Below are 72,089 nucleotides of genomic sequence, written 5' to 3'. Positions count from 1 at the left end.
AATATACCAAGGCATATAGGAGCCAAAAAAAAGAGCCAACGGCTCTAATGAGGGGGGTAGAAAACTCGTGGAGTAGCGCAAAGCCAGGCACCATCGCGCCATCTGACCTGTAGCAATTGAGAAGATCAGTGATTAGACATACCAAAAGGCAAAGTCATCCTTCACATACTGGAGGAGAGGGGCTAAGTGCAAGCGTGGGTTCCCGGGAAGACACAGGGGTCTTGTTCCATAGAGGAGTAAGCGATGGTTTAGCTGGAGATTGACGTGGGGAGGTAGTAGGACTTCTGGACTGAAGTCCCAACGCAGCCAGCAGCTTATTCCCCTTTGCCGGATTAAGGAGAGTGTGGCTTGTGCCACGATGGTGAACAATCAACTTAAAGGGGAAACCCCATCGATAAGGAATCTTGTGTTCTCTCAGTTTCAGTGTAACTGGTTGAAGCTCCCGTCGTTTAGCCAGAGTGACTGGGGACAGGTCCGCAAATATCTGCAGTTTATGGTTCTGAAATTCAACCGTCTGCATTGAACGTGTCGCAGAAGCTATCCGATCCTTGCCCTCATAATAATGAAATCGCGCAATAATATCACGTGGTGGTTTGTTGTCTGGGGGCCTGGAGGCCAATGAGCGATGGGCCCTGTCGAGTGACCAAAGGGTTGAAGGTGCTTGAGGGCAGAGCATTCCGAATAAGTCCTGTAAATATTTCACAATCTCTGGGCCACCCACGGTTTCGGGGACTCCCCTAAACCGTAGATTTTGCCTTCTAGACCTGTTTTCTAAATCTTCACAGCTGTCCTTAAGGTATGATAGTTCATCCCGTAAGGAACAATTCTCATCCTCCAAAAGGCCCAGTCTTTGAGCAATATCGTCAGTATATGACACCAGTTTGTCCGTTCGCTCACCCAAATCATTCAGATCCCTTTGAACCTCCCTAATAGCTGATGTGACTGCCCGGGAGACTGCCTGCGCAATGGTATCTTGCAGGGCTTCTTTAAGTTGCGCCAACTGTTGCGCCAATACTGGGGCAGTAACTGGCTGAAGGTGGTCTGGGAGGGGATCGAGAGACTGACCTGCGATGTGCAGTTGCGGACTGTCAGGGTCCGGCGGCAGCGATGAGGGAGAAGCGCTGGAAGAGTCACAGCCACGGTGCGCATCAGCTCCTGCGGCGCCATCTTGTTTGCCAGCATGTCGGCGCTGCGTCAGCGACCAGGGACATGGTAGCGGCCTGATCCTTTGGTTTTTTCTTACCCATCGTGTATGCCGGGGTATCACTGATTGTAGTGGAGCCGACCTTATGCTGCAGGATAGGCTGATTGCTGAAGTTCAGGCTTGTAAGGTCAGGTAAGGCACGGAGCTCCTAGGCAGTGCGTGCGTCCTCCATCAAGGTTGGCCACGCCCCCCCAATACCTACTCTTTTTATGCAACCAAAATTGTTGTATATTAAGCGAGTTAGTCACAACTGGTGTGGAACTCTTGTCCTTAAACTGCACCTTCAATCGTAGGAGTCTATAGAATCTCTGTAAATCAATGTCCAAAGAGAAAGTATCTAACTTTGAGGAGGGACAAAAAGAAAGACCCTTCTGTAACACACCCACTTCCGATTCAGACAGTACCTTTTTAGATATGTTGATCACTAGCGATTCTGCTTCTTGTGCGCCGTCTTGCCGCCTGTCCGTGTCTGCCGTATGTTGGTTGCTGCCACTGCCCCGCCGTCCTCTCTTACGGACCCTTCGCGCTCTCCGCTGCTTGATGGAGCACTGTCCAAGTCTAAAAAAGACGACCCCGACGTATCCGTGTTCCTTTGTGGCGATGATCCTCCCGAAGCGCTGCGTGACGAATCCTGCCGTCCAGCCCTCTGTGTATCACGTGGTCCGCGCGTCGGGCGTGCTTGTCCTCTCTGATTGCGGAAATACCCAAGGACTAGGTTGGGTTGTCCCGGCGTCCACCGGTATACTCGCCCACCAACGTAATCCTCTGCGTCCCTGAGAAACTTATTCCGCTTCCGCTCCTCCGTCTCCTGGCGGAACTGTCGTATAGATTGTTCTATCTGAATCTTAAGTGCCGCGATCTCCTCTTGATTCCCCAGCTGCGTAAGTTGTGTCTCCACAGCGTGTATCTGTTCACTCACAGTTATCAGTTCCTTCTGTATATACTCTATGGTTAACGTTATAATGTCCAATGAGCATTTATTCAGTATGCCTTCGAACTTACGGCAATACTCCACATTCTCGGAGAACAGGGTTGGACGTAAGTGCACCCGCAGGCCTCTAGGGATACGTTTAAGTCGGTAATACTCTGCAAGTGTGCAGCCATGTAATTCCAATGCTACTGACCTCTTAGTCAAACGTTCCAAGTCCCGACTCCGTATTTTTGGATGTGCTGTATGCAAAAATTCTCGCGATCCCCTTGCCAAAGTGGCAATGCTCGCCGCCTCCAACTCTGTGTAGGCAAATACATCTGCCTGGGAACTCTGTAGGGGGGTGGGTTGGGACATGAATAACCACTCAACACACTATAATAATATATCCGTACAAACTGATGTGGAGCGGTATCCCAGTCCGCGACTTAGTCCAAATAATGGACAAAACACGTCGGGGGGGGCAACAGACTCTTGTTACTCCAAAGGAGGGAGAAATTTTGGATACATGCATTACAGACACTGCATCCTAGAGGTCTCAATAGGGAATACGACTTGTATGCATTTATGTAAATATGAATTTTGTGAATATGGGGTGGGCAAAGGGACTTTGTATGTTAGCACACAGGGAGATACTGTTACTCTTTTCTGACCCTATCATGACTGATTCAATAATGTTATATGATATAAAATGTTAAGATGTCTATAGTGCTGAATATGTACTATTGCCTGTACTAGCTAATTGTAGTTAAGTACAGCGAGGGTTAAATTTTGTGAGACTTGAATTCACCTGTTGAGTGTGCTAATTAGTTACCTTTAAAAAGGAAATGATGACATGATGTTATGTGATGCTTGACAAAGAAGCGGGAGCTTCGAAACGTTGCAGCAATTTTTTGCAAATAAAGGACTTTTTTACTTGCAATTGGAGTCTGGACTTCTTTGTTTGGATATATATATATATATATATATATATATATATATATATACAGGTATGGGACCCTTTATCCAGAATGCTGGGGACCTGGAGTTTTCCAGATAATGGGTCTTTCCGTAATTTGGCTCTCCACTAGAAAAATAATTTAAACATTAAATAAACCCAATAGACCGGTTTTGCCTCCAATAAGGATTAATTATATCTTAGTTTGGATCAAGTACAAAATACTGTTTTATTATTACAGAGAAAAAGGAAATCATTTTTACATTTATATTATTTGATTATAATGGAGTCTATGGGAGACAGTCAGAACTTTCTGAATAACAGGTTTCTGGATAACGGATCCCATACTTGTAAAGTGTAAGCACATTAAACAGCATCCCAAAAAATCCCTTTTATTCTGATACAACAGTAACAGTTCTGCAACTTGGTGGTATCAGTAAGATATTCCATAAAATTATATAAAGTTCCCTGGTGCGCCATTTGTTCTGCCTTTATTGTTTTTTAGGTGTGGATGCACTGACCTCTGCTGACGACTGTGTGGAATTGAGTTTTTTCCCTAAACTGGTTGTGTATATTTGTTGCCAGATTTAGATCTAGGCTTTGACTTGGATATCACAGAACCCTTCATTAATGTATTTCCAGTCATTCCGCAACGGATTTGCTAGAAATGTGTAGGATCATTGTCATGTTGCAAAGTCCACTTTCAGCTAAGCTTAAATCCTCTGAATGATGGTCTTACACTAAACAACCACTAGTACAATCAGGCCTGCATACCTCACAACATTTTGGAAATAAAAAGAGGGACAAAAAAGTTGCCACGCACATCTTGGTGAAATTTTTTTTGACCATGCCCATTTTTGTGGTCACACCCCCTAATTACCATGTTCATTTTACAAAATTTGGTAGGTTATGAAAGTTTGAACATATTTCTGTGTTTTTTTTTTTCAGTTTTACTAATGAAGATGAATTGCCCTTTAAGTTGTTAGTCAACTACTCCCAAGTGATCTGTTATCTTATATTGTTAAAAGTCTAGCCTAGGTTTTACCCTGGGTAAATGGCTCTTACTCTTTACTTACCCCTCGTTGCAGATTCAGTGCATCATCAAAGTACACAGGTGCCATCTTCTTGTCTTTGGTAATCTTCAGGATGAGAGGGGTGTGTAGGTTGGCGCAATCTGACGGTCCCAAACAACTGCGCATGCACGGAAATTGCCGAAGCACTGGAAGAAGACCCGAAGATTACCAAAGAGAAGAAGATATTTCCCGTGAGCTCAGATGCCCTGAATCTGCAACGAGGGGTAAGTAAAGAGTTAGGGGCATTTACCAAGAGTAACACCTAGGCTGGGGGGTGCAGGGAGGGAGGGGGGTCTATGTAGGGTAGGGGATTTTAATAAAAGGTTTGGTTCTCCTTTAAGATCCCAAATTCACAATGTCCACTGTTTTTTCCTGTACCTAAATGGAATGAGATCTGTATTATTTGTTTCCCTGCTGTCTGACCAATGCAGAGACGTCAACCAGTCCAGAGCCTTTTTTTTTTTTTTTTTAGAAAAAATAAATGATCAGAGTCCCTGGTCGAAGGTGCTCATGCGAGTGACGTCACACGCACAGTTGGGTTCAGGATGGAACTTGACTAAAATACAGCCCTGAACCAGTTCCATGTCATGAGGGAGATAATGACCCACTCCTGAACTTTGTGAGACCCAATTTCATATCAATTAGTGTGAAAAAGAATTCAGGCCTTAAAAAACACGATTGGATCATTATCACCCTTGTGACATGGGGCTGACATCTCTACCAATGGCAAATTCTGCAGCTTTTTTTCCCATCTGTACTATTTGGTGTAGGCAGGTAGACAAAGAAAACACTAGAGAAATTAGAAGACTACCCAAGGACTTGAAATGGGTATAGGACTGGGGCATAGAGGTGGAACCTTTTTTTCTGAAATGATATCACTTATTATTTTGTTATGTATAGTGCAACATATTCTGTTCAATCCTTTGCACCTGACTGTCGAGGCATAACTCTTATTACACTGACTGGTTTAGTAATTACTGCATCACTGTTTGCAGATCTATTAAGGTTCAAACCAGCATTAGAAAGGCAACACTAATACCATTATCTGTCAAGAAAAAAATCACTACTCAGCTTATTGATCAACCTGCAGCAACTCATTCTGCTGAATTGCAGCACCCTGTGCCATGCAGCAACTGACCATGGTTCCATGGATTTTACTTTACAGACAAGGACAGTGTTTTCCAGGAAATATTCTGCATTTAAATGAAGACATTATTTATATCACCAACCAGGCTGAGCCCCCCTCCCTTCTCCGTGCCAATGCTCAAAGACCCTCCTCAAGAGGGCCAACCACACAGTTTGAGAACCACTGCATTAGGGTAAAAATGATCCACTCTGGGCAATTTTAAGAACATATGGCTGATTTATTATTGCCCCAGCATGAAATTGTGCCCATTAGTGGACACACACAGAGCTTTTATGCCTGGGGAATTGGCTACCAACTGCAACTTGTGCAGAGCTGCAGAGTGCAGAGCACAATATACTAATATATATATAGTCATATGAAAGAATTTGGGAACCCCTATCAGCTCAATTTACTCTACTTTCAACATAAAAGATACTGGTATGACTTTCATTTACCAGAGACATCTGCATACTAGTGTGCTTTCTGAACAAAGTTTTAGTGAAGCCATATTCAGTTGTATGAAATTAAATCAAATGTGAAAAACTGGCTGTGCAAACATTTGAATACCCATGTAATTTTGCTATTTTGAATGCATGTAACTGCTCAATACTAATTACTGGCAACACCAAATTGGTTGGTTAGCTTGTTAAGCCTTGAACTTCATAGGCAGGCATGTCCAATCATAAGAAAAGGTATTTAAGGTGACCAATTGCAAGTTGCGCTTCTGTTTGACTCTCCTCTGAAGAGTGACAGTATGGGGTCCTCAAAGCAACTCTCAAAAGATCTGAAAACAAAGACTGTTCAGTATCATGGTTTAGAGGAAGGCTACAAAAAGCTATCTCAGAGGTTTAAACTGTCAGTTTCAACTGTAAGGAATGGAATCAGGAAATGGAAGGCCACAGGCACAGTTGCTGTAAAACCCAGGTCTGGCAGGCCAAGAAAAATACAGGAGTTGCATATACAGAGGATTGTGAGTATGGTTACAGACAACCCAAAGATCAAGAAAAACACCTGCTGCCTACTGGTGGAGGTTCCATCATGCTGTGGGGTTGTGTGGCTAAAAAAAAAAGTTGATGAATTCAATAGAAACGAAGGTTTGTGCTACTGCCACATAAAAATAAATAAATGTGGTACCACTTAATGGAAAAGTATTAAATCAAAAAATACCAAATGAAGTAAAGAATGAAGGAGAAAACACTCACAGTTCACCTCAGTCCCAAGGTGCAAAGTCAAAATTACTGTGTCCAAACGGAATGTGAGGGTCTCCAAAAATACGAAAACAAATGTAAAAAGTAGAAAATTTATTAGGACATGATACCTTACTCATATGAAACGCGTTAGGTATCATGGAGACCCTCACATTCCGTTTGGACTCAGATGAATTCAACCAAATATCAACAAATTCTTCAGGATAATGTTCAAGCATCAGTCACAAAGTTGAAGTTAAGCAGTGGTTGGATATTCCAACAAGACAATGACCATAAACACTTGGAAATTTACAAAGGCATTTATGCAGACACTCATCTAAGGCTATAGGAGGCGTCTAGAGGCTGTTACATTTGCCAAAGGAGGCTCAACTAAGTATTGATGCACCTGTCTAATTTTGCTTTGATACATATTGAATATTTTCGGTTAATCCAATTAACTTTATGTCACTGCTGAAATACTACTGTTTCCATAAGGCATGTTTTATATATTAAAAGGAAGTTGCTACTTTGAAAGCTCAGCCAATGATAAACAAAACTCCAAAGAATTAAGAAGGATTTCCATAACTTTTCATATGAATGTTTAGAGAAAGAGATAAGAGAATAAGTCCAAAAAAAACATGTACGTGCAGTGGTGACTATTGAATTCAGTTATAACATGGACCATGCCTAATTACCAGACAACTCGCTAGCGAAAGAGACCGTTGCTAGAGCAGTTGCGTGGCCTATCATCAAGTGAATTTTCACTCAGTGTGAATTTTAAAGAACGTTACCTCATTTGCCAGAGTTTCCTTTACCAGCTTAGACCTGGCGAACTGATAAGATGAAGTTACATCCTCCTCAATCTTATGTCAGTGACATCATATCCTGTATGACGGAAAGTCATAAAAGTTCTAAAAAATGCTGGCGTTTTTTTTCTTTTTTTGAAAGTGGGATTGCCTTCAAAAGTCCTGACTATTAAAAATTTTTTGTGAACATTTTTTTCCCACCATTTGAAAGGAATGCCACATTTGTTTTAGGGTGGGCTCATGTCTAGGGCATTACATGGATCTCTTTTGTCTTTATTTTGCTTCCTTGGATATTTATAATAATAAGTGGCCACTTCAAGCATTTGCACCAATATCTCAAATATAGACATATATATGTTCTGTATGTACCCACCCTATTCAAATCGACCTAAGCGCAAGTGTACTAACAAAGTTGCGATAGGCAGAAATAAACGCTAAAGTTCTCTATGAAATGCTTGCTCTTCCGAAACTTCGCCGGCGTTTGGCTGCTGAGAAGAAACTTTGTATGTGAATTAGGGTAGGGTAGTGGTAGTGAAGTGTGGCAAAGCCTTCGCAGACAAAATTTCACCCTGTAGTGAATTTGCCCCAATGTCTTTGCATCGTTTCATTAAAGGAAAAGGATACCCCTCAAACAATGTAGGTCTTTATAAAAAGATATTGCATAAAACAGCTCATATGTAAAACCCTGCTTCGTGTAAATAAACCATTTTCATAATAATATACTTTTCTAGTAGTATGTGCCATTGGGTAATCCTAAATAGAAAATTGCCATTTTAAAAAATAAGGGCCACCCCCTGGGATCGTACGATTCACGGTGCACACAAACAAATCAAACAAACTATACTTTTGCTTCAACGCTTCTTCCTGTTACAGTTAGAGTTGCAGTATTTCTGGTCAAGTGATCTCTGTTGCTTAAGTATTCATTTTGGGGGTATAGTTTTCCTTTAATACACAGTTTTACTCCTCTGAACTCTTTACATGTTCAGTATGTGCTCTGAATAAAAAACTGAAACAGCATTCATGTTATACGGCCATGTAGCGCACATGTCATATAATGCAGTATGCCTCTGGCTAAAAAAAAAAATATGTTTGATGTTTCCAAAAAAGCCATGTGGATTCCATCTTCATTAGGGAGAAGGGGAGAAAGGGTGAAGTATAGGGAGAACATGCAATGTCTCATGTTCCTTTTTTTTAACCCATGTAAGTAAAATAGGTGTGCAAATCCCAAAGGCACCCAAAGTGTTACTATGCTACATCCTAAGAACTGAAAACTCTTAAACGTTTTATATTCATTTTAATAGGACAAATAAAATTCAGTTATCAGGTTAACCAACAGCAGTAAATGTAATTGTCCTGGCCAGGTTGGGTCTGAGGATTCAATTAGGTAGCATGGCACAACCACTAGTGGTATTCGCTCTCCTTGTATTGTATGTTTCCTTACAGACATTACATGTCAGATCTGTGCCCTTTAATAGATTTCAGGGAATGGCTTCTACTGCTTCTGGATCAAAATGTATGGCCACTAGGTAATGATATTACTTTTTATGGTGGGATGGGCCATTTTCCTTGTAGCCCATATACATGGTATAATGTAATTCTGAGGTTAAAAAAAATGATAGATTGTCCTAATGATTTGCACTTGGTATCAGAACAGTATGCCATAGTCATCTGGACTACTTTTTATTACAAGAAACCAGTTTTGTGAACGGTTTTATAAACTCTATAATACTTCTGTATGTTATATCGTGAGAATCACTGCCTATTCCATAGGATTTGCTGCTTCTTTTGTGTTGATATTTTGTCCCTTTTAGGTAAGGAAAGTGCTGTGGGAAATATAAACATTTACATTTGAATACAAGGTATATAGACTATGTTACAGGGTTCAGTGATAGGGGGAGACTGCAAATGTGAAAAATCTTGTTTTGTATAACTGTAACTATAGACATAACCTGTAAAAATTTTTTCCTCATTCCAAATTATTGGTTAGAGCTTATGTTGTACATCAGGGATGTCCAACTGGTGGCTGGTCTAAGCCCTCCTTTGTGTGGCCCCACATGAAAGTCTGCTCACTGTGATTACTTACATCTTAGAGTCTTAATAGGTTTCGCTGCCTGGCTTCCTTTTATGCCTTCACTATGCAACTTGTGTGTGCCATACTCTGCCTGTCCTATACTCCCTGTGTGTGCCATACTCTGCCTGTCCTATACTCCCTGTGTGTGCCATACTCTGCCTGCCCTATACTCCCTGTGTTTGCCATACTCTGCCTGTCCTATACTCCCTGTGTTTGCCATACTCTGGCTGTCCTATACTCCCTGTGTGTACCATACTCTGCCTGCCCTATACTCCCTGTGTTTGCCATACTCTGCCTGTCCTATACTCCCTGTGTTTGCCATACTCTGCCTGTTCTATACTCCCTGTGTGTGTACCATACTCTGCTTGCCCTATACTCCTTGTGTTTGCCATACTCTGCCTGCCCTATACTCCCTGTGTTTGCCATACTCTGCCTGCCCTATGCTCCCTGTGTGTGCCATACTCTGCATACTCCCCAGGGATTAAATAGGGAATTTGATCTACAAGCCATTTTCCGGGTTTAATTGTTTTTAATTGCTTTTAACTTTGTGTCTTACAGATAAGTTAAAACTGGGGCTAACTTGTGATTGTTCAACCATTTAAGAGCTAACGAGATATCACCTTGTGACATTGTAACAAACCTGTTGAAAATCATAACAAATTTGTATCAAAAAAAGCCAGTAGATTTAACTAAACATATTCTCTCGGCTGCTAAGTGGACCCTGGCAATCAGCTGGTTATCTCCAGAAATACCTTGGCAACAAACTTTGCACAAAATTAATGCAATTTGCGCAATGGAAGAGCTTACTGCTCGTATACAAGACAATATTGACAATTTTATTGAAATTTGGTCACCCTGGAAAGACTATATAATTACAAGACGGCTTGCTGTGCAGTAATATCATGGAGCTATAGTGGGTAATACTCTAAGCTATGTTTTGCCTACATACTGTGTGGAGTGGGGGATCCATCTTCTTTTCTATTTTTCTTTTTCCTTGCTTTTTCTTCCTTTTCTTTCTGTTTTTTATTTTTTTTATTTTTTCTATTTTTTATTATCTGGTTCAGTAATTAATATATGAGTCATATCGCATTTAGACACATTGTATAAACATTTGAAACAAATATATTGTACAATTGTGAAAGTATGATTTTCTTTATTGTGCGAACTGGAGGTAAAATAAAAAACTGTATGAATGCAAAAAAAAAAGCCAGTAGATGGTGCAATTTGTTTCTCTATAAAAAGCTGTACTGTTTAGTGTTTGGTAAGCTTAAAAAAAGGCTCTGTGTAGCCTGAAATGTCGCTTATCCAGGTCCTCCCAGTGTTCCTAATAAAGGCATTTTTATCCAAGAAAGATTTGTGGTACTGTACTTCAAGTAATCTATGCAAGAGGATTGGAAGGCGACCATTCAGGGTACATGCACCAGGACCCCCAGATTTAAAGAAATAGGAGCTAATTCTACCAACCCTAGCATGTGCCATACTCTGCCTTCCCTATGCTCCCTGTGTATGCCATACTCTGCCTGCCCTACTCTGTACCCTGTGAAACGTGAGCCTGGTAGGATTTGTTCTGGGGGTTTGTTAGCATTTGGAAATTGTTGTTAGGGAACCCTAGGGTGTTTAATCATGTGCTGGGGGGGGTTAGTCAACACTGGCTTCCATTATCTGCCCTCCACACGTAGGCTAGAAAAATATGTTTGTCTGGACATGCTCCTAGTGAGCAAATAAATAGTGTCCCAGCTCTCATTATGCACAGACCTGAAGTGTACAGATCTACAGTATATAAATCACAATCAGTATACAAATTTGAGTTATTTTGTGAAAGAGTTGTTAATTGAGGGTGTATTATCCTGCATGCCTGATTCCACAAATTCTATATTGCGGCCATCACTGGGATTAAAGGTCTCAGATCTTTATATGCCCTGTATAACTCATTTTTTTTGGATGTTCAAAATATAGTGCCTCTAGAAGGGATGTTGGATTCTCAGTATCAAAGTGTAGCCAGGACATACTATCGTACTATTAAAGGTTATTGAGGAAGAGATCAGAAAACCAGCTGTCTGGTGAAAATCTAATATTACTTCTCCCTTTGAATGAATGTCTTTTATCATATCTTAAGTGTCGCCACATAAATTCTTATAACAACATCCAAAGTATTTCCTGGGTCTTTCAGAAACACTTTCTTCCAATAGCACTGCCAGATTTTACACTGTCGCTATGTTTCTTAATATGTAGATGGAATTCTGGCACAAACTATTAGCAACAGGTTATTATACTATAGGGTTCCTAACTGACAGGACTGGTGAACGCCTACCCTTATTGACCTACGTATAATGTGAATTTTGGGTCACATTTGTAGTACTCCACATTTTGAGTACCATCTTATATGGCTCCAGGTAATCCACCACCAAAAGTTTTAATTAAGTGCCCAATTCTAAGAAACACTGTTACATGCCAAATGTCTAGGACAGGAAATTCTTTGATTCTTCTGTCTGAACTGAAGACCTAGCATGTTGACTGAGACAATTAGGGGGTGATATGTTTATATGTAAGCCAAAACTACAATAAGAATATTTGGAGTAGGAAATATAGAAAGAAGACTCTCGCATGATTCCTGCATTCAACCACCTCGACTTCCTGGTGACCAGAAGGTATAGTCAGAATAGAAACAGAGGCTTTCAACATGATCCTGGCTAATAAGTAAAAAGGACCCATGAATAGAAAAAGAGAGGCCAAATTATGTAGGAGGCCAGATCAGATGGATTTGGCCCAATACTTGGATCACCAAACTGGGCAAGGATCTGCTCATTTGGCAACCTGTTTATTTTCTTTTTTTATTTCTGTGGAGCATGACCTATTTACAGTTTCAGCTCTAGTGGGGTCTGCATCCACTTCCAGGGAGTCTTAAAGTGGACCTCTCACCCAGACATAAAAATCTGTATAATAAAAGTCCTTTTCAAATTAAACATGAAATAAAAAATGTTTTTATTAAACAATTCATAGCTATTATAAAGGCATAAAAATCTCAGCTGTCAATCAAATATTGCCTGCCCCTCCTCTATGCCTTAGGCATAGAGGCGGGGCAGGCAATTACTTTCACTTTCCATTCAGCACTTCCTAGATGTCACTGATTGCTCACTTAAAGGAAAACTATACCCCCAAAATGAACACTTAAGCAACAGATAGTTTATATCAAATTGAATGACATATTAAAGAATCTTACCAAACTGGAATATATATTTACATAAATATTGCCCTTTTACATCTCTTGCCTTGAACCACCATTTCGTGACTCTATCTGTGCTGCCTCAGAGATCACCTGACCAGAAATACTACAACACTAACTGTAACAGGAAGAAGTGAGGAAGCAAAAGGCAGAACTCTGTCTGTTAATTGGCTCATGTGACCTTACATGTGGTTTGTATGTGTACACAGTGAATCCTACGATCTCAGGGGGCGGCCCTTATTTTTTAAAATGGCAATTTTCTATTTATGAAATGGCACATACTACTAATAAAGTATATTATTATGATAATGGTTCATTTACATGAAGCAGGGTTTTACACATGAGCTGTTTTACTCAGTATCTTTTAATAGAGACCTACATTATTTGGGGGGTATAGTTTTCCTTAGGGTGAGTCTCTCCACTTTGGCAAACTGAAATATTCCAAATCTTTTTGCTTGTAAAAATCAAGTGATTGAATTTTTTTTTTTTACCTCAAATTAGGAATGCACCGAATTGGCCAAGATACTGCCATTTTATAGCAGGACTCTGATTCGGGCATATACAAATTAGGTGCGGGGAGGGAAATCATGTGACTTTTTGTCACAAAACAAGGATGTAAAAAATTTCCCCCCTGCCCACTCCTAATTTGCATATGCAAATTAGGATTTGGTTCGGTATACGGCCAAATCTTTCCCAAAGGATTCGGAGGTTCGGCCGAATTCAAAATAATGGATTCGGTGCATCCCTACCTCAAATACAAATGGAAGCCACTCTAAAATCGCACACAGTTGAATGTTTATTCATGTTATTCAGTATACACTGTCGAAAAAACATGGCGACTTCTGAAATCGGCACATTGCACACTCTGTGGTCGTAAATGAGGCCTTTTACATCTTACCTCTTTTTCCTTTTTCCAACAGAATATGATATTGTTGAAGACATTCACAAAGGTGCTGCCATAAACGTCATTAGCAGTTCAAAGATCCAAGCCTTTTCTAGCCTAGAGTTCTTTTTAAATAAATATTGCCATCAATGTTATGAACTGACCATGAAAATACTATGGTAATAATAAATCTGTGTTATAAAATCTTATATACACAGCAGTCATATTTGTAAGGACCTGCACTCATAAATCACTGAGTAAATTAGGGTTGTAAAAATGATTGACTCAGTAGTGGTATCCTAGAGCTAGCTTTAGGCTGTATGTTATAAAGCAGCAAATCCTTTAAGTATCCCCAGATAACCCATGCAGGGAATGAGCTCACATCTCTTCTTACAGCAAGCTGCGGCTTCCCTATATTAAAAGAATATGCCTGAAGTGAATTTGTTTTGCCAGGATGAGACACTTCTCCCATACATTTAGGCTAAGGGCACACTAGGCGATAGCGCCGCGATTTGACTCGCGGCGACTTTTCGCCGCGACTTTTAATCCGCAATCGCTGTGGAAACTTTTGCGCTGGCGTCTATGGGGAATCGGGAGCGTAAAAACACACGCAGGCTAGGCGATTTCGAGCGACAATAGAAAAAAGATCGCCGCGTGTGTTTTTACGCTGGCGATTTGACGCGATTCCCCATAGACGCCAGCGCCAAAGTTTCCCCAGCGATTGCGGATTAAAAGTCGCGGCGAAAAGTCGCCGCGAGTCAAATCGCGGCGCTATCGCCTAGTGTGCCCTTAGCCTAAATGTATGGGAGAAGTGTCTCATCCTGGCAAAACAAATTCACTTCAGGCATATTCTTTTAATATAGGGAAGCCGCAGCTTGCTGTAAGAAGAGATGTCCTGGCTCTAGTTCATTGCATGTTTCTACAGGAAGTAGCATTACCTCAGCTTGAAAATGTTCTTTCAAAAGTATTATACCAGTAACCCTTACAAATGTACAACATTGTTCCTTTAGAGAACTGAAACCATGGGATCCTCAGTGCTGGAAATGAAGCACTTCCAGTGTCATTTTTGCAGTGTATCTTAATATTCAGCTGGCTTATAAAATACTATGGAGAGGTGTGTCTGGCATATGCAGGACTATTTCAATGCCTGTATTTTATTATAAGACTGAAATAGATGACAGACAAGAGCATATGAAAATAGATATTTGTCAGTTCAGTAAAATGGTGGCTAACCTTAATAGCTAATCTATACAGGCCAATCAGATATTATTATTATTATTATTATTATTATTATTATTATTATGTGCATGGCCAGCATAAAACTAGGAATTACAATATATTTAAAGGAGAACTAAACCCTAAAAATTAATATGGCTAAAATGACATATTTTATATACTGAACTTATTGCACCAGCCTAAAGTTTCAGCTTCTCAATAGCAGCAATAATCCAGGACTTCAAACTTGTCACAGGGGGTCACCATCTTGGAAAGTGTCTGTGACACTCACATGCTCAGTGGGCTCTGAGCAGCTGTTGAGAAGCTAAGCTTAGGGGACGTTGCAAATTATCAAGCAGAAAATGTGGTTGTGCTGTAATATAAACTGATGCTACAGGGCTGATTATTAAATTCTGATGCTAATTGCACTGGTTTATCTGCTGTAATGTAGTAATTATCTGTATTACTTACAAATCAGCCTTATATTGTGACATTTCTATTCTACGTGTACTGTATATTGTGAGTGGGTCCCTAAGCTCAGTAAGTGACGGCAGCACAGAGCATGTGCAGTGAATCAGCAGAAAAGAAGATGGGGAGCTACTGGGGCATCTTTGGAGACACAGATATTCTCTGCTAAAGGGCTGGTGAGATTGTCATTAGTGTAGAGAGTGCAATTGCGCTCTCTGCACTAGAAGAGCCGAATTTACAGTTTGAAAAATGGAAATTCGGCTCTTGAAGTTACCAGGAGCGACATTTTTGCTGCCCCTGGCAACCAAGGGGGCGAGTTGAGAAACTCTCTTGACAGAGCGCCCCTGCCTGCTCCGAAAGCTTGCAATTCATTTGTATTTTGCCTGACAAAGGGGTCTGTGTGCTCCGAAAGCTTGCAATTGTGACTTAATCAGTTAGCCAATAAAAGGTATCACCAAACTTTAAATTTTCTGCATTTTTTCAATGGCTAACACGGTACAACATCTTAAATCACAGAAATCTAAAAGCACTCAGAAGAGAACATAGCTTGGACTATGTAATGCAGATAGAAGAAGACCCTGACACTGATGGGGTATGTGTTGTAGAGTGTGTTCCACCCACCAGCATTCCTCTGAATGAACTCTGAATTCCTCTGAACTTTTAACAGCCAGATCAAGCACATTTAGCATGTTTCTGATGCTGGAGCAGAGCCATTTTCTAACACTCATACACACAAAGTATCATACGACCCGGCTGTGACTCAGGAGTCTCTAGATCAGGGGTCCCCAACCTTTTTTTACCCGTGAGCCACATTCAAATGTAAAAAGAGATGGAGAGCAACACAAGCATAAAATAGTCCCATGGGGTGCCAAATAAGGGCTGTGATTGGCCATTTGGTTGCCCCTATGTGGACAGGAGGCTCTACTTGGTACTATACTTAGTTTTTATGCAATTAAAACTTGCTTCCAATCCTGGAATTCAAAAATAAGCATCTGCTCTGAGGACACAGAGAGCAACATTCAAGGGGTTGGAGAGCAACATGTTGCTCGCGAGCTACTGGTTGGGGATCACTGCTCTAGATGCAGGATGTAACTATAGAGGAAGCAGACCCTGGGGCTGCAGGGGGGGCCCAGGAGGTATAGGGGCCCCATGGAGGGTTACCACCTTTTTATAAAATTTTCACCAGCCGATGGTGGGGGCGAGAACAAAAGGGACTGGCTGTGATGTAAAGGGGGTGGAGCCACACCACGTAATGGCCAGAAGGCGGAGAAAAGGAAAGTTTTAAACAGATTTGGGGTCGGCCAAGGGCTTTTGTTAGGGTATTACAAATTTACCGGCAGCTACATTGTAATACTGGCCCCGGCCGTGACAGTTGGTTTACCGGCTAGGCTGGTAAAATTCCCGGCCAGGTGGCAACCCTAGCCCCCTGAGGCCCTAATACATATAGAAGTTAAATTAATATTGGTACAACAGGTCAACCTCTAGACATTTTGGGGGCCCGAAAAATTATTCAGGCCACTGTCTAGATGAGTAAGGAGTATCAAGCTGCTGCAGCCACAGACCCTGCAATGTTATCAGGAGAGGCGGGGCTGCAGAGAATGGCATTATTATTAAATCTTTAGCACCAGGACAGAGCCCATCAGGGTTGCCAGGATGGCAGGTTTCCAGCCAAATTGGGCAACTAATTTAAAGCCCAGGCAGGTTTTGAAGGTACAAACTAGCCAAGGTACGGATTTGGGCTACTTTTTGGGCCTTTGGCTGGTTTGTACTTTTACACAATTTTTTCTTGCCCTAATGTGTCTCCCAATGCATGTCGTTTTTTGTTTAACAATTTGCCGACTGCCAATTTTAATTGCACAATACCCAGCATGCAATAGGACTAATTTGTGTGTAGAAGATGGTTGTTACCAGATGTTGGGCTCAGTACCCCCCAGTCTCCTATCCCTCTTAAGCATTCTCACATTTTATGGTGATTTTTCTAAATTTTAGGCAATTTTGGAGCAAATATTTGCTGGCCACCAAAATATCTAGCGGTTGACCTGTTTTACAATTATTATAATTGTATCTGTATTAGGGCCTTATGGGGCCCCTATACTTCGTGGGGGCCCCCTCTGTACTTACACCCCTGGTGACGAGCGAATCTGTCCTATTTTACTTCATGGAAAAATTTGCAAATCAGTGAAAATTTAAAAAATGTGTATTTTCACATATATTCATTAATTTATTTTTTTTTTACTTTTTTTTCACTGCACATATTTTGTTATTTTTGGGCAACTTTTGAGTTGGTTTTATTGATGACTTTGGCTGGTTTTGCAATTTAGACCTGGCAACCCTGGGGCCCAACTCCCAGCCCCTGAGGAGACGTTTCCATACTATACACACAACTGAACTCTCTACTATGACCTACAGTGGCTTCCCTTTTAAGGGGGCCTGTAAACAAGGACGTCTAGACAACAGACAGAGAGATTATAGATCTCTAGAGACGACGAGATGTTTGCACTTGAGGTAAAGAGCACAGGAGAGCAGCAGAGGATCCGCAGCAGCGTCTCACGCTCCTACACATACAACAACCGCGCTTTCTGCTTTCCCATTTTAAACATCTGCTGCTCGGCGCCTCCCCCTCTGTAACATCTGCACTGGATCGGTCCGGGGCGACACGTATTAATGTTCCTGAGCTGCGTGAGCCATTCCACTAGCATTAGGGGGGCCGGATAGGACGTCAGGGTACAAAGGGCTGTGCCGGCTGAATGGGAGGGGAGTGTGAGCCCAGGCATGTTGCTATTACACAACTATGCGAAACATTCACTAGTGCTGGGAGCCTGGGAACACTGTCTCACCTCTGCTTAGCGCGGCGCACACAACTGACAGTTGCTAAGGTAAGGGGGCTGCTCATGGTGCCAAAATGGCGCTGAATATGTTAAGGGGGGAGAATAATGGCTCCTGCCACATGTGCAAAGTTTTAGACCACTTTATTCCATTTATAGGGGATGCTTGGCTTTGTAGTTGAAAAACAAAATCACTGAAACGGTCCCATGGAGAATATTTCCTACACTCAGTGAAGGTTTCCAAATTAGTGTTAAATGAGTTCAAATGAAATCAGTAGCAGCAGCAGCAACAACATCCAGAGAAGTTAACTGATCTTGCATCTTGTCTGCTGGGGAAAAAGAAGTGCAGTAACCATAGCAACTAAACATTCGTTTTTTTTCTCAGGTTAGAGGCAGAAGAAGATCTGGATGTGTGAAGTTTTGCACAGACGTCAGTGAGGGCAGAGACGCCCGCTGCTATTTCAGGAGAGACAAGCTGCTTCTTCTTCGGGCGACTAATCTCCCCGAACTGTCTTCCCGCCGGCTAGAATGTAAATTGCCAGCGGGATGGCTCTCGGAACGGTCGGGCGACTTCGGAAAGCCGAAGCGATCCGAGTGCCACCCTGCGACTATTTACATTCTAGCTGGCGGGAAGACAGTTCGGGGAGATCAATCGCCCAAAGAAGAAGCGTTTTTTTATGCTGGGCGACTTAACTCCCCAAATAACAGCGTGTTTCTCTGACCTTACAGGGCAAAAACAAGGGCTTCCATCTTTACAGGGTAATGGCACCTGGGCAAATTCTGCACATCTAGTCGTTAAAGCATTTTTCAGTACAGCTCCAGGCGCGACAAAATGGGTTATTTACTAAAATCGGAATTTTTTGGATTACTTAAAAAAAAAAAATCCGACCAAACTAGAATCCACATTTTATCCTTATTTATCATTCAAACACCCCAAAAAATCGGATTGACAAAAACAGCGACTTTTTCGAATTATCGTGCAAAAAATCCAAAAAACCGAAAATGTCAGAATTTTCCTGAAATTGTCAGAAAAGATCAAAATGTTCGGATTATCATAGAAACCCAGCGCAGACAATAATATCTTAAAATTTCAAATAGGACTTCTGCCATTGGCTTCTATAGGATCTCGACAGGTTGAAGATGGATTAGATTCGGATTTGCACTTTTTCCATCCTCGGGGTATAATAAATCTTGAAAAATTTGAGGTTTTTTCCTAACTAAAAATCTGGATTTTATAGTAAAACAAAACTTTTCAAGCCTCCAACATCCGGACTTTAATAAATAACCCCGTTATTCATTCATTCACCTGATTCATTCAGCCTCATTCATTCACCTGATAACTGTCTGCGCCAGAAGGTGACCTCTTAAGAAATAGTTAAAAACCACATTATGTGTCTCAATATAAAATAGTGATTGGATATAAAGTCCACTACAGTATAAGGGTGATAAAAAAAGGGTATATATACAGCAATGTTCAGTTTTAGCCACGTAAAAAATGTGTTTTCTTTCAAAAACTCCTCCTGTCAAAGAGGATTGCTGGGTGTTGTAGTCCAACAGTAGCCTGAGGGATGCAGGTGGTACCTTGTAGCTCAGGAGTTAGGATTTTTTACGAGGCACAATAACTTAATGCTGCTTTGGGGGCTTTTTACTTATTCTGTTGGTGAATACTGGTGAGCTGCATGCAATGTAATGCAATTTATTCTGCTTTGTATTTATCTGTAACAATATTTATTACTAATTATATGCTTAGTATAGTCATCTGTAATGTGATTATGCATAGCCATAGCTTTGCTGTATGTGCTGGATATTCATTATATGGCCAACAAAGTTTGGGTTGGCCACAGGATTTTTTATTTTTCCAACTTGAACTTTATGGCTGTCATTTTTACATCACTTCACTCTTCTCAGTGATTTTTAGGGGAAATCCCAAACAGCAGTGCCTATATTGCTCTTCTCATCACATGGAAATCGTTATTTACAATTTGTAGCAAATAGGAAATGCTGGTGGCAGTCAGGTAACCAAACAACCTGATCCCCACTGGGTTGTTCACCTTCCAAACACTTTTTTCAGTTGATTTGTTTTGAGATTGTTCACCATAAACAAAGACTTTTTTTCAATTGCTTTCCATCTTTTATTTTTTACTGTTTCCCCAAAATGTAAGTTTAAAGTTTAATGTTCCTGCCTCTAATTTTTCAGTCACTGGATCAGTGATCCAGGAGCATTCCGAACTGTTACAGTTTTGCTACATTCAATTGATACATTCAGTTGATACATTTCTCAGCAGTAGCGGTGCAATATTAGCAACTATTGTATCCTATCTAACAGCTTCCTTTAATGAAACGCAGGGATTTTGCTCAAATGTATCAACTAAATGTATCAATTTAGAAGAGTTAAAGAGTCGGCGACCCCCCTCCCCCAGAGCTGGTTTAGAAGGTGCAAAATTAATCTTTACACTTCAATATACGGACAGAGACACACGGTCAGATTCGGGAGATTAGTCGGCCGGCGACTAATCTCCCCAAACTGCCTTCCCACCGGCTAGAATGTAAATCACTGGCGGGATGGCACTTGGAGCACTTCGTTTTCTGAAGTCGTCCAAAGTTTCCTCATGAGGCAACTTCGGGCGACTTTGGAAAACGAAGTGCTCCGAGTGCAATCCCCCCGGGAATTTACATTCTACTCGGAGGGGAGGCAGGGGAAGGCATTTCGGGGAGATTAGTTGTCCCGAAGAAGAGGAGATTTGTCGTCTGGTGACTAATCTCCCCGAATCTGTCCATGTGTCTCTGCCCTTAGATTAATGGTCACAACTAGGAAGTAGAAGGGAATTGGAAAAAGTCTTTATTTCTGGTGAACTATGTGAAACCAACTGAACTGAAAAAAGTGTTGCAAGATAAACAACCCCTTTAATGTTCCCTGCATGCCACATTGTGCCTGCTTGTAAATTCATTCTGTATCTGAGCTGGGAGGTATTTAAAAAATTTCAACCATTCACTGTACATAAAGTCATATTACTATAAAACAGTATTTGCAAGTTTTAGGCATCATTTCAGATTTGCTGTGATATTGCATTTTACAGTTCCACAGCTCTGGGAGAAAGAAAGCACACCAGATGATGTATGGATGTGTGTGTGTAAATATCTGTACTAAAAATAATAAGCAGCCTTTTACTTGTGTGTTGGGCTTTGTGGTTTCATTTTCCAGTAGTTTTCTGTATTGCAACTTTGACCCAATGGTCCCAGGCAGATTTCATAGCCTGAACTCAAACCCTAATCAGAAGCAAAGCTAACCCACAGCTGTATTATGCTCTCATATGTTTCTTATTTCTGGCGTTTTTTTTAGCTTGCACTCTTTGAAAAAATTGTTTTTATTTCTCTCCCCCTTTGTTTCATGGCTATAATTATTAGAGATGCACTGAATCCAGGATTTGGTTCGGTACTCGGCCAGGATTCAGCCTTTTTCAGCAGGATTTGGATTTGGATTCCTAATGCCTGGCCGAACGGATTCCGAATCCTTAAAATCATGTGACTTTTTGTCACCAAACAAGGAAGTAAATTTTTTTTCCCCTCCCCACTCTCATTTGCAAATTAGGGTTCAGATACGGTTCTGTATTCGGCCGAATCTTTTGCAAAGGATTCGGTGGTTCAACTAAATCCAAAATAGTGGATTATCTATGGGCTAATGTATTAAAACAAACTTGGCATAAAAGTGCATGATAAGAGCAAGGGCAAATTCCCATTCTGCACCTTCAAATACCTCCTAAAGCCCAAATTGAAACAAGCCCACACCAATTTAATTTTGAATGGAAATAAATTTATTGGCCACAGCTTTATTAAACATACATAAATAAAACAGTGTATTAAACATTCGAACATTACATGACAATAAAATGACATGCACATATTAATACATGAAAACATTTTAACTGTTCGACCCTGAGTCCCTGGCAAGTTAACCCAGAAAATGCCCACTATAATGTACCGGCCACCATCCACCAAATTCTCCCAACATGGTGGGTACGCAAATTAATTTCGGGCCATAAACCCAATAAACAGAACTACCTCCCAGAGACCCCTTTGCTCTTAGAGAGGACTTTACTAACAACTCCCATAACATTACCATCCTGATTAACATCAGTTTATTCCTCAACATCCCAATCACCTGCCAGGGACCCGCCAAAGTATACGGACTTGATCCCCCTCAAGTCCGCATACCCCGCCACACCTCTAGAGCAATTTCCAACCCTTCCCGCAGGCCAAAATTAAATACATCCATACCCAAATCTGTCAGATGTATCCCATCTTGATGAAGGTAATCCGTTCCTTCCTCCAACAACCTATGCCGCACTGCAATTCCCCCTTGCTGCCTCACGAATTTCGAAATGGCCATATTGACCTTCACCCGGACTCTCTCTATCGCCGTATGTGACCGCTCATACCTCCAATACCTCCTCGGCACCATCTGGGACCATAGGATAATCAACTCAGGGGCCCTCACCAATAACCATAACAAATCCCTTTTCATTGCATGGATGAGTTCCCTCATGGGAACTGAACCTAGGTCGTTACCCCCTACGTGTAATGTTAAAATATCCGGAGGCCCCCGAACCTGCAGGAGCTCCTCTACCTGTGGAACAAGTTGACTCCACAGCATGCCTCCGCGGCCATGCCAATAAACATCCACATCTTCCTGTGGCATTCCCAAATACCTGCCACCCGCTCGACACAATGCTCTATTCTCTGCTCTCACCACATAAGAATGCCCCAGCAGCCAAATGATGCAGCGCCGTCCACCTGAAAAGAAGAAATGTAACATAACATGCCCTAAAACAGATAAATTCACATCACCAAAAACAAATAGAAAAAACCATTAGATCATACCAAATGCGGTCTAATCTACGACCTGAATCTGTTGGATTCCCACCTCCCGATTCTTTTTATTGTTGCCTCACCCAAGCCACAACGTGCTGCCTCAGTGGCCGCCCCGATCCTGAAAGAATGTGAAGCGTACTCCTTTCCTTGCAACCCCAAACCCACCAAACACTTCCGAAAAACCGCCACAAACTGAAATTTAGAAAGTACTGAATCATCCTCATGCACCAACAAAGACTTCCGTGACGAACGGTGAACCCGCAAAAAACTCTGACAACAGTGCACAGGACATGTATCACAGCCCTGAACTCTATACAAATGAACCGATAACCCCTTACCAAACTTGTCCGTTTTGGAGTTAAATATGGTTAAGTGCAAACTGTCCTCCAACAAAACAACCTTGTCAATTTGAATACCCCCTTCACTACTTCTCGAAGCACTCACAATCTCGCCCAACCGAAAAGCCCCATAAAAGGCTAAAGAAAAAGCCAACTGAAAAAGCTTGATCTCATAAACCGAACTCGCAACCACCCCCAGTTGCCCGAACAAACCCCCGAGCAATCCGAACGTGACCGGCTTTCTCCTGTCCCCTTGCACTCTTCTCCGTCGCAGGCCCTTAATTACTTGCCGCACAATAAAGCACTTCGTAACATCAACCCAACCTCTCAACTTAAATAAAAATGATAAGGCAGCCAAAACCTTACTGACTTTCGAGAAAGAGCAATCCTCCCCCAAATTGGCCAAAAACCACAACAATAAATCCAATTTTACCCCATCCTCCAACGGACCAGATACATACCTTTCAAAATCCACCCATTGGTTCCAAACCCCATTATAATAATCCCAAGTAGAGGGCGCTAAAGAATTCTTCACCCAACTAGCCAATCGCCGAATGGAATTTTCCATAGATCCTCCAAAAACTGTGAGGGGTTCCGTTGTGCCCCCGGAACCAGTTGCCAAAAGCGATCCATCTGCAAACGAGAGAGGGCATCGGCAATTCCATTACTTTCTCCTGGCACATGACAAGCTCGAAACCAAATGTTAAAACCCAAGCATTTCAATACTAAGTAACGCAAAAGGTTAATAACTGGTATTGAATTAGCCGTGATATTGTTTATTGCCAAGACTACTGCCATGTTATCTGTGAAAAAATTAACTTTTTTATTCGCCAACTTCTCCCCCCAGATTTCAACTGCCACCACAATTGGGAATAATTCCAAACAAGCCAAATTTTTGGTTAAACCAGCCTCAACCCAATCTTGAGGCCATTGCCCCACACACCAAAAACCTTGGAAGAACGCTCCGAAACCAATTGCACCAGAAGCATCGGTATAAAGCTCAAGCTCCCTACTGGACCTTGACTCCTCAAGCCAAAGCGAGCAACCATTGAACTCAGCCAAAAATTTCTGCCACACCCGCAAATCTGCCTTATGATCCCTGTTTAGCCGTATAAAATGATGCGGCTGCTTAATTCCCGCCGTTGCAAGGGCCAACCGACGACTAAACACTCTGCCCATGGGAATGATCCTGCAGGCAAAGTTTAATTTACCTAGCAAAGATTGCAGCTGTCTCAAAGTCACCTTTTTGGCATGTAACATGTACTCCACCAAACTAAAAAGATCATCCACCTTTTCCTTTGGTAGTCTACACTGCATGGCCTGAGAATCAATTTCAATTCCCAGAAATTTTAATATGCTTGCTGGACCCTCCGTCTTCTCCGCAGCCACCGGAACCCCGAACTGAGCAAAAACCAACAAAATGATCTGAAGAGTAACTAAACACTCCCTCGAATGGGCTTTCCCTACGCAAAAGAAATCATCCAAATAGTGTATGATGGAATTGGATCCCGCTTCCTCTCTAACCACCCACTCCAAAAAAGTGCTAAAAGCTTCAAAATGGGCACATGAAATAGAACATCCCATAGGAAGACATCTATCAATGTAAATCCTATCCTCAAATTTACAACCCAAAAGATGCAAGCAGTCAGAATGCACTGGCAGCAAACGAAAAGCAGACTCAATGTCCACTTTGGCCATCAGTGCCCCTGCGCCGTATTTCTGAACCAATCCAATTGCATCATCAAACGATGCATAGCACACGCTCGACAACTCCGGTGCTATACCATCGTTGACCGACGAACCCTTAGGGTAGGAAAGGTAGTGTATGAGCCGAAACTTGCCAGCCTCCCTCTTTGGAACAACCCCCAACGGTGAGAACCTTAAATTAGTTAAGGGTGAAACTAAAAACGGGCCCGCCATCCTACCCAACTGAACCTCCTTAACCAATTTCTCCCTCACCACCTCTGGATATTGCGATGCCGACTTAAGGTTTTTACAACCCCCCCCCAATTCACCAACTTTAAAAGGTATCCTGAAACCAAACAAAAAACCCTCCTCAATAAACAATGCCTTATCCCTGCTGGGATATCTCACCAACCATGGACCCAGCTCACTTACTCTGATTGGACTCATCCCTTTTTCCACCACTATCCCCTTGTTTGAACCCACCTTGACGCTGTCTTTTAAAACACCTGGCCGCTGGATGGTTGGAGCCCCCGCAAACTGAACATTCATGCCGAAATTTACACCCAGTTCCCCATTTGCACTGGCCTTCATTAAACTGCCAACACACACCTTTTTTAAGGGGGGCTGTCGTGTTGGCGGCGCCCTGACTGCCGACGCCTGTAAGAAAAGGCTGATGACCCACACTCCCTGTATTAGACCCGGGTTGCGCCTTCTGTGCTGCCATAACCCTTAACCACACACCAATATCCTTATGATCCCATTGTAAACTTGGCCTGACTGACATCCGCTGCCGAAATTGTTCATCATACTTCAGCCAGGCCGTACCACCATAAACCCTATAAGCCTCCCAAATGGAATCCAAATAACAAAAAAGACCCGAACAGTGCTCAGGGTGTTTTTCACCTATGACACTCGCCATGATTGAAAACGCCTGCAGCCAATTCCCAAATGTACGTGGAATTAGCCTATAACGTCTCCTATCCTCATCCTCTTCTTTTCTATGTTCCTTTCCCTTTTCCCACTTCTCAATATTAAAACGTTCCAACGGTAACAATGTGAATATATCAATATTCTCCCTCTTCCAAATCTTTTCTCTCACCTCGGATTTCAAATGCGCACCAAGAGGACCCTCAAAGCAAATATAAGCATGCCCTTTTGCCGCATCCGAAACTGGCAATGCTTTTGGAACTCCCTCTTTTTTCTTCTCCTCATTTTTATTAACAGCCTCCCCACCTGCTGTCACGACTCCGTCAGCACCGGAGCCCTGATCCACCGCACTTAACGTGGCACCCACTTGCACCCCCATAACCGCTACCGCTTCAGCCCGCGCGCCGACACTCTGCACCCTTGCTGATGACTCCCCTTGCGATCCGGGAACCCACATTGCCACTGGATTTGAACTCTGACCCGTGTGCCCTTCCCATTTGCTCATCAAGTCCTTCAAGCCTGCCATAAAACCTGCAAAATTTCCCCCACCACCCCCAACAACACCACCCGCATTAATAACACACTCACCCGCCACATGGCTTGGGACCGACTCCCCTGACGTTCCAGGTGTTGCTGTCCCGCCATAGCTGCTTTGTTCTGTAGTTGCTGCTGCCTGAATAGTAGTGGCGTTGCCACCACGGCCGTGAACCAGGCCAGTCCCTTGACTGTCATCGCTGCTTTGCCCCCTCAGCCTGCTGCCGTCCAAAGTCATCTGTGAGGGGAGAAGAACAGAAGACACTCCCCTTGCCCACCCCCCACTGAGCATAGGTGCCGTTAAGTTCAGTTCCCCAGTGTCACAACAGTCAACAGACCCACTGGCCGCAACACCTTCCTCTCTGGCCCCCACTTCATAAGTGCTCCTGTTGCTCTCCTCTTGCATAAAAACAGTCCCACTTCCCCCAGGGCCGTCTCCACCAGGCCCCTCGAACCTCTCTCCTGACCTTGGTGCCTGTTCTGCCTCTCCACATCCAAACTCAGTCAAACCTGCGCCATCTAGTATAACTGGCCTCAGTCTGGGTCCTGCCTCACGTCTGCCTGTCTGACTGCTCCTCTCTGCGCGCTGTTTGCCTTTTCCTCTCACCTGCTGCACACCAATCGCTTCTGGCATCTCCCTCACCGCTGGCTGCTGTGCTGATGGACTCCTCTTGCGCCTCCTAATACACGGACCGCCATCTTCAGAAATGCGCACACGCTCTGGAGGTCGCGCTCTCCGCATCCGCAATGGCGCTGCCTTCGACGCAAAGGGAAGAGCAGCCAATTGCTCCTGGACCCATGCGTCCCCCTTCTCACCAGCCTGGCTCGCTATCCGCTGCAACAGCTCTGCTACTGACGCCATGCTGACACGACCTGTCACTCCGGTAACTGTCCACAAATGGCTAACAAGCCTGTTACCAACGGTCCCAAACTCATCCGTTGGCTCCGCCCCCACTGCTTATGTCACCAGTCACTGATACATCCCCTTAAAGCTACAGCCTGCGTTGCCCTGCTCCTATGTTACCAACGGTCCCAAACTCATCCGTTGGCTCCGCCCCCACTGCTTACGTCACCAGTCACTGATACATCCCCTTAAAGCTACAGCCTGCGTTGCCCTGCTCCTATCATGCGCATTGTCGCTGCACAAGGCAGCTCTGTGCTTCCTGGACACACACAGCTATGGGGGAACTGTATTCTAAATACAAGTAATGCATTCTCCCAGCATGGAGAAATGCCAGTCCCCACCAGACAGTGTCTCTACATACTACCATTCGCTTTATTATATAAATGAATTTCAGGCCAAATGCACACTTGGGCACTCCATGGTCACTGTCATGTCTCTTCCAGCAGAAAAATGCATTGGATCTGCCACGTGTGCCTTCCCTTTAAATAAAGATCGCAGACTCTTGTCAGATATGCACATATGAATGAACCTTTGTTTGACAGCAGCCAAGCGCTGTGTGTTTAGTGGAGAAAAAAATGTAAATAAATGAAAACCATTGACCCGAGATCATGTTTTTTCTTTTTTTTTAGTATTTAAGGGGGAACTATATCGAAAATGAAAATTTAATAGAAGCTTTATCACTCTGAAATAAGAAACTTTATATATACATCAATTTTACATTCTGCATCGTTTCTGAAATAATCAAGTTTATCTTCACTATTCCTCTCAACATCTGTTTCTCTTCTTTCTCACTTCATGCAGCAGTTGAGTGTCAGATATTCAGTGACAGTTAGATCCAATATATCTTATGGGCTTCCTTTCCTAGCAGATGTATTAGAGCTCACTCAAATAATTGATTGCAGTGCAAACAAAATAACTGCCTTTTACACAAATCCTCCATGATGTCTGGTGATTTTAATATGAACATGTATTTATAAAGCTCCAACCTATTCCGCAGCGATGTATAACAGTTGTATAAATCTGACACCCAACTCCTGCATGAAAACAGAATGAGGAGAAACAGATGCTGAGAGAGGGATAGTGAAGATAAACCTGATTATTTCAGAAACATTACAGAATTTTTAATTGGTTACATTTAGAAAACTTTTTATTTAAGTATGCTGAAGCTTATATTGGTTTCCTTTAAGTGTTAAAAAAATTCAAAACATTTTAAATAGCCCATAATTTAAATATAGGTTAAAAAGATTATATCCCAGTTTCCCTTTTTCAATAGAACTGTTTAATTTTATATACATTTCTTATTAGTGTAAGTGAGATTTCTGTTAACACTTAGGGCCTGGCACACGGGCATTTTGTATGTTACTGTTCTGCACCAGAACCAGCTGGACCTGGAAGATATTGGGTTTGGCAAACCTAGTAGTGTCTTTAATTGGTCAGGGTTCAGGCCTGGATTTGTGGGCAGGTGACAGAGGTCCAGGCCTAGTACAGAAAATTTTTTTCTGCCCGTGATCTGCTTAATTATAAACAAGCGACCTCGGCAGTAGATTCAAATTTGTTGTGAGATCCTATTGCCTGCCAATGTTGTATATAAAATACTGTAGATACATTGCAAACATTTTGATTTATTCTGACAGGGCCATCATCATGAAATATTTGAAATATAGTTTTAATGCCAGGACCAGGTGGGAGATTTTCAATCCATCCTTAGTAACATAACCAGATATGTTGGAAAAGACATTGAATATGCCAGCATTTCCCGAGTGACTCTCTGATTCTTCTGGAAAGGCTGAGTCCTTATGCTCATTGGTAGCCTATGGCCAACACTGGGCATGGAGCAGACCTGTGACTAAATGACTGATAATATTTAGTGGTGCCTCTAGTTGCCGTGATCCTTCTTTAGTTGTTCACAGAGACGCTGCAGGGACACCCCCACATATAATATAAAATAGGGCCCCTGTCTGTGAATATTGACTGCTGCAAATGGTAAGCACTGCATATTTACAAGATATCATACGGAACGCATTTTAGGACATCCTCCAGAAAATTCCTGTCCTACGGCTTAGGAATGCCGCATCGGGTGCTTGTACTGTCACTCATCCTCCAAATCTGCAGTCATACCTCCGTCCTCTCCCTTCTCAGCCGTCCGCCCTCAGCCCTCCGTCTTCCTCCCTCAGTCCTCTGCCCTCTTCCCTCCGCCCTCAGCCTTCTGCCCTCCCTGCTCAGCCCTCTTTCCTCAGCACTCCGCCTTCCGCTTTACCTGTTCATCCCTCCGCACTTCGCCCTCCGTCTCTCCCCCCACTCAGGACTCATCCGTCAGACTTCTCTCTAAGCTCCTAAAGTGGTGAGCAAGCATTTTCAGTCCGAGAAAGCGGAAATAATAATACTGGCGAAGTGCGGAGGGATGAAGAAGTAAAGCGGAAGGCTGAGTGCTGAGGGTAGAGGGCTGAGCAGGAAAGGTGGAGGGAAGAGGGCGGAAGGCGGAGGACTGAGGGCGGAGTTTATATGGCTGATGGCTGAGAAGGGAGGGTAGAGGGCGGAGGTATGAGTGCAGATTTGGAGGATGAGTGACAGTAAAAGCACCCAATGCGGCATTCCTAAGCCGTAGGACATCGCATGGAGGACAGGTATTTCATCAGAGGATGTCCTAAAATGCGTTCCGTAATATCAGTCTATTGATCAGTAAAACATCAAATAAAAGAAAACGGCTTCTTCCAGGTGATGTTCTTTCACTAAGCAAGCTCAGCAAACTGTGATTGTTTTCACGTTTTATCTCACTGTAGTGTAAAAAGAATACATTAGTGACCTTCCCAGCTCAGTACAGCATAGCTTACAGTAGATATAAGTGTATTTGTTTATGTTTTATAATATAATGAGCACATGGTTACAACAGTCTGTTTATGCATTGACATGTCTAGTTTTGTTATTAGCGTTAAACCATAAAATGGTTTATCTTTATATTTACTCCTCCACCCCTCCTGGAATCTTCAAATTCTTAAGAATTATTTTTTTTGATTATTTGGATAAAATGGCATCTATAGGAGACAGCCTTTCCATAATTTGGAGCTTTCCTGTTAACTGGTTTCCAGATAACGGATCCCATACCTGTATCACTATTTAGCCTAGACTGGGATGTGAAACATAGACTCTCTACCATGTACCATGAATTTAGAGTGTCTGAATTGATACTCGGCAGCCCTGTGTGTGTGAAGTCAGAACTCTTGCATACAACTATAATGGGAAGCATCTGATAATGGTTCAACGTATTTTAATAACTGCGGTTTTCCCTGAAGAATTATTGTGTATGTATCATTGTGTATGAAGTGTTATGGGTTGGTTCAGTATCATATTTTCTTATCTCTTGCACTGCTAAACGTTCAGATCTCCGTGCTGAGTTATCCATGAACTTAAACTGTCAAGATGTATTGGCATAGACAACAATATATCTATATAACAAACAATACCACCAGTGTTCAAAGTGCAAATTATTAAATATGTTAAAGCAGACACTTTAAAAGGTGAGAAACCCCAACGTTTTGGATGAACTCCTTTTTCAATGGATTTCCGACACCTTAGAAAAAGAAGTTTTGCTTCACTGGAAGCTTCATCTTGTCCATCTCAAGTTTCTCTGTGTGTTATCAAGATTTTTTTTTTCTGTGAAGTAATGAACGGCATGTGAACTGTGGTACAAGAAAGATGCCAGCGTTGCTGAGAAACCACTGGAAAGGCCAAAACAAAGCAAAATGAATCAGTGTGCTTAACTTAAAAAATGCAGGCATGGTGGGAATTAGGAAAGCAGATGTTCAAGTGAAGAATGGAAGCAGTATAACATTAGTTAGGTTATCATTTTTGAGAGCAAGTTTGGATTTCCCTGAAAAAATTCTTGTTAAAAGGTTATTTGTTAATTATGGGAAAGGTAATTTATCAATTACTCTGAAAAAGCAATTCAATCTAAGTATCCATGCACATGCCAGGGAGTCCTTTGGGGAGGCTTTTTTGGCACACAGCTGTAGAGGTGACAGAAGGCAAGTGCTTGTCCTGAGCAAGATACCAGATTTATTAGAAGTTTTATTATATTATTAAATAACTATTAATTCACAGTGAATATTTATTCTTAATTTTAATACTTACACACAGTATACAGGTATGGGGGACTCCATCTCCCATAGACTAGAGTCCTGCGCAGGTCCATTTTTTGGAACCTGTACCCGACCCGTACCTGCAACCTGCAATCCGCAACTAAGACCCGCAACCCACATTCTTACCTGCTTGGACCCGCTACCCAACCCAACCCGCAAGTACCTTATCCGCAACCCGCGACCCGCTGACCATCAAGAATCCGGGAGTGCTGTCATTGTAAACCGGAAGTGACATCATCGGAAGTAGGCGTTATCAGAAAAAAGGGAGAAAAACAGGAAGTGCTGTCATTGTAAACCGGAAGTGACATCATTGGAAGTAGACTTGATCAGAAAAAATGAGTAAAAATCGATGTCGAGAAGACCTGCGGCCCGATCCACGACCCGCAAACCCACAGAACCTCTGACCCCCGTTTATACCCGCACCCGGAACTTCTAACCGCAAACCCGCAGTGTACCGCAAGTTTTTGCGGCTAACCTGACCCATTGCAGGACTCTACCATAGACTCTATTTTAAGAAAATATTACTTTTTTAATAAAATGATTAATAGTAAAACAGTACCTGGTACTTGATTCTAACAAGCTGCATGAATCCATATTAGTAGCAAAACAATCATAATGTGTATATTTAGTGTTTCAAAAGTGATCCAAATTACAGAAAAAAAGCTTATCCTGAAACCCAAGGTCCGAAGCTTTTCCAGATAATAGATACCATTCCTGTTGGAGGATATTCTGTTTTTCATCTACGTATAATATATTTTCACTCCACCTGGCACTGATATCCTCAGACTGCAATTTATTGTATAGAGCCTGCAATGGGGCTTACACTGCTGCACACTGCTGGCATATGTATGTGCTGTGTGCTAACTTTAAAAAAATGACCATGCATTTAGTGAATTTATTGTCATTTCGCTTAATTTCTTGTGTCTTGTATGTTTGACACTTCAGTGCATATTTATCAAGAATCTAATTTGTGAGGTGGTAAAGGGTTTCTAAGTCGGATCAACTCGAATTTTGAATGTTTGCACGCTGTCAAAAAAAAGCAAAAAAATGATCGATTTCATGTCCTGAAAAAATTTGAATCAATCGAGTTTATCTCCCAAAAACTCAAATTTAAATTGAGTTTTCGGATAAAAGCAGGGTTTGGGTGCAAAAAAAATTGGAATCGTGGAAAAAAAATCACATTCGATTTTTGAGAAATCTGTCCCTTGCTGTCAGAAGTAATAGCTATAATGTGGACCTTCCTGAAAACATACAGTATACCACCCACCCCTTATTCTAAATGTCTGTATATATGGTAATATAATGTATATTATGGTTCTATACAGTATACAGGTATGGAATACGTTATCTGGAAACCCATTATTCAGAAAGCTCCTAATTACTGAAAGGCCATCTCCCATAGACTCCATTTTATTCAAATAATGGGGTTATTTAATGTTTTCATGATTTTCTAGTAGACTTAAGGTATGAAGATCCAAATTACAGAAAGATTCGTTGGCAAAACCCCAGGTCTCGAGCATTCTGGATGACCTATATATATATATATATATATATATATATATATATATATATATATATTAATATAATAATACAATCTTTATGTCTTTTGTCCAGATTGAATCCTGTTGGGAAGATGGAGCTAAATGCAATCTCATTAATTCTGGTTAGTCTTTGCTGTATATGGCAAGTCCAGGCAGAGGTCTTCACATCAACAGGTATGCATTATTTCAGCAGATGTCAGGGAAGCATCAATTAAATGTATTTACTGAAGCTTTGAAAACCAAAACTAGGAATGTATTACCTGCTTTAGGGCAGAGACACACGCTCAGATTCGGGGAGATTAGTTGCCCGGCGAAAAATCTCCTTTTTCAGGGCTCGAACTGCCTTCCCTGCCTTCCCACCGGCTAGTGGTGGGATGGCACTCGGAGTGATTCGTTTTCTCACAGGGAAACTTTGGGTGATTCGGAAAACGAAGTGCCATCCCTCCGGCGATTTACATTCTAGCCAGTGGGAAGGCAGTTCGGGGAGATTAGTTGCCCCGAAAAAGAGATTAGTCGCCGGGCGACTAATCTCCCTGAATCTGAACGTGCATCTGACCCTACATGCAGAATTAACCAAACCAGACTTCTAAATTTGGCTGACTCAAAAGGTAAAGACAATGTTTGTACTTCAGTCTTCTGATTTGTTGATATTCCTCCAAGCCAAGTTGTGGCAACAAGAATAGTGAACAAGGGAAAGTTATAACAAACAAGGGAAAGTTGTGCTCACCAATATTGTTTAAAACCATTAGGCGGGGGTGCAATGAGGCTGTGACCACAAAATACATATAGTCAAATACAAGAGTCCTCTGCACTCAACCCATTATCAATATATTTAAGACAGCGACATTTTGTGCATACTGCTACTAAAAAATGCCTTACCCTTTAAACAAAACAGGGATTGTTTGTCCATATATTGCAATATATTCAAGCTGGCCAACTACGTCAAAGTCATCCCATATCTGGCCAGTCCTATGCTCAATTTTATCTGATTCATTAAGAATTCAATTACTTCATTATACATTTTACAAAGGGACTAGGTTTTACCTGCAACTTACTTGCTGCTTTCACAAGAATAGCGAACCAGCATGTCTATAACTGTAAGAGCCACATCTATCAAAGGTCGAATTTCGAATTCATGTGAGTTTTTAAAAACTCCAATAAATTCAAATTTTGACCAAACTTATTTAATCTAATTTTTTAAACTCTGATCAATGGAATCCACCTGAAAACTCAAATCGAATTCGAATCAAAGGAATCAGGAAGGCTGCAAACAACTCAAAATTGATCCCTGGACCTCTTCCATTGACTTAAACAGCAATTTGGCAGGTTTAAGGTGGCGAATAGTCGAATTTGAGTTCTTAAAGGGATCCTGTTATCGGAAAACGTGTTTTTTTTCAAAACGCATCAGTTAATAGTACTACTCCAGCAGAATTCTGCACTGAAATCCATTTCTCAAAAGAGCAAACAGATTTTTTTATATTCAATTTTGAAATCTGACATGGGGCTAGACATTTTGTCAATTTCCCAGCTGCCCCTGGTCATGTGACTTGTGACTGCACTTTAGGAGATAAATGCTTTCTGGCAGGCTGCTGTTTTTCCTTCTCAATGTAACTGAATGTGTCTCAGTGAGACATGGGTTTTTACTATTGAGTGTTGTTCTTAGATCTACCAGGCAGCTGTTATCTTGTGTTAGGGAGTATCTGGTTACCTTCTCATTGTACTTTTGTTTGGCTGCTGGGGGGGGGCTGGGGGGGGAAGGGAGGGGGTGAGATCGCTCCAACTTGCAGTATAGCTGTAAAGAGTGACTGAAGTTTATCAGAGCACAAGTCACATGACTTGGGGCAGCTGGGAAATTGACAATATGTCTAGCCCCATGTCAGATTTCAAAATTGAATATAAAAAAATCTGTTTGCTCTTTTGAGAAATGGATTTCAATGCAGAATTTTGCTGGAGCAGCACTATTAACTGATTCATTTTGAAAAATTTTTTTTTTCCCATGACAGTATCCCTTTAAAGTACGATAAACCTTGAAAATCAAATTTGAATTTTAAAAAAAATCGAATCGAATTTGAATAACTCCCTAGTTGAATTTGACAGTTTTGACCATAAAAACTTGAAAATTCTAATTTTCAATTCACCACTTAATAAATCTGCCCCTTATTGTGCAAAATATGTGCTCCATAAATGCAAAACTGTTCTGTTGTAATTAGTGCAGTAAAGTAGTCAAAAGTTAATCCTCTACCTGAGGTGCAGGCCCAAAGTGTAGGGGAGTTTTATCCCTTCCCTACCTGGTCAAGAGCTCCATAGACTTCTCTGTATGAAATGATCAATTCAGTACAGACTGGCCCTTGAACACGCAGTGGCATACAAACAACAATGGAGTACACAAAGCATTATTTAATCACTGCCATGTAAAATCACAGGTACTGTATTTATAAAGCTAAAGTGTATTTTGGTGTATATGTAGCAAAAATAGCTGTTATCATGGGAAAAAAGCTCTGTAAATAGCAAGTAAAACAGTTAATTGTACCAAGTAGAATTTAGTTTTATGCCAAAGCTTTATGATATCCAATCCCCTTGACAGCAAATATAAAGAAAATAAAAGAAGTCAGGCCTGAAACTGATCTTGTTAAGTTTCTAATAAATGTAACTTCACTTAGTGAGTTATTACAGATGAGTTACTTCACATCTCGTCTGACTTGGCATGAAAGTCGAAATATTCATGCCCTAATAAAAGTCATTGCTTTCTTTATTGTTTAGAGCTATGTATGTGTGTGTGCAGCTTTCCAGTTCCTAATAAAAAACAGGCAGTTTGGCTGAGGCAGCCATTTCTACATGCTGGCACATCAACTTGAAACTTGGAAATAAACAGCAGGAAATAATAATGGCAAAGTACAGAGTTACTTCCCAACATGCTGAAAAGAAGTGCAAGCATTGGATACCTATTAACAAACACATCCATGGCTGTTACCACAATCTCTCTTAAAAGAGTAGTTTGCTTTTTGGTGTAGTTCTGAATTGAAAAACCTATGGGTCAGGAGCCAAACTTGCAACTCTTTGGTGTTTTAGGGTGGGTCTTCATTTTATGGCTGATGTAAGACACTGCATTTTCTCTGCCGGTGTAGATTGGAGTCCCTATAGCCCTTTGTGTATGCATTGACAGGAAAGGACTAAGGACTTGGGGTGGATTTGGCCAGATTTTTTTTACCTTCGAGGAAAACCTGTGATTGAAATTAGACTAATACCTGTACAGAGAGGCGCCTTTCTATAATAGGCAATGTGAAGTTAATTCTATTCCAGCTCTTGGGTTCTGCAGGTAATTACAAGATTACAACACTTACAACAACAGCCCTTTCACAGGGGTCATCATGAACTCATTTAGTTAGGATTCTCACATGAACCGATAGAAGGAACACATTTTGGTAAGAGATGAATGCAAATAATTAAAAAAAACTATAAAAAAGACAAAATGAAGGCCAATTGAAAAGTTGATTAGAATTAGTCATTCTATAACAAATTAAAAGATTAACTTAACCAACCCTTTAAAGGAGAAGGAAACCCAGTCGGCGCAAAAACCCTCCCCCCTCCCCTGTGTTGCTTCCCCTCCCTCCTCCCCCCTGGCCTACCTGTCCCGCTGGGCAAATGCCCCTAACTTGTTACTTACCCTTCTGCGCAGGTCCAGTCTACGGAGTTCATGACGCCATCTTCTTCCAAGCAATCTTCTTCCTGCTTTGACCGGCGCATCCACAGTAGGAGCATTTCGCCGGTACGGATCTACTGTGCATGCGCCAAAAGTCACAAAGTGAAATCGGAAAACGTTGTGACTTTTGGCGCATGCGCAGTAGATCCAAAAGCAGGAAGAAGCAGGAAGAAGATGGTGCCTGTGAACTCCGTGGACTGGACCTGCGGAGAAGGGTAAGTAACAAGTTAGGGGCATTTGCCCAGCGGGACAGGTAGGCCAGGGGGGAGGAGGGAGGGGAAGCAACACAGGGGAGGGGGGGGAGGGTTTTTGCGCTGACTGGGTTTCCTTCTCCTTTAAGGCCATCTTTGTAGCATAAAGTATGTTATTCTAAAACTCTGAATTTCTTTCCAGGTCACATGACTGATCTGATTTACAGGGAGAGAGATCTTGTGCAATCTTTGAAAGAATACATTCGGGAAGAAGAGGAACGTCTTTCTAAAATAAAAAGGTAGGAATAATTTTAGTCTAATCATAATGTATTAGTAGATTTTGGTCACAAAAATAAAACCACATAAGAAATTTGGATCCATAGTGTAGGCAAAGAAACTCTTGTGGGAATCACCTGTGACCCTGCGTTTTAGCCTACCTGTTGTACCCTGCTTCCCCTAAAGGTGGCCATACACGTAGAGATCCGCTCGTTTGGCAATTTCGGCAAACAAGCAGATCTCTCCCCGATATGCCCACATTGAGGTGGGCGATATCGAGCTGATCCGATAGTGGGCCCTAGGGCCCAACAATCAGATCATAATACTGCCAATATGGGGGTTTGGATCACTGGACTGCAACAGATGTGGGCGCGATCCAATGGGATTTTTAACCCTGACGACTTTTGGCCAGATATCGATCGGGGAAGCCTGTGAGAGGGCCCCATACATGGGCCAATAAGCTGCTGACTCGGTCTGTCGTCTGCTTTTATCGCCCTTTAGTTACACCACTGCCTTTTCTCTGTAATATTAAAACAGTCAAACCAAACAGTTTTTTAAAGGCCCTGTATCCTTAAAATGCCAGGTCCTAAGCATTCCCATAACTACTAAAGTATACAATCTATTTAAAGGAGAACTAAAGCTCATCAAAGAATTATACCAGAAATGCTGCACATTAAGCCTCATTTACTAGCGCTGGGCAAGTGCAGTTTTCATAAAAATCATATGGAACTTAATGCTGGTCCACTCAACCATATCTTATTTATTTTTTGTATTTAGCTGGGCAACTCAATTAGATGAACTGACTAGCAGGTCAACTGCTGATCCAGAAGGATACCTTGGGCACCCGGTAAATGCATACAAACTTGTGAAGAGATTTAACACGGACTGGACATCACTAGAGAGCCTTGTGCTTCAGGACTCGACAAAAGGTACTGTGAAAATACATATGTATATATCAGTTAGACTGTGTTGGCATCCTTGAAGAAATCCTTAGAACCTAGGTTTAATCAGGTTTAATCAAATTCTACCTGGTGCCTTGCAACAGGTGTTAGAACCAAAAGTTAAGGGGCCCGTTTACTTAGCTCAAGTGAAGGAATAAAATAAACTTCGAATTTCGAATGTTTTTTATGGCTACTTCGACCATCGAATTGGCTACTTCGACCTTCGACTACGACTTAAAGTTTGAATCGAATGATTCGAACTAAAAATCGTTCGAATATTCGACCATTCGATAATCAAAAAACTGTCTCTTTAAAAAAAACTTTGACTCCCTACTTCGCCACCTAAAACCTACCGAGGTGCAATGTTAGCCTAGGAAGGTCCCCATAGGCTTCCTGGCAATTTTTTGATAGACGAAAAATCGTTCGATCATTGGATTAAAATCCTTCGAATCGAACGATTTGAAAGAATTGAATCGTTTGATCGAACGATTTTTCGTTCGATCAAACTATTTGCGGTAAATCCTTTGACTTCGATATTCGAAGTCGAAGGATTTACATTCACCAGTCGAATATCGAGGGTTAATTAACCCTCGAAATTCGACCCTATGTAAATCTGCCCCTAAATGTACAAATAACTTTTATTTTGTAATTGGCGTACTTCTGAAAGTTTCCTTATAATGAAATTATTTTTTACTAAGCAATAAAATCGTTTTTGGATCGAGGATCCCTTTAAAGGAATGGTTCAGTTTAAAAATAAAAAGTGGGTAAATAGATAGGCTGTGTAAAAAAAATAAATATTTCTAATATAGTTAGTTAGCCAAACATGTAATGTATAAAGGCTGGAGTGACTGGATGTCTAACATAACAGAACACTACTTCCTTCTTTTCAGCTCTCTGAGTTAGTCAGCAAATTGAAGGGGGGCCACATGATACATAACTTGTCAGTGAGTTTTAAAAAGCAAACAGTTATGACCCATGTGCCCCCCTCAAGTCATTGATTGGTTACTGCCTGGTAACCAATCAGTGGAAACCTAGAGAGCTGCAAAGCAGGAAGTAGTGTTCTGGCTATTATGTTACACATCCAGTCACTCCAGCCTTTATACATTACATTTTTGGCTAACTAACTATATTAGAAACATTTTTTATTTTGCACAGCCTATCTATTTACCCAGTTTGTATTTTATACTGAACAATTCCTTTTAGGTAAGAAGAAGATGTATATTGTAATACAGTTTAGGTTATTCTAAATCCACCAGAAGTGCCAAATGTGCTTAGGATATGGCATTTCTGGTGGATTTGGAACCAGTATTGCACTATTCAGCATTACTTTTTTTTTGTGGTTCTAATATTTAGGCAGTATAATATACCTGCTGTCAGTAGCGGCAGAGCAACTGTCAGCATCAATCCTCTCCCAGCTTCTCTGGTACAACATCCATAACTCTCAGTCACCATTGCTATTGGCATGCCGCTCTGACTGAATGTGTTTATAGCTTACAGCTAACAGACACTTACTGGTTTTAAATCATATAAGAAAACATTTAATTACTCTAATATACAAGACTTGGAAGTCATCTTAGAGTTCCATGACCTAATGCTTTTAAATGCTTACGGAACTCCTCAGTAGCTAATTCCAGTTATTTACTTTATATACTGTAGTACTATACTAAAGAAGTAATGGCATCACAATGACTTCTGATTACCTGTTTTTGCAGCAGCCCAGTGGAAAAAAAGAAGCAAAGCTTGTTCTTGTCTTCTGTTTAAACAAGAACTATTCATGTTTTTGATAATTCTGGCCTGCACACCATGTAAGAGCTCTGTGTTTATGCAACATGGTCATAATTACTTTCACATATACCAGATCATGGTTCATTCTCCCAGAGCTGTTTGAGTTCTTTCAGTCTCTAAGTATAGTTCCACGCCAGCAGTTGGATTATGTTCTGCCGAGAATTGGCTGGGATCTTTCTCACTCTCTGCCATCTAATAAAACTAGAGTAATTCCTGACCTTTACATCTAACCCACCGTCTGAGAATATTGTAATGGAACGGTTCTATTTCTAATATTGGAATAATGCATTTATTTTTTATTAAACTTTATGATCCAGAAAATAACTATCACTGAAAGGTTGTAAAATTGCATTTTTAATTATGAACAATTGCACGAAATGATACATTCTCCTGTAAGGCTAAATGAAATGCATATAATACAGTCTAGTATTAATATAGGATTTTCTGCATGTTTGTTTAAACTTCAACACTGAACAAAAAGGGCATGTAATTAGCTGTAGACATATGAAATCAAGCAAGTAACCCCCCCATCTACAAACATGCTGGGTCTTATTTATCTTGCCTCCAGATACTTAGTGCAGAAAGGAAAATTAATGTGACAGCTGGATTTTAATTGGAATGCTGAAAGAGTGGTTGGCAGCACTTCAGGAGTCTGTACACAGTCTAAAAATCTAAATATGATCAAAGCAACAACATCCATATGTTTGGAGTGCGTTCCAAAAATGCAACGTGGCAGTTTTAGGCAAAAAGGCTTAGGCTGTTCAATTTACTGGAGCTCATTTACCAAATTTTGCACTTTACTGCAAATTGCCATTTATTTGTATCCTGTCATGCACTTTGTTGCATGAGCTGCCAAACCCTGAAATGTATGCTATTACTATATTACTATAATGTACTGTAAACTACCTTGTGAGACAAACCACGCAAACATTGAAGTAAAACAACAGAAAAACACCCCACTGCCTATCTTGCACATTTTATTATCTGTCAAAAATGGAATAAAAGTGACATTTATTTTGTAGCAGCTAATCAGATATTTGCTTTTAAACCGGTGTCCACTAGATGCTATTTTATGATTGGTCCCTATGGGTTGGTAAATCTAGGATTGTTTAGGCCAAGGGTGTCCGAAAGGTAGATCAGTATCTACCAGTAGACTGGGGATCTACCAGTAGACTGTCAACAGCTTGTCTGAATCACCTTCCTGTTTCATACTTTTCATTCAGATATTTATTCTGTTAAAGTAGACCTGTCACCCAGACATAAAAAGCTGTCTAATAATTGTCCTTTTCAAATTAAACATAAACCCCAAATTATTTTTTTTTATTAAAGCATTCATAGCTGTTGTAAACTCATTTAAAAATCTCAGCTGCCAATCAAATATTGTCTACCCCTCCTCTATGCCTTAGGCATAGAGGCGGGGCAGGCAATTACTTTCACTTTCCATTCAACGCCTAGATGTCACTGCTGTCCCCAAATTCCCCTCTTTCTTTACCATTTAATTGTGTAACCAGGACATGGGGATGGACATCAGGTCCCCTGTTCTGGTGCACAAACAAGATTTTGAGATGATGCAAGTCTTGTCTTTATAAGTGTCCACAAAATGGCTCCCGCCTACTTGCTATAATTATGAATTCCCAGATGGAAAGAAACAAGATTCGAAAAATGTACAGTGTAATTAAAGTTAATTTTGCTTGATTAACATGGTAAAATAGGATTTGGAATAATTTTTTTGGGTGACGGGTCCCCTTTAAGGTTACATAAGAAATAATTATTTGTTAAATATATTAATATACATTTCCCATAAATCAGAATTTAAAGGGGAACTATCTTGACAATAAAAATGTATTATAAGCTTCCTCATACTGAAGTAAAAAACTTTCTAAATACAATCCATCAAAAATTCTGCATTGTTTCTGAAATAATCAAGTTTATATTCACTATTCCTCTCTCAGCATGTTTCATTCTCTCTTCATGCAGCAGTTGGGTGTCAGATACATGATCAAATATATCTAATGGGGGGTTCCCTTTCCTAGCAGATGTATTAGAGCTCACTCAAATAACTGATTCCATAACAAACAAAATCTAACAAAATAACTGCCTTTTGCACAAATCCTGCATGTAGAGAGACAGGATTTCTAGTGATTTTAATAGCATTAGCTCTAATACATCTTCTAGGCAAAAGAAGCCCCCTATAAGATATATTGGATTATTCATCTGACACCCAACTCCTGAATGAAGACAGAATGAGGAGAAACAGATGCTGAGAGAGGAATAGTGAAGATAAACTGGATTATTTCAGAAACTGTACATAATTTTTAATTGATTTTATTTACATAGTTTCTTATTTCAGTGTGCCAAAGCTAATATTACATTTTCACTTAAGTTCCCCTTTAAGTGATATTTTCCATGGAACGGAATGCTTACAATGCTTTTATGCTTGTAGGACAACATCACTAAAAGTAGACCTTGTATTAGGGGCACTCCTGGTTTAGGCTCTCAGTTCCCTTCTGAAATTTACGCACAACACTTGGAGGGGAGCCTCACGTACACACAATACTTTGCAGAGACAACCTTTGTGCACACAGTACTCTAAATATACTCTACACTTAATACAAAGATGGGTCTAATATAAAGCCTTCATTGCATGATGCTCAGAAGAGTAGCATCCCAGGCATGTATGCACACTGCAGTGAGAGTTGCACAAACCCACAGAAGAGAAAAATATAGTGATCAATGGTTGAAATTCTGGTTGAGCAACATAATAAATGTAATATTTTAGAAAGAATTGGGGTGAGTAAAGCAGTGGTGCCAAGCTATGGCCCTGGAACATGAGATCATTCTGAATGCCAGTTATAGTAAGATTTGGGGAGTGCCCCGTTTCAAGATCAATTAGAGCGAGGTTCAGGGTGAAAATTCTGCTTTGATATTTTTCTTATCTGTAACTTTTTATGCGATTAGGGGGCCCTGACCAAAGGTTGGATCTCCAGTAGGAGCTTGAACAGTTCAAAGAACACTGTAGTAAGGATTAATTGTGAAAGATGGAAACCATCGATTCAAAAGGAAATTAAGGGTTTGGGTATGCAAGGTTTTAACAAATCAACAACCAAATATCAGAGAGGATAGACTATTTTACCTCCCTATCCTGCAACTTTGTATCAATAGATTACTATGGTTGGTATGTCTGGAAATAAAATTGCCACATTAGTAGTAAATGTGAATGTCCCAAATGATAGCAATGGTCAGATCATTACCTATAAAGAATGTATTTCAATACACTGCTTACTCTAATTGTTTAGATTTAATGACAGAAGAATAATTCATAGTAACATAGTAATTTAGGTTAAAAAAAGACACATGTCCATCAAGTTCAACATTTTAACTTTATTTTAACCTGTCTCACTGCCAGTTGATCCAGAGGAAGGCAAAAAAACACATTTGAAGCCTCTACAATTTGCCTCAGAGGGGGAAAAAATTCCTTCCTGACTCTCAAATGGCAATCGGACCAGTCCCTGGATCAACTTGTACTATCTTCATAAATGTTGTGTGGAACACTGTAAACAAATTAATAATAAACAGATCTGCCGGTCCTTCACTGTATTTTTTTCTGATTTTTAGGATTTATTGCCAACCTCACGTTTCAGAAAGAATATTTTCCAACTGAAGAAGATGAAAAGGGGGCGGCCAAGGCTCTAATGCGCCTTCAGGACACATACAAACTTGATCCTGACATTATTGCTAAAGGAAAATTACCAGGTTAGTACTGGAAATCCACACAAAGCTGTAATGCATTCATACAGGGCCGGCAATCAGGGGGAAGTGTTGCCCTGGGCCCGGAGGGTTTTAGATCTTAAACGAGAAAGAAAGCTACCTAAGCAGTTTATTGCCAATAGATAAGCCACAATAGTGCAAGCTATCAGGGCCGGAACTAGGGGTAGGCAGAGTAGGCACGTGCCTAGGGCGCAAAGCTGGAGGGGCTCCAGGCACACACCTTCTCTGCCTCTGCTATCCCCTAGTCTGGTCCCTGCTCTGGCCGACGTGTGCGTAGCTTTGTTTTGCAAAGCGCCCCAAAATACGAGTGCGCATGTGTGAAAAACGAAAGTGCGCATGCACACTCTTATTTTTTTTTCGCGCATGCACACTTGTGTTTTTTCGCGCATGCACATTCGCGTTTTTGCCGCTTTGCCGGGCCATGCTGCCTAGGGCGCCTGTCCGCCTTGGCCCGGCACTGCAAGCTATAACACTGTATTAATTCTGTAGAATGCTTTACCATACCTAAGTAAACAGATCTAGAAGCTCTCTGTTTGTTTAGGATAGCAGCTGCTATATTTAGCTTGCTGTGACATCACTTCCTGCCTGAGTCTCTCCCTGCTCACTCATAGCTCTGAGCTCAAATTACATCAGGGAGGGAGAGAGGAGCAAACTGAGCATGCTCAAGCCCTAGCCCTGGAGGTTTAAGCTGAAACAGGAAGTCTGATACAGAAGCCCATGTGTACACTGTCTTTTTACAGAGGACTCAGAGCAGCATTACTTTGAGGGTTTACTGGTGTATTTATATAGACCTTTCTGATAAAGCTTGCTTAGTTTTAGCCTTTTCTTCTCCTTTAAGGGGGGCATGACCATGTTGCACTTGATTAGCCAGTCCCCCTGCTTTCAGTGAGCTGCCGCCTTTGGAAGGGTTGGCAGGAGCACAGGTGACCAGTAACCGTATTCTCTTCCCTTATTGTTCACAGATGTTTAAGTCTAGGTTGAGCTGTTCAAGGATTGGATAGCTGAGGTTTGAACTTCCCCTCCAGATCATCCAATCCCCATGCAGTTTTACCGGGACTTAAACTTCTGTGACCAATAAGGGGGAGAGATTGCTGTTACTGGACAGAAGATGCAGTCACCTGAACTCCCGCCCTCTCTTCCGAAGTTGGCAGTATGGCAGAGCCCCCTAAAGTTAACCCCTTTGTAGTCCCTGTTATTGCATGGAGGGGACCCGGCCACCAATATTTTAAAAAAACTTCATGTGTGGCTCTGACCATCAGTAGTACTTTTATAGGGGGCCCTGACTACCAATTTTGCATTCTGCATATATATAATGTATATCATCTACCTTTCAATAAACTGTTGCGAGGCAGGGGGCAAAATACAAGTGTCATATGAGTTGGAGGGTATTAAAGGCATAGTGAATAAGCTCCGGCAAAATGGGGAACGTCTCAATATCCCTTTAATATATATCATTCCAGTTATTTTTTATATCTTGTTCATCGTGTATCACATCATAAATATGATAAATTGTTGGCATTTTATTACAATTTTGCCTTGCATTCATTTTCATTAGTTTACCGACTTGCTGTGTAAAAGTGTGCAGTATAATTGAAGGTCATTTTAAAATTGGATTTTTAAGAAAATTTATTTTTTGTTTTTGTGTAGGAACGAATTACATTTCATCTTTATCTGCGGATGACACCTTTGGTATGGGGAAAATTGCCTACCATGATGGTGATTATTACCACACAGTTCTTTGGATGCAGCAGGCCCTGAAGCAGTTGGATGAAGGGGAACGTGCTGAAATTAGTCAAGTGGAAGTTCTGGATTATCTCAGTTACACTGTCTTTCAGCTTGGTGATGTCCCCAGGGCAGTTGAACTTACGAAAAGACTCTTGGCTCTGGGTAAGCATAAAATTAAAGCCCTTAAAGGCAAGCAATACCCCTGGACATTTATTTACAACACACAAGCCAAGGGCAAGCAGACATGGTAGATTAAACCAAATAATAAGTAGATAGACATGCATCTTGTAGTCCAGCGCTTTTTGCTGTTACTGTTAGAACCTACATGTTTATGCATTTCTGCTGTGTGATGGCGATATAAAAATACAAAACGGTAACACAAAGTACAGATTGGAAGCAAATGTCAGTTGAAGCACTCATGCCTAGATGCCACTTGACTTGTTTCCCCAGTTGCATCAGCTTATTGCTAGTGAACCCTTATCTTCTCACTGTGCATTGCCAGCTAGGGGTTTATAAGTCACACCAATGGAAAACCCCTTAAGTGAAATTCACATTAAGCCACAAAGTATGTTTGTAGTTCCACTGACTAATAACTAGGGATGCACCGAATCCACTATTTGGGATTCGGCCGAATCCCCAAATCCTTGGTGAAAGAGTCGGCCGAATATCGAACCGAATCCTAATTTGCATATGTGAAAAAATTCTTCCTTTGTGATGTAAAGTCACGTGATTCCCCTACCCACCCCTAATTTACATATGCAAATTCAGATTCGTTCGGCCAGGCACAAGGATTCCTCTGCTGGAAAAGGCCGAATCCTGTACCATATCCTGGATTCGGTGCATCCCTACTAATAACTCCTCAGCTGCCAAGCACTGAGTTATGGAGCTTGCTATTTATTGAAACGGGCTACTGGAATATATAGCTAGGTTTGGCTGAGATTATTATTTTCATTATCAATTGGGCCCATTTCATATTTTTAATTAGTCAGCCATTACTATCCACCAATCGGTAGAAGGCTCATTGTCTGAATTAAGTATTTGCAGCTTTTTCTGTATATGGTATACTTTTAGGGGGTTATTTATTAAAGGACAAGGAAAGGATATCAAAGGGATACTGTCATGGGAAAACATGTTTTTCCAAAACGCATCAGTTAATAGTGCTGCTCCGGCAGAATTTTGCACTGAAATGTATTTTTCAAAAGAGCAAACATGTAAAAGTCAGTGGCCGATGTCCCATTAATGATTGGAAGATTTTCTGAGTTGTGCTGTGTTTCCAAAAAAATCATAGCTTTCGGGCGACTTTACGAAAAATCATATGATTCAGGCACAAAATCCGAAAAAAATCATAGGATTCAGATTTTTTTACGATTTTATTGTGACTTTTTCCGCACATGAAAAATTTTAGAAAATATATTGATAAATTGGGGGGCAAAGTCTGTGCGAATTTGGTCGGAATACTTTTCAAAAAATAGTGAGAACTTTTCAGATTTTGATTAACAACCCCCCTAGTGTTAATATAGAAATATGATTGTGTTTCAAGCACTTTGTTCTTCCTTCATTCTATAAATGCTCTGTTGAATAATATTCAGATATTCTTTTCAAGTTGTTTTCTTTATCTTTGTCAAAAGATTCAAACCACGAACGAGCTGGCAACAATCTGAAGTATTTTGAGAAAATGCAGGAGAAAGAGAAAGCAGAACTAAAGCAGAATGAGAGCACTCAGACAGAGACAGCCACAAGGCAACCAGGAGTCTATAGCAGGCCATTGGACTATTTGCCAGAGCGGGATGTCTATGAAGCCCTGTGCCGGGGAGAGGGTGTCAAAATGGTACGCCTAATTCAGCAACAGCAAAAATTCTCGTTTTTTGTTATCACTTCCTTTTAGTTGAGAGGGTTGGTTCTCTTGTGCAATTTCTCTCTGGTTTAAGGTTGCTGTATCCCATAAAACACATCTCAAGTTAGATTTTGCAGGAGAATAGTGATTAGACTAGAACTAGATGAAAGCTAATTATTGGGTGAATTTGTTAAATCAAACAATGGTTAAAGGAGATTTTGCAAAGGAATACAGTTTGTGTGTGCTGCAAACTTAGAAGTATAGTTTGTATTTTATCTATTAATTCGACTGACAAAATAGTGAAGATTGTTAAATAGTTTAAATATGACAGATGTGCTATTCTGTGCAGGGCACGATTCTGAGAGTCCTATTAGATTACAGACATATAACTTTTTCAGTAGTAATTATTATATATACATAGTATGGAATGTATTATCAATGCCTGGGACTTGGGGTTTTCCAAACTAAGCAACATCTATATATATATAATTAAATAATATATTTAATATATGAAACAATCCAATAGGATTCTTTTCCCCTAAAATCTATTTATGTAGCTTTGTTACTGTCAAGTACAAACTACTGGTCTACTATATCTGCATTAGGCAGTCAAGGGCTCTCCATCACAATAGACAACCCTTTAGAGATGTAAATTCTAAAAAACAGCTTTATTGTAAAAGCTCATTAGTATATTCCTTCCTGTATCAAGACAGTGGGGGTCATTTATATAGTTCGCGCAGCGCATATTCTTCGCAAATGGTTGTATAGCGCATGTTTTTTCCTGAACGCTAATATATTGCACTGCTCTGCCCGTCTTTCCGGTTTTTGCGAATTCGCAGTGTGAATAAATTTTCGCAAATGGTGCGCAAATGAGAAGGGAGTTTGCGTGAGCGCACCCAATGTGAGAGGTTGTTGTGCGCGAAAATAGCGTTGACAGCAACTTAAATTCGCAGTTTGCGAAACTGTTTTGCGAATATTTTATCCGCCACCAAAGTTGTGGCGTAATTGAGCCGCAAAGTGTGCGCATAAATATTCGCAATTTGCGAATTGTGTCATATTTAAAAAGCTCCTATAGACATTCGCATTGTGAAAAAAAAATTCGCAATTCTGTTTGCACACTCTTATTCAGCTTTATAAACATAACCATGCGCAAGGCAAATATATTCACTTTGCGAACCAATCTGCCCTGCGCGAAGTTTATAAATGACCCCCACTGTGTTATGTCCCTTTTATGCTAACTGCATTAAATGATGGGCCTATATGCAAGGACACTTTGTTATTAAATTGATTACCTTTGTCTGTTTTCTTATTGATTTATCTTTTATGCTGCTTTTACAGAATCCACGAAGGCAAAAGAGACTTTTCTGTAGATATCATAATGGAAACAGGAATCCATACCTAATCTTGGGTCCGATTAAAATGGAAGATGAGTGGGATAGTCCACGTATTGTCAGATATCTTGAAGTCTTATCTGATGAAGAAATAAAGAAGATAAAGGAACTGGCAAAACCAAGGGTATCCCACATTTATTATAGAAATTTCCTTTAGCACTGATTTGAGGTACCAAAATGGAATATTATTTTATTGCAGTCAGTCAAAAAAGTTTTACCCAAAATTCCTGATGGTCAGAGGTGCCCTTTAGGGCTACATGTATTTGCATAGAAATGGGTTTAATTTTTGTTTTGGGGAGGCATAAGAGATTTGCTCCACAGGAACCTTAATAACAACATAAACCTGATCTAGTTAGGTCAGCTTGATCAGTTCTTTACCAGTCAAAATATGGTTTGATTTTGATTGTTTGGATCTGTCCATTAGGATATATATATATATATATATGGGGTTATACGCACACCGTTTCTTTTATGAAAATTTTATTGGAAAAATTATTAAACATGCATCGCATCGACGTTTCGGTTCATGGTTTAGAACCTTTCTCAAGATGCATATGGAAAAGCATCTTGAGAAAGGTTCTAAACCATGAACCGAAACGTCGATGCGATGTATGTTTAATAATTTTTCCAAAATAAAATTTTCATAAAGAAACGGTGTGCATGTAACCCCTGGACTACTGGATTTCACAATCTATACACAGCACCTGGTGTTGAATCCTTAATGACGTGTGCGAATTTCAATGGTGGATATATATATATATATATATATATATATATATATATATAGTAGAAAAAGAAGAAAAAAGAGCTGACCCATATAGTTGCACCTTCCCATCAAAATCCAAACTCCAGTGAAGCCAAAAATTATTAAAACATAACCTTTAATAAATTCATTAAAACCAAGTCTAGAAAGCACAATTAAAAATATGGTTAGGTATAGGAGGCTGATTGACACGGCATCAGCGGGTTTTAAACGACATGTGCTGATCTCACATAGATCAATTACGGTTGCGGTTGGGAATCTGAGTGGTAAATTCTCAGCACACGAGCCAAGTATAATTCTAACACACACGGCCAAAAAATCATTTGCCAAAAATGTGTTGCCAAAAAGTGGACCAAACCACACCAACCCCTTCACCCACTTGGGGATCCCTCCCTTGTGGTATTAAATATTAGGGATTGGAAGCAAAAGCCCAGATAGTACAAACGCTGGGGCAATAGTTAGTGTTAAATAAACGGATCAAAGGTTTCACCACACCAAACCTCCCCTTCACCCACTTCAGAATCCCTCCCTTGTGGCATTAGGTAGGATAGTAGGCGCATTTTTAGTTTTGGTTAGGCAGGCGTCTGATAGGGACATAGAATGGCTCTATAGGGTAAAAACGGATCGGGAGGGGATCTCTGTGGGCGAAGGGGTTGGATAATGGAATGATCCGTGGTCTTGACACTTTGCTCATTACAACATACCCATAAGCAACGTAATACTTTAGTGGTCGGTATCTGGTTTCCAACTATCCTACCTAATGCCACAAGGGAGGGATTCTGAAGTGGGTGAAGGGGAGGTTTGGTGTGGTGAAACCTTTGATCCGTTTATTTAACACTAACTATTGCCCCAGCGTTTGTACTATCTGGGCTTTTGCTTCCAATCCCTAATATTTAATACCACAAGGGAGGGATCCCCAAGTGGGTGAAGGGGTTGGTGTGGTTTGGTCCACTTTTTGGCAACACATTTTTGGCAAATGATTTTTTGTCCGTGTGTGTTAGAATTATACTTGGCTCGTGTGCTGAGAATTTACCACTCAGATTCCCAACCGCAACCGTAATTGATCTATGTGAGATCAGCACATGTCGTTTAAAACCCGCTGATGCCGTGTCAATCAGCCTCCTATACCTAACCATATTTTTAATTGTGCTTTCTAGACTTGGTTTTAATGAATTTATTAAAGGTTATGTTTTAATAATTTTTGGCTTCACTGGAGTTTGGATTTTGATGGGAAGGTGCAACTATATGGGTCAGCTCTTTTTTCTTCTTTTTCTACTATATTCATTATTTGACCCTGCACACCATTTTCTGTGTTTGATGGACGGTGCTCCCCAACCACCAATGTTCTATATATATATATATATATATATATACACACACATATATGTATATTTTCAGACTGGTAGCTCAGTGATCCAGGAGCCGATTCTGAACTGTTACAATTTGCTACGTTTAGTTGATACATTTCTCAGCTGAATCTTTGGTATAAAGTGTTAGCAACTATTGTATCAATTCTAACAGCTGCGTTTAAAGGGGAACTCCACAAAAACATAACTTGAGCTTTTTGAAAAGTAAAGATAATTTCAAGCAACATTGCAATATACATCAATTAAAAAATATGCAGACTTTTCATGATTTTTAATGGTTTCTAACAGTTCCCTGAGCCTAGCCCCCTGCTCTCCTGCTGATCTGTCTGACTACTTTGCTGAGCTGGCTGACGACTGTTACTTTGTATCAACAGCCATCTGTCCTTAATCTGCATCCTCCAAACCCCACAATTCCCTGCACACATGATTTCAATAAGGAAGGTAACATCACAGTGCAATGCATTGTGTGTTATGTAGTTCCTTCATGTTGTCTGTAAGCTGTGGAGAAGTTTTCACAATTTGTAACATCAGTTTAGTCCCTCCTTCCCTGCCAGGATTTCGAATGATGCAGAAAGAGAAGAATTTTTAAACAGCTGGATTTCAGCATAGAAAATGGCATTTATTCATACTTTTTGAAGAAACGGGTAACTGTGATGAGTATATTAGGGGTTCTGTGTTATGTGGCCTCTTTATCAAATTTTGGTTTGGAAGCCGGAGTTCCCCTTTAATGAAACTCAGGGATTCTGCTCAGCAGGGACAAAGATAACAAATGTATTAACTAAATGTATCAATTTAAAACAGTTAAAGAGTCGGCAACCCCTCCCTCCAGAGCTACTTTAGAAGGTGAAAAACAAATTTACACTTCAATACAGGTATCGGACCTGTTATCCAGAATGCTCGGGACCTGGGGCTTTCCGGACAATGGGTCTTTCTGTAATTTGGATCTTCACACCTTAAGACTACCAGAAAATCATGTAAACATTAAATAAACCCAATAGGCTGGTTTTGCTTCCAATAAGGATTAATTATATCTTAGCTTGAATCAAGTACAAGCTACTGTTTTATTATTATAGAGAAAAAGGATATCATTTTAAAAAATTTGGATTATTTGATTATAATGGAGTCTATGGTAGGTGACCTTTCCGTAATTTGGAACTTTTTGGATAACAGGTTTCTGGAAAACACAAATAGAAAATAGAAAGTAATTGGAAAAAGTCTTTATTTCTAGTGAACTGTCTAAACCAATTCAATTGAAATTGTAACAATAGAGAAGTTGTCCATACAGTGTGTCACCCCTTTGTACAATCTAAAAAAGTCTACTGATCTTAAGAAAAAGCATTTTGAGACATGCCAGAGGAAAAATCATAGAAAGGCATGAAAAATCACAGGCTACTCTACTTAGGAATTCTGCAAAAATCATGGCAAAAGTGCAATATACAGGTCTGAAAGGGGTGAACTAGAATGCTAGGGTAAGAACAAAAAAAAACAAAAAGAAAATTAAAATTCTGAAATAATCAAGTTACTGCCCAGAACGTTACCCACTTAAGATTCTGTAGCATGTCAAGAGAGGTGTTGATGCAAGGTTTCCCCAAAATATCAGTATACTGAGACAGATTTGTAAAGAGAAACTCATCAGCTACAGGAGACATTTGTTGGAGGTTATTGCACCTTAAAAAGGTTAGTAAAGGAAAGTAAAAAAGGTTAGTAAGAAAGTTAGTAAATACAAGGGCTGACATACTTTTTTTTAGCCTGGACTGAAAACTATTTAGAAGGCAAACTTTAGTTGTTTGTGTGTGCTCTAAGCTCAAGTGTTATGTCTGCAATTGTGACTTGATCAAACCACAAATCTTTTAGTAATTACTGCAGATATCCAGATAATCTCAAAGGTTTTATAAACAACACATAGGTGTTATTACCTGGCCAGAGTATTAGTATTTCACCTCATTCTGTGATGCAATAGTGGTTGTCTGTATTTATGTAGTGAATGTAATGGCATTCCCTGGGATTTAAAATAAACAAAACACATGCACGGAACCTGATGTTTCTAAAACAGTATTTTCCCATCTGTTGCACTGCAGCCTCCAATGACTCCCAACATATGAACACAACCAATGTGTTTATGTGCTTGTGTTTGAGAATAATGTCATAAGTCGGCAACAGCTGGTGACATTGCTACTCATGCAGCTTGTAGGCAGGTTCTTCATCTAAGAAAAGAAAATCATTTTAAGAGGCTCAAAAGTAATTGGACAGATTAGAAAACGGAAAATAAAATGTCAATTTCTAATACTTGGTTGAAAACCCTTTGCCGGCAATGGCAGCCTGAAGTCATGGATATCACCAGATTCTGGGTTTTCTCCTTTTTAATGCTCTGCCAGGCCTTTACTGTAGCGGCTTTCAGTTGTTGTTTGTTTGTGGGACTTTCTGTCCGAAGTTTAGTCTTCAACAAGTGAAATGCAGCTCAATTGGGTTCAGATCAGGTGACTGACTTGGCCATTAAAGAATATTCCACTTCTTTGCTTTAATAAACTCCTGGGTTGCGTTGGCTGTATGTTTTGGGTCATTATGAAATGCCCCCAATCAATGTGACTGCATTTAGCTGGATTTGAGCAGACAGTGTCTCTGAACACTCAAAATTCATTCGGCTGATTCTGTCTTGTGTCACATGATGGATAAACACTAGTGTCCCAGTGCCACCGGCAGCCATGCACACCCAAGCCATCACACTGCCTCCCAAATGTTTTATAGATGATGTGCTATGCTTTGGATCATGAGCTGTTCCAAGCCTTCTCCATACTTTTTTCTTGCCATCATTCTGGTAGAGGTTGATCTTGGTTTCATCTGTCCAAAAAATGTTTTTCCAGAACTGTGCTGGCTTTTTTAGACGTTTTCTTTAGCAAAGTCCAATCTAGCCTTTCTATTCTTGATGCTTATGAGTGGCTTGTACCTTGCAGTGCACCCTCTGTATTTACTTTCATGCTGTCTTCTCTTTATGGTAGACTTGGATATGGATACACCTACCTCATGAAGAGTGTTGTTCACTTGTTTGGCTGTTGTGAAGGGATTTCTCTTCACCATGGAAATGATTCTGTGATCATCCACCACTGTTGTCTTCCGTGGATGTCCAGTTCTTTTTGCATTGCTGAGTTCACCACTGCTTGCTTTCTTTCTTTCTTTCTTTCTTTCTTTCTTTCTTTCTTTCTTTCTTTCTTTCGTTCTTTGGTTCTTTCTTTCTCAGGCTGTATCAAACTGTAGATTTTGCCACTCCTAATATTGTAGTATTTATTGGATGTTTTTTTTTCTGTTTTTGCAGCTTAAAATGGCATTTAAAGTATAAATAGTATAAGGCTAGAGATGCTGTATTTTGTATACCAAATATAAACATGAATTTACTGCACCACAAGCCTAATCAAACAAATAATTTATGCTTTCAAATTTGGCTACAGTAGGTCACCATCTAGTAACTTTGTTAAACATCTTTACAAGACTAAGACTGTGCACATGCTCAGTGTGGTCTGGGCTGCTTAGGGATCGTCATAAACAAAGCTGCTTGAGTTCTGCATGGCTGGGAAGTAAGGCGGGGGCTCCCCCTGCTGTACATAAGTATGATTGTTTCCCTGCTCAGCAGTTAGGGACCTTCTGACAATTCCTATCCACAGCAGTAAATGAAGGGAGAATTTCACTGCATACAGTCAGGTTTCTTTTAAAAACGGGACACATTTTTTAATTAAAGTATATTGGAGATAGGTTTTTTTTTCATTAAAGAAAGTAAAAATGGGATTTTGTTTTTTTGCCATAACATGCCATTTAAGGATTTCTTGTTTCACCTGCATGGAGAGCTCCTTTGACTGCATGTTGTCTGTTCACAGCAAAATCTTCCACATACAAGCACCCCCCCCCCACACACACACACACAAATCAACTCCAGGGCTTTTATCTGCTTCATTGATAATGACATAACAAAGGAAAATGAAATAGCCTTTGAGTCAATTGTCCAATTACTTTTGAAGCCCTGGTCCAATTACTTTTGAGCCCCTGAAATGAAGTGATTGTTTAAAAAAAAAAAAAGGCTTTAGTTCCTCACATTTTTATGCAATCCTTTTGTTCAACCCACTGAAATAAAGCTGAAAGTCATCTGCATCTGAGTTGTTTCATCTAAAATTCATTGTGGTAATGTACAGAACCAAAATTGTCCAAATATTTATGAACCTAACTGTAGGTGGGACCACAAAACTTAACAATGTAAAGTTAGGGACAACTTAAAATCGAAAATAAATACCAAAATACCAAAATGCATATTTTATAAGGTAGGAAAGATGTTTACCCACTGTTGCTTTGGAGGCTGTAAACATGCTTTTGCCAAAAAATGATCTGCTCCCTGTATACCTGCAGGGACAGCCTGTGCTTATAGGGTACCCTTTATTGCAGTCCTTGTGTTAGAACTTTAAGATAAAGTCTTTTCTGTATTTTATAGAGTTGGCAAAACAGAGCAGTTATTTAGCAATCCCACTGCACCATCAGAAACTAAGCGAGGATATGGAAAGAATTATTTTTAACATGGGGCCAGGGTAACTAAAGTGGATTTTACTCCTTTTCTGATCCAAGTTTATATTATGTTCAAACAAAAATGTCAGCATTTGCCAAATAACTTAGCATGTGTTTATTCACCATAACAACTGGGGAAAATAAGTCAAGTCATGTGGAGGGCTGAGAACAATAAATGAATGTTTGGCATGAACATTTTCACCCCTAAAGTATAAGTGCTAAGTAAAAATGGCTAAATATCGGAATTGAATGTGAAAAATCGGATTAAGAGAAGTGTGGATATGATTTCTGGTGGGGTGATCTATGGGTGCCTTTGTATACAAAACTACATGGGGTGCTGACTAGAGATTTGGCATCTTCTGTGTTATTCAGGATTTCAGTTGGATATTAGTGATATAACTATAAGAACATTTTCAGTATACATTTGTAGATACAAGTGTTAACTAAATTTAATTTTGTTTTGTATTTTATTTAAACAGTTAGCAAGAGCCACAGTGCGGGATCCTAAAACTGGCGTTCTAACAGTGGCCAGCTACAGAGTATCTAAAAGGTAGGATACAAATGATAATACTGTTGTTGAAATGTCTTGATATAAATGTGATATAGCATAGTATTTTCTTATTGCATAAGAGAGTAGCCAAGATAGTATTACGTTAATTTCAATCCCTCTTGCCTCTACCATAACACTTTTCACCATACTCGTACATCTGGTCATGCTAACTGACTAATTACTAAAATTACTAAATACTGTAACTAATGATATGGCACTTTGCCATTCCTTTTGTTTAAAAGTTTCTCTCAACTTATCCCATAACAACTGCATTTATCCCCTCCTGTTTTGCTTTTAAAACATACCTTTAGTATGAGCCACACCTTTAAGATGTGACATTTAAACGACATGTAAAGGCAAAAAAATTAAATCCCATTTTTACTTTCTTTAATGAAAAAGAAACCTATCTCCAATATACTTTACTTAAGAAATGTGTAGCATTTTTATAAGAAACCAGACGGTATGCAGTGAAATTCTCCCTTCACTTACTGCTGTGGATAGGAATTGTCAGATGGTCCCTATCTGCTGAGCAGGGAAACAATCATACTTATGAACAGCAGGGGGAGCCCCCGCCTTACTTCCCAGCCATGCAGAACTCAAGCAGCTTTGTTTATGACGATCCCTAAGCAGCCCAGACCACACTGAGCATGTGCACAGTCTTAGTCTTGCAAAGATTTTTAACAAAGTTACAAGATGGTGACCCCCGTGTAGCCAACTTTGAAAGCATAAATTATTTGTTTGATTAGGCTTGTGGTGCAGTTCATATGTAAGTTATATTTAGTATACAAAATACAGCATTTCTAGCGTTATTCTATTTTAGACTTTACATGCCCTTTAATACAAGGCCATGAAATTACATGGTGCATGCTATATAAAATATTTTATATGCGTAGGGGCAGATTTATTAAGGGTCGAATAGGAAATTCAAATTTTCTAAAAAAATTTTTTGTTCAAAACTCTTAAAGGAGAAAGAGAGGTACCGAAGCAGTTTATTGTTAATAGATTAGCCACAATAGTGTAAGCTATAACACTAGTAATTCTGCGGAATGCTTTACGATACCCGAGTAAACGGCTCTAGACACTCTATCTGTTTGTTTAGGATAGCAGCTGCCATATTTACTTGGTGTGACATCACTTCCTGCCTTAGTTTCCCTGCTCACTCATAGCTCTGGGCTCAGATTACAGCAGAGAGGGGAGGAGGGAGGGGGAGAGGAAAAGAGCAAACTGAGCATGCTCAAGCCCTGCCCTGGAGGTTTAAGATGAAAACAGGAAGTCTGATACAGAAGCCCATGTGTACACAATATAAGGAAAGAAATCCTGGTTTCTTTTGACAGAGGGCTCAGAGCAGCATTACTTTGAGGGTTTACTGGTGTATTTATATAGACCTTTCTGATAAAGCTTACTTAGTTGTAGCCTTTCCTTCTCCTTTAAATTCAAATTGTAAATTATCCAAACTCGATTTGAGTTTTAATTTCGAATTTCGAGATTTATCATACTCTGAACACGAATTCGACAATTCACCACCTAAAACCTGCCAAGTTCATGTATAAGTCAATGGGAGAGGTCCAGGCATCAGTTTGGACCTTCCTGAAATTAGAGAAAAACCTCGAATCGAGTTTAGTTTTCGAGTTGGTAAAATGAGTTCAAGTTTTAGATATTCGATTTTTTTTAATAAAATAATCGAATATTCGTATTTGTACTAAAATCAAATTCACGTGAATTCGAAATTCGACCCTTGATAAATGTGCCCCTTAGTGTGTAAAAATATGGATTTTTCATATGGTGTATAATGTGGCCATGCATATCAATGGGCAGATTGCACTGATCCAGCTAATTGTAGCTTTAATTAAGAATTCAGGTCCATGTACTGGAGTGGGTCATGTGCAATCCAAGTTTTCCCTTTCTGACTGATAGCTTTAGCCACAGAAAATATTTGTCATTGAGATAGCTGTCACTGATAAAATGCTTCAATTTCCCATACTTTTCCCTTCCAACCCAAAATGAAAGGGGTAAGTACATTTTTGCACATCTTCTCTAATTTTCTGAAGGCTGTATGCCAAAAAAAGTATCTTTTCCTGTACCAGTGGTGGATCTTTTGTGCACTCCCCAAATTTAGTTGGGTACACTGAAGTGAACATTGAACTGAAGCTATCTACAATAAAATACAACAACCTAGAGAAAGCTCAGAGGAGTGTTTTATTCACAGTATTGTAGCTATATGGAAAATAAAGACATATATGTTGCTTCTTTAACTAGCGCATGGCTAGAAGAAGAGGATGATCCAGTAATAGGACGTGTGAATTCTCGCATGCAGGCAATAACAGGGCTAACAAAAGACACAGCAGAATTACTGCAGGTGAGTGAAATATATATTTCTTTAGAAACTCATTATAATACAGTTTTGCAGCTCAGAGGTAATGTCCAACTACAGGATCAAAATGTATATTACTGGGCTTAGTTGAGGAATTCATAACATTTCTGCTAAACTAAAGGATAAAGGATAAACATAAATTGCAACAGTTCATTCCAATCAATGATTAGCTTTGATGAAATGAAAGGCAACTTATATTTTATTGGATCTTAACAAAAGCAAAAGTAACAAAAAGAAAGGAAAAAAAATAAACAAAAGCATACAAGCATAATACTCATATTACTAGTACTCATGAGCAATGACAATTCTTCATCTGAATCAGAGGGAGGTTGGATACCACGGGAAAGATTTCCAGCAACAATTGAAGTTAATATTTATTATTAACCCGGTGGCATATCTTCTAATACTGAATTCTCTTTTGTCAGGTTGCCAATTACGGTATGGGAGGGCAATATGAGCCACATTTTGATTTTTCAAGGGTAAGTAATAGCTGTGTTTTAATGTCCAATTAGAGACCATGGGGTAGATTCACTAACGGGCGGATTTTCGACAGCTCGCACCAGTTCGCCAGGCGCAAATGCGCTACGACTACGCCAATTCAACAACATGCAGAGTTTTGTACTGGGCCCCGAACGTTGGCACTTTTCACTAGCATTACTTCGGCAGTGTGAGCATTTCTTAGCGAAAAGTCGCCTGCTGATAGAGTGCGAACGAACGATATCGACGGTCTCTTTCACTAGGGAATTGGAGCCTGTTCGTGAATAGCCGATGTTCCTGCGAATGGTAACGCTGGTGAATTGTCGCTAGCGTTAGCCACTTCGTCCTTTAGTGAATCTACCCCCCTAGAGAAAATGTTCTGCTACTTCAAAACATATTAAGGAATAGTATCTATTATCCAGAGAGCTTCAAAATAAGGCATATGAATGAATAATAATCCATAGATTCCACTTTAAATAAAAAGGTCTTCATTTCTCACTAATAAGAGAACATTGTTCTTGATGATGACTGAGCTAACTCCTAATAGGTTAATATCTCAGTGTTTCTAGTACAGGTATGGGACCTGTTATCCAGAATGCTTTTGACCTGGGGTTTTCTGGATAATGGATATTTCTGTAATTTGGATCTACTAGAAAATCATGTAAACATTAAATAAACCCAATAAGGATTAATTATATCTTAGTTGGGATCAAGTACAAGCTACTGTTTTATTATTACTGAGAAAAAGGAAATCAATTTAAAAAATTCAGATTATTTGGATAAAATGGAGTCTATGGGAGACAGCCTTTCCATAATTCGGAGCTTTCTGGATAAAGGGGTTTCCGGATAATGGATCCCATACATGTAGTTTTAAGGCATTGTGTTCCACATGACAGAAAGGCCACTTATCCGGAAAACAAATCCCATGCTCTGTAGATTCATTGGGTCTACTTTAAAAAAAACTGCTTGCCAACACAAACAATGTCTGATATATACACCCGTTTAAACATTGCTCACATTTTATGGAAACACAAATGTTGGATATAGAAATATCAGTAGCTTCCCAAATAACATGGGTTTATAGGCCATAAAATAATGACTTTATGTCCCTGTGAAGTTTAATTTAAGAAACGTGTAACAGCTGTAATAGCAACAGAGCATTAATGCTTCAGCTGCTACAGAGTACCACCTGATTCCTCCTGCATTTTAATGCTTGTAGCCTTACAGAGCATTTGTTTTTTTATATGGGGTCAGTGACCCCCATTTGAAAGTTGGAAAGAGTCATCAAAAAAATTATTAAAAAACTATAAACAAATAAGTAATGAGGAACAACTGAAAGGTTGCTTAGACTTGTCCATTCTTTAACATTCTAAAAGTGAACTTAAAAGTGAACCACCCCTTTAAAACATGCTACAGTTTTTTTTTAAACGTGTTATATAATAAGGCAACCAATCAAATGCTGGACAGCTAAACAGGGCTTAAAAAAGTCTAGAAACCACTGAACGAGTTTTTTTTAAGGGGCCGATTCACTAAGGGAAGAAAATCAAGGGTTAATTAACCCTCGATATTCGACTAGGAATTAAAATCCTTCGACTTCGAATATCGAAGTCGAAGGATTTAGGGCAGATAGTTCGATCGACGATCGAAGGATAATTCCTTCAATCGAACGATCGAAGGATAATTCCTTCGATCGAATGATCGAAGGATAATTCCTTCGATCGAACGATAAAATCCTTCGATTCGAACGATTCGAAGGATTTTAATTCAACGATCGAAGGAATGTCCTTCGATCAAAAAAAGTTAACCAAGCCTATGGGGACCTTCCCCATAGGCTAACATTGACTTCCGTAGCTTTTAGATGGCGAACTAGGGGGTCGAAGTTTTTTTTAAAGAGACAGTACTTCGACTATCGAATGGTCGAATAGTCGAACGATTTTTACTACGAATCCTTCGATTCGAAGTCAAAGGTCAAAGTAGCCAATTCGATGGTCGAAGTAGCCCAAAAAAAACTTCGAAATCCAAAGTTTTTTACCTTCGAATCCTTCACTCGAAGTTAGTGAATCGGCCCCTAAATGTTGTAATCTTACAAATTTTATTTGTGTTCCCTTTACACAATCAGTTGTATTGTATAAGGAACAAGAATAAATCATGGCTCCTTTTTTTTTTTTTTTTTACTTTTGATCAGTGTGGGTTAAAGTTATTATCTGTTACAGCGTCCCTTTGACTCCAATCTCAAAACGGATGGAAATAGACTTGCAACATATCTTAACTATGTAAGTACCTATCCCTTTAGGGCTTCATTCTCACATTTAATTTTATAGAAAGAGGAACCTGATGTTTTCAAGCGTTTAGGCACTGGAAATCGTGTGGCCACTTATTTAAACTATGTAAGTATGCAGTGATCTCCACCAGCAGGTTGTGAGTTTAAAATGAACTGGTATGTCGGCGGAGGCCCATTATTAGGGAACACGTACTAATGAAAGCCACCATGAAAATAAAGCCGTTCCAACACTTTGGTGGAATTTAAAATGGATGGGAAACTAAATGAATTCAATACTAAAAAAGAAAATGGAATGTACAGAAAACACATCCCTTACAAATTAACAAAATGGTGGGGATCAGATCTCTGCACATTGTTGGCGGCTAATGAGCAGATCGGAGAGATTTCATTGAAAAACTGAAGAGTATTCATTGTACTCTACACTGTACATGATACTTTATCTTGTACATCTCTTTTTCACCCATTTTTATGCATTGCTCTCAAGGTTTGTAGGAGACCTGCAGCCCTAACATAATACACCATACAAACTTTTCCTCATACTTTATTTTCCCTCTCCAGGGGAATGTTTGAACTGCTATTAACTTTGTCATAGAACTGCAGTGTTATAGGTCTTATAAATAAGCCCGTCACAGAGGTACATGGAACAGAGAAAATATTCATTTGTTTCCTTTTAAATCAGTCTTAAAGGAGACGTAAATAGTAAAATTAAGTAAGCTCTATCAGAAAGGTCTATATAAATACACCAGTAAACCCTCAAAGTAATGTTGCTCCGAGTCCTCTGTCAAAAGAAACACAGCATTTCTTTCCCTTTATTGTGTACATATGGGCTTCTGTATCAGACTTCCTGCCTTCAGCTTAAACCTCCAGGCACGGGCTTGGGCATGCTCAGTTTGCTCCTCACTCCCCCTCCCTTCTCTGCTGTAATCTGAGCCCAGAGCTATAAGTGAGCAGGGAGAGACTCAGGCAGGAAGTGATGTCACACCAAGCTAATATGGCAGCTGCTATTCTAAAGAGACAGAGTCTAGAGCTGTTTACTCAGTTATGGTAAAGCATTCTGCAGAATAAATATGGTGTTATAGCTTGCACTATTGTGGCTAATCTATTGGCAATAAACTGCTTCGGCAGCTTTCCTTCTCCTTTAAGTAAAGTGCATGTTGCTCAAATACATGGCCTTTAAGATAACCCCTTAAAGGAGAAGGAAAGGCTATAACTAAGTAAGCTTTATCAGAAAGTTCTATATAAATATACCAGTAAACCTTCTAAGTAATGCTGCTCTGAGTCCTCTGTAAAAAGAAACACTGCATTTCTTTCCTTCTATTGTGTACACATGGGCTTCTGTATCAGACTTCCTGTTTTCAGCATAAAAATCCAGGGCAGGGCTTGAGCATGCTCAGTTTGCTCCTCTCCCCCTCCCTCCTCCCCTCTCTGCTCTAATCTGAGCCCAGAGCTATGACTGAGCAGGGAAACTTAGGCAGGAAGTGATGTCATACCAAGTGAATATGGCAGCTGCTATCCTAAACAAACAGATTGTGTCTAGAGCTGTTTTCTCAAGTATGGTAAAGCATTCCGCAGAATAACTAGTGTTATAGCTTACACTACTTTAGCTAATCTATTAACAATAAACTGCTTCGGTACCTTTCCTTCTCCTTTAATTATATTACATTGTTTTCAGAAACTGGTGCTAGTCATTTTAGACAGTGAAGGCATAGCCATCATTTACAAGAGTGCCTTTCCTGAGATAATTATGACAGTTAGTTGTATATGTAGAGTGCAGCCATATGGAACTCTGACCCAATAGGATGATTGTGTTTGAACTGAAGAAGAAGAATTTGGTGCCAAAAACAAAAAAGGTCATTATTCTCCCCTGCTGTATTGTATGTTTCTTACTTATTTTTAAAGCTGTTTTTTGTGTTGATAATTATGACTTTTCTTAGATGAGTGATGTGGAGGCTGGAGGAGCAACAGTATTTCCTGACTTTGGGGCAGCGATTTGGCCCAAAAAGGTGAAGCTTTAGATTTTCAAATATACATTTTGTTTTTAGATTTTATATAAAAAATTCAATTTTTAGTTGTTTAAAGGACAAGGAAAATCATTTTTGCTGAAGGCTGCCATGCATTAGGCTCTCCCTCAGTGAATAGAATTACTAGGTTTGTTGCCAGGGCCAATGCTCCTGTTGCAGAAAGACTCCACCGACTTGGGAAGTTTGAATTGCAGCATCTTGGTTACCCAGTTCCCAGCCAGACTTACACTAAGGGGGTTATTTATCAAAATCTGAAATTATCTCACTATTTTCTGAAATATACTCCATCCAAAACCGCACTGGTTATTTCCCCTTATTTATCAATACATTTTCCTGAAAAAATCCAGTGCAGGCAAAAAATTGGGCAAATTGATCAAAATTAGAATCGTACAAAATTTTGGGATTTTCTGCCTGAAAACTCAGATTTTATTGGTATTTTTGCCCATAACCCACAAAATCTTCAGATTCTTGCACAAAACCAAGCACAGATTAGGATATCTTCGGGACTTCACCCATTGACTTATATACAACCTCGGCAGGTCTGAGATGCTTGATTTTCGGATTCTGACTTTTTCCATCCTCGGGGTATAATAAATTCCGAAAAATGTGATTTTATAGTCAAAAATACTCAAATATTTTGCGTGTTTGGCATTTGGACTTTAATAAATAACCCCCTAAGACTTAGCTGCACATGCGTAATATCGCAAAGTCCAGCAATTTTACCCTACTGCGCATGTGCAAATAAAACTGCAATTCAAACTAAACCAAGCCTAGCAATTCTGTTCACTGGTGGAGGTGAGGCTAACATTTTTGCTCCCTGCCCCCAGTGAATACGGCTTTCCTTATCCTTTAAGACTATGGCCTATGGGGTGAAGCTGAAGGGCTTCTCATGGGGGGGGGTATATTTATCAAAAAGTTAGAGATCGCCACAGTTCACAAGAGTGAAATTCCGCCACTCTCCATTTATTTCTATGGGATTTTGAAAGGCGTATTTATCAAAGAATGAACTTTCACTTTCACCCATTGATAAATACTCTTTTAAAATCCCATAGAAATTAATAGAGAGTGGCGGAATTTCACTCTAGAGGACTGTGGCGATCTCTAACTTCCCTTTTTGATAAATATACCCCCATGGTACTTTGCATTGCAATCAGTAAACCCTAACCCACTCACATTCCCTGTGTTTTAACAGTCAATTGTAAATAGCTGTAAATCAAACTGCCCCCTGCAGCATAACCATTAGAATTGTCTCTAGTTTGTATTTGTGCATGTTTCTCAAACCCCCTTTCTTTCAGTATCACGGTTATTATCCGTTTCCTCTTACTGTTGGCACTGTTTTTGCAGGGCACTGCTGTATTCTGGTATAACCTCTTCAGAAGCGGTGAAGGAGATTATAGAACACGACACGCAGCTTGTCCTGTGTTAGTAGGTTGTAAATGGGGTAAGTAAACACGTATTTAAGATGATCCCAGTTGTGTGATAAACCTCATGTAGGCCCCCACACTAGTAGTTGACACACAGTTTGTAATCCTTATATTACTGTATACCTTGATGCTCTGGCTAAATTGTAAATGTTTCTATGACAAACTTTTGCTCAGATACAGTATTAAAGGGATTCTGTCATGATTTTTATAATGTAGTTTTTATTTCTAAATTACACTGTTTACACTGCAAATAAATCACTCTGCACTTTAGGATGGAACTGCTTTCTGGCAGGCTGTTGTTTCTCCTAATCAATGTAACTGAATGTGTCTCAGTGGGACCTGGATTTTTCTGAGTGCTGTTCTTAGATCTACCAGGCAGCTGCTATCTTGTGTTAGGGAGCTGCTATTTGGTTACCTTCCCATTGTTCTGTTGTTCGGCTGCTGGGGGAAAAGAGAGGGGGATCACTCAAACTTGTAATACAGCAGTAAAGAGTGACTGAAGTTTACCAGAGCACAAGTCACATGACTGCGGGCAGCTGGGAAACTGACAATATGTCTAGCCCCATGTCAGATTTCAAAATTAAATATAAACAAATCTGTTTGCTCTTTTGAGAAACGGATTTCAATGCAGAAGTCTACTGGAGCAGCACTAATAACCGATGCATTTTCAAAAAAAACATTTTTTTTCCCATGACAGTATCCCTTTAAGTAATCATGCACATTTCTCTGTGTTTTGTCAACAGTTTCCAATAAGTGGTTCCATGAAAGAGGACAAGAATTCCTGAGGCCTTGTGGATTGACAGAGGTCGACTGATGTCCAAATTTTGAAAAAAAAAATCCCTTTTTATTATACTGGTGCTAGTTGGATACTGAGGACTTAAAAGGGTTGTTCACCTTTGAGATAACTTTTAGTATGATGTAGAGCATGATATTCTGAGACAATTTGCAATTGGGTTTTTATTTTTTTTATTATTTGTGGTTTTTGAGTTATTTAGCTTTTTATTCAGCAGCTTTAAGCAACCTGGTAGCTAGGGTCCAAATTCCCCTGGCAGCCATGCATTGATTTGAATGAGGGACAGGAATAATATGAATAGGAGAGGGTCTGATTAGACGAAGAGTAATAAAAAGTAACAATAACAATACATTTGTAGCCTTACAGAGTATTTGCTCTTTAGATGGGGTCAGCAACGCCCATTTGAAAATTGCAAAGAAGAAAAAGGCAAATAATTAAAACACTATAAAAAATAAATAATGCAAACCAATTGAAAAAGTTGCTTAGAATTGGCCATTCTATAACATACTAAGGGGCAAATTTACTTAATTAACCCTCGATATTCGACTGTCGAAGTTAAATCGTTCGACTTCGAATATCGAAGTCGATCGAACGAAAAATAGTTCGAATGAACGATTAAATCCTTCGAATCTAATTTTAATCCATCGATCTAACGATTTTTCTTCGACCTAAAAAAGATAGCTAAGCCTATGGGGACCTTCCCCATAGGCTAACATTGACTTCGGTAGCTTTTAGGTGGTGAACTAGGGGGGTCAAAGTTTTTTCTTAAAGAGACAGTACTTCGATTAGCGAATGGTCGAATAGTCGAACGATTTTTAGTTCGAATCGTTCGATTCAAAGTCGAAGGTCGAAGTAGCCCATTCGATGGTCGAAGTAGCCAAAAAAAACATTCGAATTTCGAAGTTTTTTTTATTCATTCCTTCACTCGAGCTAAGTAAATGGGCCCCAAAAAGTTACCTTAAAGGTGAACCACCCCTTTAATGTTAGCTTTACAGATGCAGGATCAGTTGGTACTACTAAGCTACTGTAGCAAGATGAGCCATTGAAATCATTATAGGGCATGCGGCTGTTATTCCCATTCCTGGTAGGGTTTGACCGTGGCAGCAACATATGAGATTTTTGTAAAGGAACAAAGGCTAACGGGGAGACAGCTGGGTCTGACTGCCACATCTTCTTCCTTAATATTTCACTTACTGTATGTTTGCTATTGCAGCTGTGGAACTGTTAACTATTTCAACTTCAGGTGCATAATCTTGGCTGGAGATTCCATCAGTTTACTGGATTCAAACTTTCAGGAACTCTTTATGTTTCCAGATACGCTGTGCAGTAAAACATAGAGAGGGTCTTCTGCACAGAAAAAAAATGATTACTCACCACATTAGGGTGGCCTAATGAGCCCTCAGCATAGGGAGCGGACAACCGAAAAGATAAATCTGGAGCAGGCACTCAAAAGAAGGCAGTCTTCCACCGAATAGTCAAAACAAAGGCTCTATGATTTAGGGGCCGATTCACTAACTTCGAGTGAAGGATTCGAAGTTAAAAAACTTCGAATTTCGAAGTTTTTTTTGGGCTACTTCGACCATCGAATGGGCTACTTCGACCTTCGACTACGACTACGAATCGAAGGATTCGAAGTAAAAATCGTACGACTATGTGACCATTCGATAGTCGAAGTACTGTCTCTTTAAAAAAAACTTCGACCCCCTAGTTCGCCATCTAAAAGCTACCGAAGTCAATGTTAGCCTATGGGGAAGGTCCCCATAGGCTTGGCTAACTTTTTTTGATCGAAGGATATTCCTTCGATCGTTGGATTTAAATTGGATTGGATTTAATCGTTCGATCGAAGGAATTATCCTTCGATCGTCCGATCGAACTATCTGCGCTAAATCCTTCGACTTCGATATTCGAAGTCGAAGGATTTTAATTCCTAGTCGAATATCGAGGGTTAATTAACCCTCGATATTCGACCCTTAGTTAATCGGCCCCTAAGTGTTGAAGACACGAAACGCGTAAGGCGTAGGACACAATAGATTCTCACTTTGTTCCAGATTTATCTTTTAGGTTTCCCGATAGCCTGTACAGACTGCATGAAATGATGCAAGGGTATACTGTACCACTGCCCAGTTATGGATTTTATTGAACTCTCTGCATGTTGTATTTCATTTGGAGCCACTGCCAAAGCAAAATCAAATTCAAACCAGAGTTTCTAAAGCAGTTTTATTTCCAGGCAAAAAAAAAAAAAAAAAAGACGTTAACACGTCGGCAGCACCCAGGGTCCTAGCTTAAAACTGCTTGTTTTGGGTGGAGCGAATGCTCCCAATGGCATCAGACAGGCCTTGCCTCCAGGCCCATGTATTTTGCTGTAACTTTTTACACTGGGAGATTTATGGAGAAAGTTATAAGGATTTAGTAAATAGGAAAGAGAATAACAACAGGGCCAAGACAAAGCAACAGCTGCAAACATTGGAACAAAACTTTGGGGTTTTTTTTATATTTCCATCGGATAAAGTGGAAAATTCAACACTGTATAACTCTGAATCAGTTATTCTATTACACAATAAAGCGTGATACAATCGCCAGCCAAGATTATGTGCTACAGAAAGCCAAAATACGGTGATTTTGTCCATTTTTAAGGCCATGGTACCCATCTAGCACCATCATTCCTTTAGTGCACATTTCTGCTGTTTAATATTTCTGATATCCTGACAATTCATATCCGGATAGAAAGGGGTGCCAAAAAAACTTTGCCAAAAGCCAGAAATATTTTCCAGTAGAAACAAAATTAATATCACTCCGTATTTAAAGGAGAACCGAGGTTCTTGCAGTCCCAGAGATGTTTCCTGGCTAAATGAGATTGTAGGTCCCAGTCGCAGCATTTAAAGGTCTAGTTTTCTGACCTAATAAATTCCAATTTTCACTTTTGCAAATAAGAGGTGCTGCAGCGGTATTTTTTCCTGTATGTCCATGTCACCCCTACCAAGGGTTTCCGGAACTGCTTTGCACCCACGTCACAAGTTTTTACAAGGTGGTTGAAGCACACACTATTTTTAATAAGTCTGACATATCAGCTTTTCTCAAATACAAGAACAATCTGCTGCAGAACCTTGTATTTATGCATTTTTAATGTATATGAAAGTAAAAATTGCCAGTTTTACAGAGGTAAAACTGGCAACGGCTGTGTGTGTGTGTAAAGTGTGCAGATCAAGCCTGCTTCATTCGTTCATTTCATGTTTCCTAAGGCATCACTTTTGGTTCAGAACGGATTATGCTCTCTTCCGAAATGTAATAGAATTTATGATGGCCTGTACCTCCGTTGCTTTAGATGCATTTCACGTTGCTTCAAAATATAGTACTGTAGCCCTTTGTATAAAGTATTTTCTTTTGATTTGGCTTCTGAGTTCAGCCCTTGGGTTTTGCTTCCAGTTGACAAGCACTTGCACAATGTGTTTTGTCAGACTGCAAGTCCCTAGTTATCATGAGCATATTTAAAGGAGAACTATAGCTTAAAGGAGAAGGAAAGCTAAGGAGGCATTTTATTGCCAATAGATTAGCTGCAATAGCGCAAGCTAGACTGCTATATTTATTCTGTAGAATGTTTTACCATACCTGAGTAAAAAGCTCTAGAAACTCTCTGTTTGTTTAGGATAGGAGCTGCAGTATTAATGTGGTGTGACATCACTTCCTGCCCGAGTCTTTCCCTGCTCTGGACTCAGATTACAGTAGAGAAGGGTGGGGGGTGGGGAAAGCAGCAAACTGAGCATGCTCTTGCCCAGGGCAATGAGGTTTAAGCTGAAGGCAGGAAGTCTGATACAGAAGCCCATGTGTACACAATAGAAGGGAAGATATGCTGTGTTTCTTTTGACAGGGGACTCAGAGCAGCACTACTTTGGGGGTTTACTGGTATATTTAGATGGACCTTTCTGATAAGGCTTACTTAGTTTTTACCTTTCCTTCTCCTTTAACTTAAGAAGTAGCTAGAAATATTGTCCCTTATGTTTTGGGCTCCTTTACTAGCCCAAGGCAACCACAGCCCTTTAGCAGTAAAGATCTGAGCCTCCAAATATGCCCCAGTAGCTCCCCATCTTCTTCTCTACTGATTCACTGCACATGCTCTGTGCTGCTGTCACTTACTGAGCTTAGGGACCCACTCACAATATACAGTACACATAGAATAGAAATGTCACAATATAAGGCTGATTAGTAATTAATACAGGTAATTACTACATGGCAGCTCAGAAACCAGTGCAATTAACATCAGAATTTAATAATCAGCCCTGTAGCATCAGCTTATATTACAGACCAACCTCATTTTCTGCTGGATAATTAGTGACAACCCCTAAGCTTCGCTTCTCAACAGCTGCTCAGAGCCCACTGAGCATGTGAGTGTCACAGACACTTTCCAAGATGGTGACCCCCTGTGTCAAGTTTGAAGTCCTGGATCATTGCTGCTATGGAGAAGCTGACACTTTCGGCTGGTGCAATAAGTTCAGTATATAAAATATGGCATTTGTAACCATAGTCATTTTTAGGGTTTGTTCTACTTTAATCCAAACGTGCGCATAATGGGAGCCAGTGACCTTGCAGCCTGGAAGATAGCTTAGTGCAGCAATTGCTTTGTCTTCATAGAGCTGCTGTACATGAGAATCGGGTCAGGATACTAACAGTTTAAGCCTAAATTGTCTGAAGGCTTGTGCTCTATATGCTGCAGAGGTTTTCCAACTTTTTAATAGGAGGATCTGCCCTTTCCGAGTGATACATTATTTTAACTTTATTGCAAATGGAAAGTTCTTTCTCTTGTGGTTGTTTTCAGTGCAGTACCATGTTGGAAAAAAATTACCATAGACTAAAAAAAAAAAATGAATGCTAATGTTGGTGATTTCGGAAGTTTATAAATCAACTAATGTTTGCAATTAAGTATCTTTTGAGCAAAGCATCTCCCATAAGGACCTTTGTTTTGCATGGAGTAAGACTCCATCCATTACATTTGAAATCTCTTAGCTCTATTGTAGCATAACTTATACAAATTGGGAAGCCAATGATGATAAGAAGAATTTCACTGGCACACAGGATTTGCGGTAGCAGGGCAAGCCCTTGCAATTTTATTATGCAGTTGTGCAACGTTTCGGGAACACGCCCCTTTGTCACGCATGGGGAGTGTCCCCGAAACATTGCACAACTGCATAATAAAATTGCAAGGGCTTGCCCTGCTACCGCAACTCCTGTGTGCCAGTGAAATTCTTCTTACCCGTATTGTGAGGTGGCCGATTCCTCTATCGCTGGGCACCAAGATAAGAATCTTTGGGTTTGTGTGGTGTGCGGCTTCTCCAAAGCTCCCCAAGCCAATGATGATAACATTGAAAGTTGGTTTCTACAAGAAAGATATGAATTTTCATTTGAGACTTGGGACACCAATCCTGTTTACTTGGTGAAGCACAAACTTTGGGCTTTGGAAGTGACCGTATTGGTCTGTGCAGAGTAGATCAGGTCTGAGACTCGGCCGGCTGAACCAAAGACCATTTCAGAACAGGGGCATTCCTCCCAAATTCAGTAAATTACTTACTCAAAGACTTCAGCTTCATTCATTGTTACATGATACAGACCTTTGTGCCCAACTTTCATATGATGCCTGAGAGCCTGGGCAGGTATTGCTGCTAGGGGAAAGTCCTCTACATTGCCATTTTCATCCCTCTCCTCCAGAGTGCTGGTAGATTCAGTATCTGAAAAATGTCTAGGAACTATATTTATTTTTCTACTAAACAATTCCCTTACTTATAAACAGTCAGGATTGTGTTTGTAAGACCCCTCCCCTATTTTTGGTGCAAACAGATTTTCTATTTTTCTGTAAAATTTACTGGGTTTTTTTCCAAAAGTTGTTCTTGTTATGTGTGAAAAAATAAACTTGTATTTTCACATTTGTTTCCCTAATTTTGCGCTAAGTGTGAAGTAAATATGCTGTAAGCATAGATTTTTGGCCTATTTAGAGGTCAATCTATTATAAGGTGCTAAGTTGGTACCATTGCAGCCATCACATGATTCTTCTAATGAGCACCATAGAGCAATCCTCTTCCTGCGTCTTCAGTTTTAAAATTTCCTGGGGCAGACGCATGCGCAGTAGAGCGAAATAGGCAACTTTTCTCACTGACGTTTGACTTTTCATTCTACTGTGCATGTGCACCTGCAAGAAGACACGAAGAAGCGGGAAGAGGATCTCTCCGTGATGCTCGCTAGAAGAACCACGGGCCAGTGCTGTTATCAGCAGAAAACCGCACTGGCCTGGGGTTCTTTTAGCAAACACCACAGAGAGATCCTCTTACTTGCTTCTTCGGGTCTTCATGCGGGGTGTCTGGTAAGGAAAAGTAGTTACTTGGAGGTGCCTAACTTTTGGCACCTCAAGTGTAAAATGGTATTCCTTCTCCTTTAAGCACAGTGGGGAGAGAGAGATTAGGTCTGCCCAAAAAGCAATTACAAATTTATTAAATATGTTATGTAGTATCCTATATCCAAGTTAGGCAATCTTTGTCTGTTTTGATCGACATTTATACTACTTTGTACCTTATGCGTTCTGTATTAGTGGCATATTGGCTAACCACTGATGCCAGCAACACTTCCCATTCAAGTAAACATGAAGTTATCCTTGGTGGCTTGATTGCTGCACATGCCATAATCCTTGGGATAATGGTACAGGCCCCATACATTAAAATTGTGTGCAAATAGAGAAAATTGTGTTCTGTTGACTCTTTCGGTAATGGCTCGGTGTCCTGCGAAAATCATGGCAACAGCCTAGCATGCAATGCTAGAGAAGACAACAATATTCTAAAGATTTACAGAAGTCTCTTTAACCAAATCTCTGTTCATGTGTCCAAAATGCAAGAAAAAAAATGCTGCACGGGAAAAGTTTTCAAAAAGACCAGCCAGGGTGTTCTGTTGAATGGTGAGACAAAAGTTGACCTTGGTGGAAAAGTTCAAGGGTACATTTCAAAGGAAAGGGTTAGTGAGATTGTTACAAAC

At 40.2% G+C, this 72,089-nt stretch overlaps 1 protein-coding gene across 2 annotated transcripts; it reads left to right on the top strand.

Moving 5' to 3' along the window:
* Window positions 1-17,578: 17,578 nt before the first annotated feature.
* On the top strand, window positions 17,579-65,281 carry LOC108713277 (prolyl 4-hydroxylase subunit alpha-2). Of its 2 annotated transcripts, none has more exons than XM_018256195.2 (15): window positions 17,579-17,997; window positions 32,955-33,055; window positions 36,975-37,071; window positions 37,826-37,977; window positions 43,390-43,527; window positions 45,190-45,429; window positions 46,896-47,095; window positions 48,440-48,616; window positions 55,644-55,714; window positions 57,971-58,070; window positions 58,511-58,564; window positions 60,884-60,949; window positions 62,778-62,846; window positions 64,209-64,305; window positions 65,032-65,281. In XM_018256195.2, the coding sequence occupies exons 2-15, from the start codon at window positions 32,974-32,976 to the stop codon at window positions 65,100-65,102; spliced, it is 1,614 nt and encodes a 537-aa protein (XP_018111684.1). In that variant the 5' UTR covers window positions 17,579-17,997; window positions 32,955-32,973; the 3' UTR covers window positions 65,103-65,281. The 2 variants fall into 2 exon arrangements, with proteins under 2 accessions (XP_018111684.1, XP_018111685.1); XM_018256196.2 differs by lacking the exon at window positions 60,884-60,949 and adding an exon at window positions 60,776-60,835 and having other exon boundaries at window positions 17,583-17,997; window positions 65,032-65,280.
* The last annotated feature ends 6,808 nt before the right edge of the window (window positions 65,282-72,089 follow it).

This window comes from Xenopus laevis, chromosome 3S, assembly GCF_017654675.1.
Source record: "Xenopus laevis strain J_2021 chromosome 3S, Xenopus_laevis_v10.1, whole genome shotgun sequence".
Taxonomy (NCBI): Eukaryota; Metazoa; Chordata; class Amphibia; order Anura; family Pipidae; genus Xenopus; species Xenopus laevis.
This window is presented reverse-complemented; position numbering and strand designations above follow the sequence as displayed.

What these genes read in the sequence shown, in the direction of transcription:
- LOC108713277 (XM_018256195.2), top strand. Translation starts at nt 32,974, where the DNA reads ATGGAGCTAAATGCAATCTCATTAATTCTGGTTAGTCTTTGCTGTATA. An exon ending in ACACAGCAGAATTACTGCAG is followed by an intron (nt 58,071 to 58,510) that starts GTGAGTGAAATA and finishes CTCTTTTGTCAG; the next exon opens with GTTGCCAATTACGGTATGGG. An exon ending in TGGCCACTTATTTAAACTAT is followed by an intron (nt 60,950 to 62,777) that starts GTAAGTATGCAG and finishes GACTTTTCTTAG; the next exon opens with ATGAGTGATGTGGAGGCTGG.